A 72089-nucleotide genomic window follows, 5' to 3' on the forward strand; every position below is an offset into this window, starting at 1 on the left:
ATGTAAATCTTTTAAAACTCCAAAATATGAATTCAAATTGTTCATTACAGAAAAGTAAAGAGAATCCAGAATGGTTGATATGGATGGTATCCATCATTGTTTTTAACACGCTTTCCCTATACTCCTTATACCAAAAAGAGGTATTGGGTTCAGTATTTGGGGAGATGTGCTCCTTCAATCACATAGACTTGCCCAAAAGAGACCCTAACAATATGAGAGTTTCAGAAATTTGTGGGCCCCAAACACAGATTTAGTTTTATACTTTAAGTGTTATCCAGAATTATACTGTATACAGTGGATCACTCTGGAGAACAATCATGAATACTTCTGGTCAAAGGCCACAGAGAGTGTGATCCAGGGGTCACCAACAGCTTTCTTTTTTCTTTTTTCTTTTCTTTTGTGTTCCTTTTTTTTTTTTGAGGCCTCTGATACTGTCAAAACTTAATTATGTTGAGGTAAAATGATAGTTTTTAGGCAAAGCAAAGCAGCTCTGTGTCACAGAACAACCGTTTGGGAACTCAGACTCCCAGGTTTGAATCCACCTCCGAAACTTGCAAAACTGTAAGGTCTCATTTAATAGCTATACCTTATAATGAATCTTCCTGACCCCTTGTCATACACCGCACAATTTACATGCGATAATTCTTTCAATGCCATCACAAACATATGTGATGGTTTGTTACTCTTCCTACTTCTTAGGAGGAGAAACTGAGGCAAAGAGATTGTTGTTTCCAGGAACATGAACTCCTAAGAGTCAGGATGTGAACCCAGACCTGTAGTCCCAATGCTCATGTTTTAACTACCGAACTGCACTTTTAATTAGCCATGGGATCATTGGCTGTGCAAAGGAGTTCCAGAATTTGTGTGTATGTCAGGAATCACCTGGACAAAGGAAAATCCCAAATGCTATTATTATGAGGTAGTCTCTGTGGTCCCATAGCCCAGGGAACCTCTCAAGCCAGATTATAATAGAACTTGCTGTAGTCACTAATGTGAAAATGATCTAGAAATCTTACATGGTTCTGGTCAGTTCAAAGATTTTGAAAGTTTGGAGGCACGAGTTAGGAAGACTTGGTCAAATTCTGCCAGTGCTGAGCACTTCAGCACTTGGCCGGAGTCCAGTAAGGGTGGAGGAGGTCCTTTAAACGTGTTTGATGGCGTTGTCAATACGAGTGAGCCTTAGTAATGCTTAAGTGAGCCTACCTGTGAGACAATGAAAATGAAGCCTAAAACTACCAATTCACAATGAACCTTGTGCCATCACCCTCATTGCTGCTCCTTTGTACAGAAGAGTTAGAGATCTAGTGAGTGCCTGGTCATTTTCACGGTGTGGTCATTTTTCAGGACACGGCACAAATATGATAAGAATCGGGAACATAACGGGCTGGTGCCTTACTCAGCTGCTGGAGCATGCATCTCTTGCTCCCTGGGTGATGAGTTCAGGCCCCGTTGCATGTGGTGTGTGAAGACTCATTACGGAAAAAAGATTCAGGGACATCATGAAGAGCATTTGGTAACATTATCAGCATGTACCCTAAAAACAGCTTGATTCCCATGAACTACACACTGCAGGGATCATGACCAATAAGAACTCAAACATTTGATTACTAGCCCGGTGTCTAACCTCCTTGTTTTGACACTCTCACCCATGCTCCAGTGGGGCCTTTGCTCTTAATGAACAATCCCATTGCTTGCTAGTAAATGAAAGCCAATAGCTGACAAGCTTAATGAATATATATCCGGGTAGCATCTCAAGGCAAGACTAGAAGAAAAATAGCACATAGTTAATAATACTGTTTGGTTTTTTAATGGTGGGCTTTCCTTATGTAAAATTTGTTAATTGATGAGATTCATAACAAAAGATTTATGATTAAATAACAGGCTGCTGTGCCTTGATTTGAATCTAGTCTCTCAGTAAAGGGTTGTTTATAATCACTTGCAAAAGAGTAAAAATCAGATGAAAGATCAAAGCAAGTCCGGTTGATCCTTAGGGAGAGTCATGGTGGTAGAGGGGGAAGAGGCTTCTCCAGGCCGTGGGTATGGAAGGGTCCATCTAAAAGGAGATGGGACATGGGCCCCTGCCACTGCAGGGTATAAAGAAGGATGAGGAGTCTGTAGAGATCAGATTTGGGGGAAGGAGGAACTGGGAAGGTGCCCATTCAGAGTCAGTACAGCCCCTGCCTTCCACCAGCCAGGCCTTAGTTCTGACTGCTCAGATGGTTCCACAGACCAATAGTCAGTGCCACGTTAAGTGTCGCAGCCTACATTCAATAAACAAAGCACCAGCCCGATGGGCCAATTTCTCAGTTAATTCACAGTAGCTGCTCAGCCAGGGTTAGTCAACTGAAGGGAAGCTAATTCTTGGCAGAGTCTTCACGTGACAGTTGGTATGGAAGGCTGTGGCTTCGGAGTCAGCTTGGGAGCTGAGCAGACCGCTGGCCACAGATGGTGGCCAAGTGGCCATTGGGGAAGTCTCCTTGTGATACCCCTGGTAGTGTGGATCCCGGGGAGGGATGGCCACTGTTGGGCTTCCCCTGCTCCTTTGGAAGGGCTTCACTTGGTAACTGCATTGTGCCTTGGGTCAGGGGTTGAAACCTAGAGGTGGGGGCCTGAGTTAGGATTTGCACTTTTCTTTTAGCTTAGTCAGCTCCTCCAGGGCATCAGGTGTCTTCCACAGAGACCTTGGGGAGGAAGGTTTGATAAAGAGATTGGGGGAACACCTGGCTCAAGGGTTTAAGTCATAATATCAGGTGCCCTGGGAAGGTCCCAGATTTTCAGGGATCTCTGTCCCCAGGGAACATCGATATTCCTATCTTGGACCTCCCACTGTTCAGAATAGTGAGACTTGGTGAATCATTTAATCTCTCACAGAAAATGTGGGTCACAAGCCCTGCCCTCTCTGCCCCATGGGGTTGATATGGGGATCCCAGGAGATGGTAACAGGTCTTCCACATGAGCTGTAAAGCATCCTAGCCATGGACAGGATGAAAGGAAGCTTCCATACTCCTTTGTCCTGTAGCCATCCAAGTCCCCACCCTGGATTCAACCACTACCAAGTGTTGAAGTTCCAGACATTTAGTGACTAAACACACACTGCTTCTGAACTATCAGTCATTTTTTCCGGACTTTTCCTACATTTAATCACTTTCAACTTCATACCGTAAGACTAATAGACCGTAGGAAAGCTTTCATTGTGCACTACAGGAAACTTAGGCACAACCCAAGAAGCACCAACCCTATGCTTTCAATGACTGGACTGTTCTGATTTCTATACTGTCTCACACAGATAAAGGTATTTGCCAACAGATTGCTGGAAATTTTCTTTTTCTTTCGTGGTAAATGAACTCAACCTACAAAATCACTCTTACTGATTTTCAAGCAGTTCATCACAAGCCCCATGTTGCAAGGTAGGTTTCCAGAACTGATTTATTTGTATAAATGAAATTTGGTGCCTGATAACCAATTCCTTTTCCCCTCCCTTCAGCGACTATGCTTTTTCTGTTTCTTTGCTTTTGTTTATTTTAATTTCCACATGTAAGTGACAACTTGCAGTATTTTTCTTTATGTGTCTGGCTTATTTCGCTTAACACCAAGTCCCCCAGGGCCGTCTATGTTGTCAAAAATGACAGGATTTCCTTTTTTTTAAGCCTGAATAGTCTCCCATTGTATGGACAGACCACATCGTCTTTGTGCATTTTTTCATCAATGGACCTTCAGTTGTTTCGATATCTCAGCTTTTGCGAATGCAGAACAAGAAAGTGCAGACATCATATGGAAGACCAGATTTCAATATTTTGGATGTGTTAGCCAAAGTGGGATTGCTGAATCAAATTGTAGTTCTTTTTAAATGTCTCGAAGACCGTCCATATTGTTTTTCCATAGTGACTGCATCAGTTTACATTCTCTGTTGGATAACTTTTAAAGGTTATTCATTTATTGAGGGAGCGGTGTAGAATCACAGTCAGAGATTTGATTCCAGAAACCTTGAGATCATGACCTGGGCCCAAATAAAGAGTGGGACACTTAACCCACTGATGAAATTATATGGTCAGGAAGATCGGGCATTCTTGCTGGCATCAGTCTGTTGAGCTACCCTGACTCCATGTTCTTTGTAGGACAGAGGCATGAGGGTGTGGAGAAAAGACAGATTTCCCAGGGGAAAACTTAAGTCCATGTTTACAGTGTGAGAAGACAATGAATTCACAGTGTGTTGTGTGTGTGTGTACGTGCCCGCGTGCGTGTGTTTGAGAGAGGCAGAAACTAAGGGAGAGGGAAAAACAAAGAGAACGAGACACACTCATGAGAGAGAGAGAGAGAGAGAGATGTGTGTTTCTCCAGGAAACACGTGACATTGACACTGCACAATAGCCAATGTCTACTGTCAACAAAACTCATACTGCACACTTCCAAGAATGCTGCCGAACGAGACTCAGCAGGAACATTCAGTCCATGCTGGTAACCAAAGCCTCTGTATGCTCTGCCCCATGATCGTATCAAGGAAGAATCCCTGAGTTATTCTTGAGCAGCACCAACAATGTACTGCCATACATTCTCTGTCCTTCTAGGTGTCCCTAAGAGGGAAAAGATGCATGCCGTTCGTGTAAGAAGGTACCAGGCTGTTGCTGAGGTGAGCTTCCCTGTCTTGAGGAACACAAGTGCTTTCTTAGAGTCTTTCCAATCAACTTCTGTTGTCAATATGACAGTGTACATTTTAGACGATATTGTTAGTTTCCCTGGTACGGAGAGTGGTGAGTGGTTGTCTCTTGCCAACTGTAACTTTGGTCAGGGGACATTTACCACTGGCAGTGCAAAACCTGGTCAAAAACAGTGTCATCGAATCTTTTTCATCAGCAGCGATTTTTTCTGCTTGTGTGAAGAGTTTTGTAGTCGCCATCCTAAGTGGTCTTGAGAGACACATCCCCAGGAAAAACAACTTCTGACAGGCATCCTATTCATTTGCTTTTGTGGTCTTTGACTCACCCACTGTGTCCTATCTTATATCCTAAAGTCACCAAGAGAACTGAAGAGTGGGGCAAATACTGTATATCATGATCTCACCCTGATGGTGTTTTCTTTCCTAACATTCATGTGGCCGTAGGAGCACGGGAAAAAGTTATGTATCCTGGAAACTGTTGCTGAAGAATATGTTTGGGTGGTGATGTTTGTGGGGTATTCTTGTCTTCAGTCTGGAGAGCTACCCTGATTCCAGAGTCCTGGGGGGACTGGTGCTTGAGGGTGGCGGGGGAAAGACCGACGTCCCAGGTGAAAAACTATGTCCATGTTTCTACAGTATGCGAAAGATAATGTATTCCTTGTGTGCTGTGTGATTTTGTGTGCATGAGTCTTGGGATGGTTCTGTATGTGTGTGTGTGTCGCGTGATTGTGAGTGTGTATGTGTGTGTGTGTTTTCTTGAGAGACCCAGAGACAGAGAGAGCGTCACTCCGAAAGAGACAGACATTAAAATACAGAGAGAGGGAGAGAGATGTGGGTTTTTCCAGGAGATATGTGCCACTGACACTGCACAATGACCAATGTCTACATTTTCAGAACGTTCTCATACTGCACACTTCAAGGAAGCCCATGCAGGTAACAAAAGCCTCCATATACTCTGACCCATGTTCATATAAAGGAAGAGTCCCTGAATTATTCTTCAGCAGCACCAACTAGGTGTTGACGTGCATTCTCTTTTCTTCTAGGTGTATAGTTGGAAGCATAGACCGTGTGGCTTTTTCAGGCTGACTTCTTTCACTGATATGTATCCAGTTAACATTTACCCATGTCTTTTTGGGGGCTTGATAGCTCAATTATTTTGTTACAGAATATTTCATTGGATGTATTGAAAGTTGGTTATCCTTTCGCCTATTGAAGGACAGTGTGGTTGCCTCTAGTATTGATCATACATAAAGCTGATATAAGCACTCCTGGGTAAGATTTTGTGTGAACACAATCTTTCAACTCAACTGGGTAAATACCGAGCGATAACATTGCTGGATGATACAGGAAGACTGTGTTTTGCTTTATAAGATTTGTTAGACATCACCAGTGAAACCTTCTGAGGCTGGCACTTCCTTTATACATTATTTTTAAATTAATCAATTTTTTCTTTTTTGTATGTAGTTTTAATTTTTTATTATTTTGGTTCGTTAATATGCAGTGCAAAATTAGTTTCAAGGCAGAATTCAGTGATTCATCACTTACATACAACACCCAGGAATCATCACAATTTCTTTCCTTAATACCTGTCCACCCACCTCCCTCCAGCAACACTGTTCTCTATCCTTAAGATTTTCCTGTGGTTTCTCTCACTTTCTTTCTAAACCCCTGATTCCCACGTTTTCATCTGTTTTTTTTTCTTAAATTCCACATGTGAGTGAAATCACATATTTTTCTTTCACTGACTCAATTTCTTTGATACACATCTATTCAGATGATATATTCCTCTTGTGTGGGTTTTGGTAGTTTGTGTCTTTGAAGGAAATAGCCTCTTTCGTTTAAGCTATATCAGAGTTGTTCCAAATATTACTTCAGAATTCTTTCAATGTCCATAAGATCTGTAGCGATGACTCCTTTTTCAACTGATGCTAACCTGTTTTCTCTCTTTTCTTCATGGTTAGTCAGGCTAGAGCTTTAACCATTTTACTGACAATTACAAAGAACCAGCTTTTGTCTTGCTTTTGTTTTCTCTCATAATATCCTATTTTCTATTTCAGTCTTATCTGCAATATTTTTTCCTCCTGCTTCTTTTTATATTACATTACTGTTCCTTGCTTTGTTTCCTAAGGTGGAAGCTTAAATTATTCACTTTATGTCTTTCTTGTTTTCTAACACATGGCATTCAGGACTGTAAATTTCCCCCAACCACTGATGTCCACAATTTCTCATCAAATTATATCTTCACTTCACTGAAAAAAATACTTTTCAGTTTCTCTTGAAACTTCTTTGACCACTGTATTATTCAGAAGTGTATGATGAAATTTCCAGATATATTTGGATTTTTCCAATAATTCTCTTTGCTGTGGATTTCTAATTTAATTTCACAGAGGTGTGAGAGCATACATGGTAAGATTTCTACTCTTTTCAATTCGAGTTGGGTTTTCATGGCCCAGCGTGTGGTCTCTATTGGTGAAGGTTCCATGAGAGCTTGAGAAAAAAGTGTGTTCTTCTTGAGAGACTCTGCTCCAGTAAACTTGACTCCCCTTAGTAACTTTTCTGTCTCTTGGGGGCCAAGGTTTGTCTTGTGTTTTTCGCTCTCATAAATTCCAGAAGAGTTGTGGATTGTTCAGTCTCTTCAGGCTTTTTCTTGTTAGGATGGAGAGAGGTGATTTCCATGCCTCTTGCCTGTGGGGCCCTCTACTTTTGTTTGAACACGCCTTCATGCTCCTTTTCTCCTTAAGGGTGTATTGAGCTCAATATATTTGGGCACATGCTGCTTCTATTCATATAATTAGCTTTCCAAAACAGCTGAGAAGAACGTGCATGGACGTGTTTATGGACCACAATGCACATTTTCTTTTAAATGTTTGCTGTTACCCCCACTTATGGTTTTACAGAAATGTCAGCCATATGCTTTCACTCAACTTTTTACCCTCTGCAGATGTAAGAACTTGGGAAAATAGTATTTTTTTTGTGTGTATGTGTGTGTTTCCTGTTTTTTTAAATATCCATTGAGTATCCAGCCTTTCACACACAACAGTAGATAGTGTGTTGAGATGAAAAGTGAAATAAGAATTATATATGTAGCTAATTGCATAATTTTTATGTAGAGGTCCAGCTTTAAAAAATAACAAGTCTCTATTAATGTTGTTTTGATGTAATGCTTGACTCAGATCTCCTGACTCTTCATCCAGAGCTCTCTTCAAAGGCTACACTATGGTCATTTAGATGACTTGGCAACAGTCTTAGCTTGAGGACTCACATTTAGAAGGAATCAGCCATACAAGACGATACGGTTTCACACATTTGACAACACCAATATGTTATGTAGATGATGCGTCTTTTCCCAGGGCACATTGTTTTCATCATGTTTGATCAGATGTCTGTTGATCCTGGGTCAAGCAACTGATACATTCTGGAAGCATCGTGCACAGTAATTTGGGAAATGGCCACTTACTGTGTACTCAGGCAGTCACCAATGTCATTTTTGAGAACTTTATCTGACACCCTAAAAACCTTGTCTTCTTTAAGATAAAGTGATTATTTTTAGAAAAAGCAGCTGTGTCATGGAAAAAACACTGCCCTGGGAGCTTGGACCCCAGGGTTTGAATGCAGCTCTCAGTTTTGTTAGGTTGTGAGATATCAGACAAGTTATTTCCTTTCTGATTAAACTTCCTGAGCTTTAACACCACAGGCTTTACTTGCATTAATCATCCCACCCTCATGACAACTGTTGTGCTGTACTTTCTGAGGACACTGTTCAGATGGAGAGATTGAAGCACGAAGATTATTGTGACCAAGCTCACAAACTCTTAACTGAAAAGCCAAAATGTGAGAACAGCCCCATGCTGGTATTCTGAGCTTTTGAATTATACTCCCCACACTGACATGGTTGACTCTGAACCATGGAATCAGTAGAAACCAAACAAACTCTTTCCAAGTTCTGTGTATATTTCTGGGACTGTATGCATCTCTGTGGTCACATTGAGGACAGTGTTTGGCATAGCCATCATTGTGAAAACCACATAGAGGGTTCAAATCTGTCTGGTCAGCTCATAAAGAGACTGGGAGGGACAGTATCGAAATCCCTGGTAAATCTCTTTCAGTACTGGGTCACTTCTCAGAAGCTGGCCATAAGCAGGGATTCAGAGATATGCAGGGATGCAGTGTTCTTTGATAGCTTACCTCAACCCTAGAAGTGTTCAAATGCTGGAAGCTATACACCTCAGCAAAAATGGCAAATAAGAACTCAAAGCACCTTTTTGGTTATTAACCCAAAGTGCACTATATTTTTTGCAACTCTTTTACAGAGTTGGGTTAGAGAATATAAAAAGGTACCCATGTCTCACACTGTAACGAACCCTCCCATTATTGGATGTCTGCTTTTAGCTTGGAGAGCTGCCTAACTCAAGGAATACACAGATGAGACAAAAACTGGATGGAAAAATATTATAGGATAAATTATGGTCATTTTAATTCATTTTACCTTTTGAATTTTTTGACTATCTTCTTTTTAGCGTTTTTCATTATTATCATTATTATTGTTATTATTGTTGAAGTAGAGTTGACACACAATGTTACATCAATTTCAGGCATAAAGGATAGTGATTTGACAGGCCTATGTGTTCATTATGTACTCACAAGTGTAACTACTGTGTGCCACCATGCAGTGCCATGATGGTACCATTGACTAAAATCCCTATGCTGGACCTTTCAACACTGTGACTTATGCATTCGATAATTGGAATGCTGTTCCTCCCACTCCTCTTAATTACAGCTAGATTTCAAAGGTATAATTCCAGTATTTACTGGAATCCCATAATGGATCATCCTGATAACTGATTATTGGAAAAATACAATAGAATTATAGATTCCATAGAACAGTATAGAATGACTTGCATTGAACTGAGCTCATCAATAAACAGGTTAAAATCACATGGAAAAACCTTACAAAATAGATTGCAGCCCGTGTGGATCCACAGAGGTAGAAATGGTTTTGCATGACATCATGAAGTTAGTACCAGTTAGTGGGGCTTCACAGCAAGCAGTTTGTGTAATGGGACCCGTTTTTCGAATCGTAGAGCATAGTTTGGTTCCATTTGTAGATCTATTTCACAGTGCTTGAGGTTGATTTTAATGACAAAGCCACGACTCTGTTTATCCTTTCTTTCTTTTTTGTTTTAATTTTTTTTAACGTTTATTTATTTTTGAGACAGAGAGAGACAGAGCATGAATGGGGGAGGGGCAGAGAGAGAGGGAGACACAGAATCAGAAGCAGGATCCAGGCTCTGAGCCATCATCCCAGAGCCCGATGTGGGGCTCGAACTCACGGACCGCGAGATCGTGACCTGAGCTGAAGTCGGACGCTCAACCGACTGAGCCACCCAGGCGCCTTGTTTATCCTTTCTTGTCTGCTGTTCGTCTTGGCCTCTCCTTCCATGAAGAAGGGTGGCTCAACAGCAGTCATATGCATGATTTTTAACCATCCGCATCCATCTACAGAGTTCTCTTGTCCAGGTCAAGGGAGCTCTTTGAGTGATTCATGAGATACAATTCCAAGGGCTGGAAGCTACTCTGTGTCCTCCTAGTCATCTCCAGTTGGGTGGCAAGTTGAAGGAGCTTCCTCCTGGCAAGACAAATGAAGAGACATCTCAATGGGCAGGGAGAGATTGGGACTCCTCCTCACAGTGTGTCCATTTGTACATTTGTGTCCATTCATGCTGTCCATTTGTACACTGACTCTTTCACACTAACAAGGTTGCCTTAAGCTGGAATGTCAAAGACTGTTTCTCCTGCATTTCCTCTTCCTCCTGGTTGCTTTCCTCTCTCAGCTGTTGCTGATAACCTAGCAACAGCTAAGTCCATGCTTATGATCCAGGCAATACCAGTCTTGCCCCATATCCGTACTAACACTGATTGCTGGGAAATTCTGGAGCAACACTAACAATGGACTGACAGTTACTCTGTGTCCTCCTAGGAGGAGCAAAGGAATAAGAGCAAAGGAAGAGGACAGAAGGACAAACAAAATCTGCTTCTATGGTGAGCTTCCATGTCTTTGCCTGAGATAGAAATGTTGACTTCTAGGTTTTGATTATTTTCGAGTGAATTCAGACAAAACAATGTGACAGTGTATTTTTTAGAGGTTAGGTACCATTTTCTCAGGGTAGGAAGAGGAGGTGTAAATTGTACGGCAGACAGAAGAAATTTTTGCTCCTTGAACAAAATATTTTGCTTATTTATTTATTTATTTATTATTGGAGAGAGAGAAACAGAGAGAGAGCATTGTGATTGAGGGAGAGGAGCAGAGGGAGAGAATAATTTAAGTAGGCTTCATGCTCAGCACAGAGCTCCTGATGGAGCTCAGCTCCATCGCTTGACCCTGGAATCATGACGTGAACTGAAATCAGGAATCAGAATTTCAACCATCTGAGCCACTGAGGTAGCTCATTGAATTAAGAACTTTGGAATTACTGCTTGAATGGACTTGTGAGATTCATTCCATAGGAAAAACTCATGTCTTTTCCACTGGTGTATTCTGTGCTTGATTCAGGGGCCTTGACTTTACTGGTTCTTCCAGATCATTTGCTTTCTAATAGTCATTAAGAGAACCAATGACAAGGTACACATATTACACTCATGGTGCTAGTTTTTCTGTAACTGCAGGTGTACTCAGAGGCCACTGTAAATGGTATGTATTCTGGAATCAGTCTCTTGCTAGGAAAACTCTAGATGTTAAGGCAGGTGGTGCATTCTTGTTGTGTTCAGTCTGGAGGACCTTCTATTTCCAGGACTAAGTCATGGGTGTGCGGGGGAAAGATAAAGTTCCCTGGGAAAAAACTATATCCATATTTCCATAATACAAGGGAGTCATGTGTTCCATTAATGTGTTTTGGGGAGAGTGTTCATGAGGCTTGGCGGTGTCTTGTGTGACTTTATGCAGTGTAAATGTGAGTTGGTGTGTGTGAGAGAGACAGCACCACCCCACCCACCCCTACGCTCACACACACACACACACACACAGAGTTGTTCCCCCAGAGGATATGTGCCACTGACGCTGCAAAATTGCAAATGTCTACCTTCTCAAAAAAACTCATATTGCACACGTCAAGTATTATTGCTGAGTGTGGCTCAGCAGTAACATTAAGTCCATGCAGGTGACCACAAGCATCCTTATGCTCTGGCCCATGTTCATATCAAGGAAAAGTCCCTGAGTTATTCTTGAGCAGCACAAACAAGGTACAGACGTGTAATCTGTGTCCTTCCCTTTCCCTAAAAAGGAAAAGCGGAGGGCCGTTTCTGTAAAGAGGCAGCAGGCTGTTGCTGAGGTGAGCTTACCTGTCTTTCCCTGAGGAACACAAGTGCTTTCGTAGTGACTTTCCAACGAAGTTCTGTTGTAAATATGACAATGTACATTTTAGATGATAATGTTACTTTCCCCGGTGGGGAGAGTGGAGAGTGGGTGTCTCTTGCCAACTGTAACCTTGGACAGGGGTACATTTACCACTGGCAGCGCCAACCCTAATAATAAACAGTGTCATAGCAAATATTTCTTCAGCAACAATTTTTCCTGCTTGGGAAATTTTTCCCACTTGTAGGCATCCTAAGTGGTCTTGAGAGACGCATCCCCAAGAAAAACAACTTCTGACAGGCTTCCTATTCATTTGCTTTTGTCGAAATGGGCTCGTTATTTATTTTACCTTTTTCAATACTTAACCACTCTAATATATTGACTTTCCACGGACAAAACGTTAGTATCTCAGAAGGAAGTTCAGGCATTCCAGGAGGTGGGGAGAAGGCAGGGAGTGACTATCTGGGGCCACACAATCTTGCCAAGCACTGAGTTGTAACAGAACAACTTTTCTTCCCCAACATCAAAAACGAATTGCTGTGTGGCAGCCCACCACCAGAGTGGGAGCTTGCCTACTCACTGAGGACAGACCAGTCGCTCCTGACTCTGACCTCTGATGTCAGTCTCTTCCTGCCCCTGAAGTGAGGTGGGCTCTTTCCAGCACCACCTGTATTGAAGTGCATTTGGGTTTTATATTCCCCACTCTATTTGACATCTAACCTGATTGCTTTGCAACATGACACCTTTCTTTGGATTGCATTAAACACACAGGGACACACCACTCTTTGCTTTATGTCTTCGGCTGTGTAGACATTATTAATATAACATACGGGACTAAAGTGGGAAGCCTTCCAGAGGTTGAGCTTTGAGTAATTCTGTGTGATCTCCAAACATGTAACTGGTATCTGGCCCAAGTATAGAAATGTTTACATTCACGTGAAAAGCAGTCTGTCACTTGTGGCAGCTGAATTTTGTCAAATTCTACTGTCACCTGGGAGTGGTGAGTTTGAATATTTTGAGACACATTGGATTAGAAAATGCATTAACATTGAAGCCTCATGATGTCACATTCTGCTCTCATTTTTTTCATACTTTATTCTAAATATTTGAGTGGCAAACAGTTGATTTTATGATACTGCTGATGAACTCTATGCACAAAGACAAAATAAAAACAAGCGTATTTAGAATCATGAGTCAGTCACAGTAAATCATTAGGCTTTTCCTTCTCTTTTTCCTTTTTCTTTTTAGTGCTCTTTGGAATATGTTCCACACTGGAGCCTCCAGCTTTGTTTTTCTTCCTCAGGATTGCTTTGGCTATTCGGGGTCTTTTGTGATCCCACCAAATTTTGGGATTCTTTGTTGTACCTGTGAGAAAGATGCAGGTGGTATTTGGATAAGGATTGCATTGTGTAGATTGCTTTGGGTAACATAGACATTGTAACAATATTTGTAGTTGCAAACCATGAATATGGAATGTTTTCTCATTTCTTTGTATCATCTTCCATTTCCTTCTTAAGTTTTCAGAGTGCATATCTTAAACTTCTTTGGTCAGGCTGATTTCTAAGTTTCTTACAAAGTATCTTTGGTGCAATTGCCAATGGGATCTATTCGTTGATTTCTTTTTCTGGGTGGGTGGAGGATGGGATAGAGGGGGGATGGGTATTGAGGTGGGCACTTGTTATGATGAGTACCGGATGTGGTCTGTAAGCGACGAATCACTGAATTCTAATCCTGAAACCAATATTGCACAGTAGGCTAACTAATGAGAATTAAATACACATTTGGCATAAAACAGGGAAAACCATGAGCAGATGATTTGATCTTGCTGTTTTTACACCTCCATTTGGACCCTGCTTTCCTGACGCAGACATTTTATCTTGGAGAACTGAGCTCCTGCACACAAATCATTTTATTTTGGTGCTGTGCTTAATGAACATGGAAATCAGACGTAGACGAACATAGGATGTCTTGGGATAAAGAGTTTCCGGGGAAAAATCATAAAACACTTCAATTTCTTGATCAACTTAAAAAGGTATAGCTCAACATACAAGTTCTAGTTTATCTGAATTTATTTTATAGCGAATGAATTCTTTTCAGGACCAAGTAATTCTTCTGTAAATGACGGGATGTTCTCGCCACACCACCATGCATTCAGCCTAGATTCTGCTTTGTTAAATTTTAAAAAGGGAAATGCTATACTCACATGTTAGAGCGGGGACATCAATGATGTGTGATCTCCCATGGTGGGCAAGCCATAGTCAGTTATAGGGTAGCGACTTCCGGGGTTCATTTTTATGCAGAAGAAACACATCTGTATTCTCTTTGTGCCACTGTGACTTTGATATCTACTACAGGTGCCCAAATCTCACCTCTACCAAAGCAAGAAATTTACCATTAGAGCACTGTGTGACTTTGGAAAGGATCTATGTCCTTCTGAAGGACAGATCTCTGTAGGCCCAGCAGCAGAGGCAGGTGTGGAAGGAAACTGTATGATTCTGAGGTAGAATGCTTCTGCCTGGTTGATATGGATGCCTTCCTTCTCTTCTGGGCACAGTAGGTGGCAGAGGGGTGGGATGGTTACTCAAGACCCACTTTTGAGCCGAGCCTTTGCTGCATTGCCATGCTTCTGAAAGCAGGGAGCACACTCATGCGCTGTTGGGCCTGAGTGATGTCCTGCGTGCCAGGTGGTGGACACAGACCTGATCTTTCCTCAGTGGCTCCAAACATTTGCCTGTTCTATGCAGGTTTTAAGGCCTGTCTAAAGCAAACAGGTACACTTAGTGTACAGGTGTGGCTGAACACTCCCCACCTGACACCCTAGGCAGTGTTGATGGAGCCTGATATCACATTCTCTGGAGAACTGACCTGTGTGGTTCTCTATCCAAGCTCTCATTCTACCGTGGGGTGACTGTTCTGATCGAGAGACTAGGACTGGCACAGATCACAGGAGGCGGGAAGAGTCCACAGGATAAGGCTGGCCTCTGCCTTTTTAAGCCATGGTTCAAATCCCTCCTATCAGGTTTTCTGTAGAAATGAGAGAGTTTAATATGCTGGGAGGAATCATGGCCACTTGTTCTCCATGTGGAGAACAAGTTACTTGTTACTCTCCAGTCCCCGCATGTACACTGGCACACATACACTCGTGGTGTGTTCATGAAAAAGGAGACTCTGGAGAAGTGACAAGAGGGTTCGAGCGAGCCCTGCCATGGGGCAGCAGCATCCATTTTCCTACCTGCATGCTCAAATGCCCAAACATGTGCAGGGAATGGCTGAAATTGGTAGGTTTCTGCTGGACCCAGGGTCATCCTTGGCCCAGACTTCAGAGGAAAGGACTAGGGTACTCTGTGGGTACCTGGAATTATGATGAGCTAACTTCCTTGAATCTGTGAGGAAGATGACACAATGGAGGTTTCCGAAGAGAATGATTTGATTGTCATAGGATTAGAGCATCCATTGGAAAAGTTAAAGTGGCCTAGAAGATTCCTTCCAACATGCTGTAATTTGGTGAGACAAATTGCCAGACACGTACCTGGTCCACTCCAATTTAATTTTTTGTTCTAGGAATAAGTATACAGGTGACATTATCACATGTTCAATTATCACATATGTTCACATATTCAATACAAACACATAGTTTTCCAAAAGCTCTAATGCATTCCTTTTACAAGACCTGTGTGCTACGTTTTCCTTTTGGAAGAAGTTTCCTTTGAAGTACAAGTCTCTATTTTAAATGGCCTGTTGCTGTTTTCCACCATCCCTGCTGACCCATGGACACCTCCCCCCCCACCCCTTTCACTTCTGTCTTTCTCATTGAACATCATCTCCACATGGCACCGGTCATGTTTTCATGGTCACAAATAAAGATATAGTGCTGGGCACAGAACAAGGATGGGTGGTGGTTAAAGGAACTCATACAAAATGAACCTGTATTTGAGGTGGGTCAAGAGCGTCACAAGTGCAGGCCCAGGATGGCAGGCACGGAGCATTTCCCACTGACCTTCCATTGCAAAGCCTCCTGTATCTATCTGTAAATTATTGTCATCCTGATTTGTCTTCAATTCCTGCCAATTACTCCTAAATATTTCTGCATGCAAGGTAGCAGGAGGAGGCCACATGTGTATGTTATAATTATATATGGAATTTATAGATATTTTATATAATTATATAATTAATAGATAATATAATTATTATATAAAATATATTATATATTCTATTATATATGGAAATCATATGTATATATAATCCATATAATTATATATATATATATATAATTCCACTATCTATCTATCTACCTATCTATATTCTTTATCCATTCATTGATTGATGGACACTTGGGATGCTTCCATATCTTCGCTATTGCAACTCATGCTATAAATGTATCCTTTTGAATCAGTGTTCTTTCATTCCTTGGGTAAATACCCAGTAGTGCTACTGCTGGATCATAAGGTTGTTGTATTTTTAAATTTTAGAGGAGCTTCCATATTGTTTTCCACTGTGGCACCACCACTTTGCATTCCCAAGTTTGTTTTCTCCACATCCTTGCCAACACCGATTGCTTCTTTTGTTGTTGAATTTTGCCATTCTGACAGGTGTGAGGTAGTAGCTCACTTTGGTTTTGATGTGCATTTCCCTGATGATAAATAAGCATTTCTCATGTGCCTGTTGGCCATCTGCATACGTTTTTTTGGAGAAAGGTCTGCTCATGTCTTTGGCCCAGGTTGTAATTGGTGGGGCTTGTGTTATATATCACTTCTTTATCTACTTTGGATACTAGCCATTTATTAGATATGTCCTTTGCAAATATCTTCTGCCATTCCGTAAGTTGTTTTTTCGTGTTGTTGACTGTTTCCCTCACTGTGCAGAATCTTTTTATTTGATAAAAATCCCAAGAGTTTGTTTTTATTTTAGTTTCTCTTGCCTCAGGAGACAGATCTTTGAAAGAAGTTGCTGTGGCTGATGTCAAAGAAGTTACTACCTGTGTTCTGTCCTAGGATTTCTATGGTTTCAGGTCTCACTTTTAGGATTTTCATCCATTTTGTCTTTATTTATGTGCATGGTGTAAGGAAGTGGTTCACTTTCATTCTTTTGCTTGATGCTCTCCCCTTTCCCCAACACCTTCTTTGAAGAGACATTGGATATTCTTTCCTGCTTAGGTGAAGACTAATCGAATATATATTTCTGTGTGTGTGTGTGTGTGTGTGTGTGTGCATCTCGGTGTTTTCTATTCTGTTCTATCTTTTAAAACTCATGTAATTAAATTGAAGTTGAATAACATACAGTGTAGTATTGGTTTCAGGAGGAAAACCCAGTGATTCATCACTTACATGTAACACTGGAGCTCATCCCAACAAATGCCCTCCTTTAATGCCCATCACCCATTTAGCCTATCCCCCCACCCAACACCCTTTCCGCAACCCTCAGTTTGTTCTCCGTATTTAAGAGTCTCTAATGGTTTGCCTGCCTCTGTATTTTTATCTTCTATTTTCCTTCCCTTCCCCTGTGTTCCTCTGTTGTGTTTTCTTAAATTCCACATGAGTAAACTCATATATTTGCCTTTCTCTGACTGACATATTTCACTTCACATAATACACTCTAATTCCATCCACATTGTTGCAAATGGCAAGATTTCATTCTTTACCATCACTCAGAAGTATTCCACTGTGTGTGTGTCTGTGTCTGTGTGTGTGGTGTATACCACAGCTTCTTTATCCACTCATCAGTCAATGACATTTGGGCTCTTTCCATACTTTGGTTATTGTTACTAGGGCTGTTATAAATTTGGGGTGCATGTGCCCCTTTGAAGCAGCACTCCTGTATCCTTTGGAGAAATACCTAGTAGTGCAATTGCTTGGCCATAGGGTAGTTCTATTTTTAATTTTTTGAGGACCCTCCATACTGTTCTCTAGAGTGGCTGCACCAGTTTGCATTCCCACCAACAGTGTTAAAGGGTTCCCCTTTCTTAATGTTTTTATTTATTTTTGAGGGGGGGAGGGGCAGAGAACGAGGGAGACACAGAATCCAAAACAGGCTCCAGGTTCTGAGCTGTCAACACAGAGTCTGACACAGGGCTCAGACCCAAAACTGCAAGATCGCGACCTGCGCCAAAGTTGGACGCTTAAGGGTCCTAGTCACCCACGTGCAAGGGTTCGCCTCTCACCACATCCCCGCCAAATCTGTTGTTGCCTGTGTTGTTAATTTTAGCCCTTCTGACAGGTGGGAGTTGGTATCTCATTTTGGTTTGCTTTGTATTTCCCTGATGAGTGATGTTGAGTATCTTTTCATGTGTCTGCTAGCCATGTGGATGTCAGAAGACATCCTTCTCTTCTCTTGATCTGTGTGTGTCTATTTTTGTGCCTGTGATACAACTTGAAGTCTGGAATTGCCATGCATCCTGCTTTGCTTTTCTCTTTCAGGAGTGCTTTGGCTCTTTGTGGTCTCTTATGGTTCCATAGACATTTTATGATTGTTCTAGTTCTGTGGAAAATGATAGGGACTACATTAAATGAATAGATTGCCTTGGGGACAATAGACATTCCAAACATACTTCTTTTTCTGATCCATGAGCTCAAATGTCTTTCTATCTTTGTGCAATCTTGGAGCACCTAGGTGGCTCAGTTAAGCGTCCAACTTCGGCTCAGGTCATGAGCTCACCGTTCGTGGGTTCGAGCCCGGTGATGGGATCTGTGCTGAGAGCTCAGGGCCTGGAGCCTGCTTCAGAATCTGTGTCTCCCTCTGTCTCTGCTCCTCCCCCCTCACACTCTGTCTCTGTCTCAAAGATAAAGATTAAAAAAATTAAAAAAAAAATCTTTGTGCCATCTTGAATTTCTTTCATCAGTGTTTTATAATTTTCAGGGTATGGTCTTTCTTCTGTTTGGTTCATCATTCTTGACATGTCATTCTTCTGAGTGCAACTGTAAATGAGATTGTTTTCTTAACGTCTCTTTCTGTGGCTTCATTGTTAGTCTTTGGAAATGCAACAAATTTCTGTATATTGATTTTGGATCCTGAGACTTCACTGAATTCACCTATCGATCCTAGCTATTTTTATTGTGGAGTCTTAGGGTTTTGTATATATATTATCCTGTCGATAGTGAGAGATTTACTTCTTCCGCACTGATTTGGATTTCTTTTGTCTGCTTTGTCTACGTTGTCTGCTTTGGCTACATCTTTCAGTCCTATGTTGAGTGAAAGTGGTGAGAGTGGACATCCTTGTGTTGTTCCTGCCTTACGGGAAAAGCCGTCAGTATTTTCTTATGAAGGATGATGTCAGCTATGTTTTTCATAGATGGCCTTTGTTATGTTGAGTTATGCTCCCTCTACACCTACTTTGCTGAAGGGTTTGTTTCTTTGTTTTTTTTTTTTTTTTTATCATGAATGGATTGTGTATATTGCCAAATGCATTTTCTGCATCTATTGAAATGATCTTGTATGGAAACCAATTTGACAGTAAATTTCATATATAAAAAAAAAAAAAAAAAAAAAGAAATGATCTTATGGTTCTTAACCTTTCTCTTATTGATGTATCACAATGATTGGCTTGAGAATATTGGACCACATTTGTGACCCAGGAATAAATCCCAGTTGAACATGGTCATTGATATTTTAATGCATTGTTGAATGATGTTTGCTATTCTTGTATTGAGAATTTTTGCATGTATGTCCATCAGGGCTATTGGCCTATGCTTCTCTTTTGTAGTGGTGTCTTTTCCTGGTCTTGGTATCAGGGTAAGGCCGGCCTCATAGAATGAATTCAGTTTTCCTTCTTTTTCTATTTTTGGGGATAGGTTAAGAAGAATAGGCATGAAGTCTTCTTTAAGGGTTTGGTAGAATCTGCCTGTGAAGCTATCTTATCCTGGATATTGCTTGTTGGAACTTTGTCATTACCGACTTCATTTCCTTACTGATACAGGGTATCCGTCTGTCCAATTTTCTATTTCCTCCTGTTTCGATGTTGGTCGTTTAATTTTTTCTAGGAATTTAATCATTTCTTCTAGGTTGGCAATTTGCTGGCATGTATTTTTTCATATTCCCTTATGAGATTGTATTTCTGTGGTGTTGGTTGCTATTTCTCCTTTCTCATTTGTGGTTTTATGTATTTTAGTGTTTTGGGTTTTTTTTTTTTTTCTGTGATGTCTGGCAAGAGGTTTATCAACTTTATTGGTTTTTCTCAAAGAACCAGCTTCTTTCATTGATCTTTTCTGTTTTCATTTTCTCTCTCTTCTTTCTTTGTCTTTCTTCTTTCTTTCTTTCTTCTTTCTTTCTTTCTTTCTCTTTCGTTTCTATCTCATTTATATCTGCTCCAAACTTCATGATTTCCTTCTTTCTGCAGGTTCTAGGTTTGATGGTTGTTCTTTATCTAGCTTCTTTGGACGCAAGATTAGGTTGCTTACTTGAGATTCCTCTTGCACCTTGAGGCAAACCTGTATTGCTGGAACGCCCATCTCAGAATTGGTTTTGCTACACCCAGCAGTTTGGGATCATTATGTTTTCATTCTAACATTTTTCATTGCACTTTAAAAAGCTTTAAATTCAAGCTAGTTAACATGTAGTAAAATAATGATTTCAAGAATATAATGTAGTGATTCATCACCTATGTATAATTCCCAGGGCTCATCCCAACTAGTGTCTCCCTTTATGCCTATCACCCATTTAGCACACCCCCCACCCAAACCCCACCAGCAACCCTCAGTTTGTTCTCAGTGTTTAAGAGTATGGCTTGTCTCCCTCTCTGTTTTTATCTTATTTTTGCTTCCCTCCCCCTCATTTCATCTGTTATGTTTCTTAATTCCACATGAGTGAAAGCATGCAATATTTGTCTCTCTCTCTCAATGACTTTATTTCACTTAGCATAATACATTCAAGTTCCATCCACATTGTTGCAAATGGCAAGATTGCATTCTTTTTCATCGCTGAGGATGAAAATCCTCCATTGTACATATATACCGCATCTTCTTTATCCATTCGTCAGTCGGTGGATATTCAGGCTCTTTCCATATGTTGGCTATTGTCAATAATGCTGCTATAAACTTTGGGGTGCATGTGCTCCTTCAAGTCACCACTCCTATATCCTTTGGATTAAGTACTTCTAGTGCAATCACTGAGTCATGAGGTAGTTCCAGTTTTAATTTTTTGCTGAACCTCCATCCTGTTTTCCAGAGTAGCTGTGCCAGTATGCATTCCTACAAGCGGTAACAAAAGGATTCCTCTTTCTCTGCATCCTTGCTAATATCTGTGCTTGCCCAAGTTGTTAATTTTAGCCATTCTGACAGGGTGGTATGTCACTGTGGTTTGGGTTTGCATTTCCCTGATGATGAGTGATGTAAAGCGTCTTTTCCTGTGTCTGTTACCATGTGAAACTCTTCTTTGGAAAAGTCTGTGTGTGTGTCTTTGGCCCACTTCTTCACCGGATTATTTGCTTTGGGGGTGCTCTTTATAGATTTAGATCTTTCCATGAAGTTTTAAACTTTCTTCTCCTCCTCCTCCTTCACCGCCTTCTCTTCCCCTTCCCACTCCCCTCCTTCTTTTTCTTTTCTCCTCCTCCTCCTCCTCCTTCTGTCTTCTTTTTTCCTTCTTTTCTTCTTTCCTTCTTCTTCCTTTATTCTTCTTTTCCTTCTCCTCCTCGCTCTCCTCTTCCTCTTCCACCTCCTCCTTGTCCTCCTCCTCCTTTCTTTTTCTTCTTCCTCTTCTTCATTTCCTGGCTGACACATTCGTTATTTAGTAGTATGGCATTTAACCTCCATGTATCTATGGTCTTTGCAGATGTTTTGTTATGGTTGACTTTCATAGTGCTGTTGTCAGAGAAGGTGCATGGAATGATTTCAGTGTTTTTTTTATTTGTGGAGATCCATTTTGTGACGTAACATGGGATATGTTCTGAGAATGTCTGATATATATGCACTTGTAAAGAATGTGTATTCTGCTGTTTTAGGATGGAATGATCTCAATATATCTGTTAAGTCCATCTGGGCCACTAGGTCACTTAAAGCCATGTTTCCTTATTTTCTGTTTAGATGCCATGTCCATTGTTGTCAGTGGGGTGTTAAAGTCACCTACTTGTATTGCTATGAATTAGTTCCTTCTTTCATTATTAAGTGTTTAATGTCTTTGGGAAGGGTCCTAAGTTGGATCAATATATATTTACAAGTGTTGTATCTTCTTGCTGATTCTATTATGATATAGTGTCCTTTCTGTCTGTTGTTACAGTTTTGGTTTTAAGGTGTGTTTTGACTGATATAAGATGGCTACTCCAGCCTTCTTTTGACAACAATTTGCATGACAAATCCTACTCCATCCTCTCACTTTCAATCTGCAGGTGTCTTCAGGTCTAAAATGGGTCTCCTGTAGGCAGCATGTGGGTGGGTCTTGTCTTTTAATCCATTCTGCCTCCCTATGGTTTTAATGGGATCATTTAGCCCATTGACATTCAGAGTAATTATTGATGGATACCATTTTATTACTTGTTTTGTGATTGTTTTGGAAGATTTTCTCTGATCTTTTTCTTGACATTCTCTCTTTCATGTTCTCCTGATTTTCTTTAGTGATATGTTTGGATTCCTTTATCTTAATTCTTTCTGTCTTTATTAGTGGGTTTTGATATTTGGTAACCTTTCGGTTTGTATGTAACCTCTATTATATGTAGCTGTCTACATTAAGTTAGCCATAATTTGACGGAACCCCTTGTTTTCTCCTTTCCTCCACACGTTTGAGGTATATGGTGTTTTATATCCTTTTCTGTGAGTTCCTTGACTGGCTTATGTACAGAAAAAATCATTTAACTGCGTTTTCTACCTCTATGCTGACACTTTTCATCTGCCCATTCCACTGAAAGAGTTCCTTTTAATATTTCTTGAAGGTCTGGTTGAGTTATCATGAACTGTTTAGTTTTTGGCAGTCTGAGAAACTCTCCTTATATTCTGAAAGATCCCCATGCTGGAAGGAGTATTCTTGACTGCAGAACCTGACCCTTAAGGCTGACCCTCACACTAACAAACTCTCTCAACTGAGCCCTCCAAGTAGGCCTTTACCATTTTCCATGCACTAACCCTAAGCCAAACCATGGCTCTGACCTTAATAGGGCTTGAATGGTAGTTCTGAGGAAATTATTTGCGACACATGACTGATGCCAGGTGACTCAGCCAGGGACAAGAAAGCTAGTGGTGCCATTTGCAATGACCAAGATGCAGCCTCAGAGAAGGATTCTGAACAAAATTCTACCCTGGACCACACAATCAGCCTAAGCCAAAGCCTGTCACAAATCCTGAGTTTTGCCCTCAACTCAGCGCTCTGTGGGGGTTCTGCACTGCAGGTGAATGGACCATTACCATCTGCCATGCCCTACACCTAACCCTAAATATGACTCTGTTCCTACCAAGGCCTGGATCCCAGGTCTGACCAAACAAGGAATTTGGGAAACATGACTAACCCAAGATAATTCAGACAGGAATGGAGAAGGACGTTCTGCTCTTTGTAATGACCAGGACGGAGCTCAAATATAGGATTGTGGACCAACACCTAAGACTCACCCACACCATCACCCTAGCACTGAATACTGTCCATAAGCCTGAGCCTCACCCTAACATTTATCCTCCTCTCAGACCTTTAGGGAGGTCCTATGTTTGAGGAAGACACCGACTTGGGATCCATGACCACTGCAAGATTATTCAGCCAGGAACACAGAAGGAATCCATGCCCCTGGCCATGACTGGGACGGGGCAAAAGAGTATGATTCAGACTGAAAATCTAACCGGACTGCACACCATCAGCCCAGCCCCTGCACCTTAGGCTGCACCTGGGCTGATCCTCATCCTATCCCTCATCCTCAAATGACCTCTACAGTGAGGGAAATGTGCCTTGCTGGCGGCTAGGGCCCTATAGTCTCCTGGGCCTTAACACTAACCTTTCCCATGGATGTGGTCCTCCCAAGCCCACATTTCAAGTCTCGGGAAACAATGGGTTTGGGTTTGGGACACAAGACTCACTGAAGTGGACGCAGCCGGGGACACAGTGGCAAACTGTGCTATCGGGCATGAGGATGGAGCTAGAAAGTATGATTTTGTGTGAAAACCTGACGCTAAGCCACACGATACACCTAGCTCATGAGGCCAAAAACTAAGCCTCACCTTTACCCTTTGTGTTGCCATCACCTGAGCTCTCTGTGAGGGGCTAGGCACTGCTGGTGGATAGGCCTCTGCTATCTTCTGGCTCCCAACCCAAACCCTAGCCTTAGCTCCATCTCGACCCAAGAGCGAATCACAAGATGAAGGAAACAATGGATTTGGGACAAATGACTGACTCAAGGGGCTCAACCAGAGACACAAGAAGAAATGGTGCTGGGTGCAAAGATCAGACCTGAAGCAGAACTTGAGGCTGACCCTCACACTGATACTTAACATCAACCAAGAGATAAGCCTTGACCATTTTCCTCATCCTAACCATAACACTAGCCACAGCTCTGACCCTACATGGGCCTGAACACTAGGTCTGAGGAAACAATGGATGTGGAACACACGACTGACCCAAGTTGCTTGGCCAAGTCCATAAGAGAAAATGGTGCCATTTGCAAAGACCATGATGGAGCCAGAGTGTATGATGCTGGGTAGAAACTATCCCGTATCCTAGACCACCCAGTCGGCCTAGCCCTTTACCCCAAACCAAACCCTTGATGGACACCCGGACACTCGGGCTCAACTGAGCACTCTGTGTAGGTCTTTGCACTGCCAGCGGATAGGTCCTTATAGATTGTCCACAGCCTAACCCTAATCCTAGCCATTGTTCTGGGCCTACTTGGGCCTGAGTGCTGGTTCCAAGGACACAACTGAATTATGATACATGAATGATAAAAGATAACTTGGTTAGGAACAAAGAAGGATACAGAGCCATTTGCAAGGACTGGCATGTAGCCTTGAGAGCAGGATTCTGAGCAAAATCCTAACTCTAGACCACACAATCAGCCGAGCCCTTAAACTGAGACCAAAGCCTGTCGCAATTTGTCACTTTAGCCCTCAACCCAGCCCTCCAGGGAGGGTTCTGCACTGCCAATGAATTGACCCCTACAAACTGCCAGGCCCTAACCCTAACCCTAGTCATGACTATCCCCACCCAATCCGGATCTCAGGTCTGACCAAACAAGGAATTTGGCACACAAGACTGATGCAAGATTCCTCAGTCAGGAATAGAAAAGGCAGTTGTGTGGTTTGCAACAACTGAGATAGAGCTGGAGCGAAGGATTGTGGGCAAATACCCAACCCTAACCTTCACCATCACCTTAGAGGCCTAGGAACACAGTCCATAAGCCTCACCCTCACCTAACACTCAGCCCTTCGGGGAGTGCTCTGCAGTACCGGCAAAGAGATCGCTAACATCTCCTGGTCCATAATACAAATAGTTGAAAACTAGTTTCTCTCTGGGTGTCATTCAGCGTGAGTGTCTCAGAGAAATATCCTTTCCTTTAAGTTGGGGAATCTGGCCAAGTCCTTAGGTCTCTGGCATAGGTTGGGACACAGGACCCCTCATTTGCCTTTCAGAAGTGTGCTGACAATGGGAGGCATAGGGGCCTTGAAGGTGCCCAGCAGAGTGTCCATGTGTAGGCAATGCTAGGGTTTGGCAGGGAGCTGGTCTTCCTTCTGGTTGAAGGAGAAACCACGGTAGACATTTCATTCCCAGCTTTGTCCTCCTCTCCTCTGTAATGTAGAAGAAGCCTAGCCTCCTTCTAGCCCTTCCCATCCATTTTCTGTTTCCTTAACTAGGTCATGGGTCACAACCAGGTGGAACTTGTCTGTCAGCCACATAACCAACACCGGGGTTTGTGATGAAATGCCACTCTGGTCTTGTGCCATGGGAGAGCCATCAGTTCCTTTATGCCAAAGAAGAATGAGCCTCGTGTCCATGAGCGCCTGTTGCTTGGCCCAAGTCATCTCTGTGATGGGTAGCCAGCTTGCCTCCCTCCCCTGGCTTATTGAAATGTCTTCATCCTCTTAGGCAGATGGATCAAGCATGCACAGTAGACGGCAGGACAATTCAGCCCAAAAAAGCCCTTATAAGGAATACTGCACCTTGACTTGGTTACAATACCCCAAGCACCAATGGGACCCCTAACGTGCTACCCTTGAGTCACTGCTCCTTCTCTGCCTGACGGGGAGGGCATACAAAGGAGCCAAGGTCCAGAGCCTTCCTTCTCTTTCTGAAAGAAAAGTGTAGGCCTCATGCTAACTGAGCACCCAGGTGTAGGCAATGGATGTTTCCCTTTGCCTCGGCCCATGGGTGTTTCTTACTATAGTTAGCTTCTCAGGAGATTGTGCTAAGTGGGTCCTCAGCTTCCTCCTGCTTTCCTTTGTAATGAGGAACTCTGGCCCTCTATTTATTTCCATCCTTTTGCTATTTTCTTCAAACTAGCATCTTGCTGGAGTCCATTCAGAGTCAATATCTCAGAGAAACATCCTCCCCTCTAAACTGGGGCCTCTGGCTGAGTCCTGGTGACTCTGGCATAGATTGGCAATAGGACCTCTCATAACTTCCTATTACAACTCCGTTCTTAACGACAGGCCTAGGGCATATGAAGGTGCCAAATTGGATATGGATAGATATGGGTAGGTAGTCCCAGAGGTTTGGAGAGGGACTGGCCTTACATATAGAGCAAGGAGAAATGCAGGTAGATAAACGGAGCTAGCATAACTCATTCCCATTAGTAATGTAGAGACTTGGCCTCCCTTGTAACCATTCCCACCAATTTGCTACTTTCTAAGTCCTGAGTCACATTCAGAAATGATTGGGCTGTCACTCACTTCACACAATCAAAACCCAAAGATTGGTGCTAAACTCCCATTGTGAGAGCAACCAGTAACTTCAAATAAAATAAAGGATGGCCTTGTTGTCCCTGAGTGCTTGGTGCTTGGCCACGTCTGTTTAAATGCAGTAAGGGCATGTCTGCCCTCTTTCTGTGCCAAACATGATTCCCATATGCACACTATTCTTCAGACCTGGTCAGCACAGAAAAAGCCCTTTGAGGAGTGACTGTATCAGGTCCAGGTCCCAAACACTTGATCCCCAGCTGGGAGCAGGAGATCCTTGCCTCTACTTCAATGTTGCATTTATTTCCTGATAGGAAAGACAGGAAAAAAATCACCAAATACAGCTTCTCATATTTCTTAACAAAAATACAGAACTCCTGCAGATTTTCACTCTCATGTATAGCCAATGGAGGTTTCCTTTTCCACCAGCTCTCAGGTGTTTCTTACTCTTCAGCCAGCCTGCCAGGAGATAGGAGAGGCACTGAATTCTATATCCCACTCTCTTCTGTAATGAAGACCTTTGATCTTCCAGGTGCCTATGTGATTTTATTGCTCTTTTCTCAAACTAGGTTCTTCCTGGGAGCCATTCAGAGCAAGAGCCTTAGAACAATGTCCTCTGTTTAAATTAAAACATTCCAGGATCCCCTGGAGCTGTGCCAGGTACAACCCAGGTCCAAATATTGGTCTTGAGTTCCCAGTCAGTTCCTCAGCCAATTGATGGCTCTCAGTGTCTGGTATGCCAGAGGAAAGCAGGCCTCTGTGTCCCTGGGGGCTTGGTGCCTAGTCAGCAAACAGCCAACCCCCAAGCTCACAGCTACGAGGAGTATTCTCCTTTGGGACATCCGATGCTGATGGCTGAGCACAGGACAGAGTGGGAACCCGATGCCCATCCCTGGGTGCCTGTTGAGTGCGTGTCAGCTCCATGGCTCCTAAGAGTGAATCAAGAGGCAGTCAGAAACACAGGAAAGCAGAGGAGATGGTTGCAGTCAGGACCAAAAGGCATTTGATATTTCCATCCAATGGGATAGAATGCGATCAGTGTGGAATGGAGAGGTTTATCTTCATTTTCCCAAGACATAGCAAGGGAGCCAGCTCTCAGCCTGTAAATCTGCCTGAACCTCCCCACACACAGCTCTTGGCGGGACTCCTTCTGATGCCTTAGGGCTCTGGATGTCCATGTAGTCCTGAAGCCACAAGGCCAGGGACTCCGACTCCACCTGTCACACGACCGTGTGGGGCTGGTCCCCATTGGACATCTGCAGCCAGATGTATAGTACTCTAAAAGACTGAGTTTTTATGGACCCCAAGACGAACCTTGATGGATGATAAAGCAATTTTGTGAAGCTGGATAAACCGAGGGCCAGTGTTCTTCGTGTTTAGAAGAACCTGACTAGCGCAATGTATTCACAATCTGGCTAGCACAGGAATCAAACGAATTTGGGGGGGGGGGTCTTTGGCCACAGGAGTGTTCCAAAGGATTCCCGTTGGAGCCCTGTGAGCCAGAGGACCACATTTCCCCCCCCCCCCGAGAAATAGAGCAGAACTTTGCATTCTGGTGGGTTTCAGCCCATATTATTGGTAGAGAGGGTCAGCAGTGGCTCTGTGATATGAAGAATGTGCTTCCATGTGATGATCAAGATGTTGGAATGAATCTTGATGCACTATTTACTCAAAAGGCTTTTTGTGCGCTGATCATGTCGTGGAGCATGGTGTGTTTTCACAGACTGTGTACTTCTGGATGAGGGTAGCTCCATCCATTCGGGGTGGGGGTCAACATGGCTCCCATTCCTATGATACTGTTGCCTGCCCAGCACCAGGGGAGCAAAGACATGGAGGGGTAGTTCTCCTCTGGGACATCGAGCTCTGAGAGCCCTGCATCGGGTCAGGGATGGCTTGGAAACTCACCTACCAACCAGGGATCTCACTTGGTGTATGAGGACAGACACAGTGCGTCACACTGTACTTGTAGGCACCTAACGCTAGGCCATTTCCTGGTGCTTTTACACAAGAGTTTAAGAATAGTTCTGTTCAAGTACACCTTTAGCCCCTTTCTCTCTCTTCTTCTTCTGGAATTCCTATGATACAGATAGTGTTCGGTTTGATTGCATCTCTTCCTTCTGTAATTCTCCCCTCATGTTTCTGGATTTTTTAAATCTCTTTTTCTCAGCTTCCTCTCTTTCTATAATTTTATCTTCTAATGGACCTAATCTCTCCTCTGCCTCCTCAATCCGTGTTATGGCTGCCTCCATTTTATTTCGCACCTCATTTATAGCATTTTTTTAGTTCCTCATGACTATTTCTTAGTCCCTTGATCTCTGTAGCAATAGATTCTCTGCTGTTCTCTATGCTTTTTTTCAAGCCCTGCGATTAATATTATGACCATTATTCTAAATTCTTGTTCCATTATATTGCTTAAATTGTTTTTGATCAGTTCATTAGCTGTCATTAGCTACTTCCTGGAGTTTTTTTGAGGAGAATTCTTCCGTTTTGTCCTTTTGGGTAGTCCCTGCGGTGGCTCCAAACTGCAGGGCACTTCCTCTGTGCTGCTGGGAGTTACATGTTGGTGGGCGGGGACGCAGTCAGACCCGACATCTGTCCCCAGCCCACCGCTGGGGCCACAGTCAGACTGTGTGTACTTTACCTTCCCTCTCCCAGGGGCAGGACTCACTGTGGAGTGGTGTGGCCCCTGTCTGGGCTACTTGCACACTGCCAGGCTTGTGGTGTTCCTTCCATGGGACCTGACGTATTCGCCGGGATGGATCGGCAAAGTGCACAGGGGCAGGATGGGCAAGCTTAGCTCGCTTTGACAGACACATAGACCAATGGAATAGAGACTCCAGAATTGGACCCACAAACGTATGGCCAACTAATCTTTGACAAGGCAGGAGAGAATATCCAGTGGAAAAAAGACTGTCTCTTTAACAAATGGTGCTGGGAGAACTGGACAGCCACATGCAGAAGAAAGAAACTGGACCACTTTCTTACACCATTCACAAAAATAAACTCCAAATGGATAAAAGACCTGCCTGTGAGACAGGATACCATCAAAACCCTAGAGGAGAAAGCAGGAAAAAAAACCTCTCTGACCTCAGCCACAGCAATTTCTTACTTGACACCTCTCCAAAGGCAAGGAAATTAAAAAGCAAAAGAAAGGGAATTTTAATTGAACTATTGGGACCTCATGAAGATCAAAAGCTCCTGCACTGCCAAGGAAACAATCAACAAAACTAAAAGGCAACCGACGGAATGGGAAAAGATATTTGCAAATGACATATCAGACAAAGGGGTAGTATCCAAAATCTATAAAGAACTCACCAAACTCCACCCCCGAAGAACAAATAATTCAGTGAAGATTTGGGCAGAAAACATGAATAGACACTTCTCTAAAGAAGGCATCCAGATGGCCAACAGGCACATGAGAAGTTGCTCAACGTGACTCCTCTTCAGGCAAATTCAAATCAAAGCCACACTCAGATACCACCTCACGCCAGTCAGCATGGCTAAAGTGAAAAAATCAGGAGACTCTAGATGCTGGTGAGGATGTGGAGAAACGGGAACCCTCTTACACTGTTTGTAGGAATGCAAACTGGAGCAACCACTCTGGAAAACAGTGTGGAGGTTCCTCAAAAAATTAAAAATAGATCTACCCTATGACCCAGCAATAGCACTGCTAAGCATTTACCCGAGGGATACAAGAGTGCTGATGCATAGGGGCACTTGTACCCCAATGTTTATAGCAACACTTTCAACAATAGCCAAATTATAGAAGGAGCCTAAAAGTCTGTCACCTGATGAATGGATAAAGAATTCGTGGTTTTTATACACAATGGAGTACTACTTGACAAAGAGAAAGAATGAATTATGGCTTTTGTAGCAATGCGGATGGAACTAGAGAGGGTTATGTTAAGTGAAATAAGTCATACAAAGACAGATACCATATGTTTTCACTCTTATGTGGATCCCGAGAAAACAGAAGACCACGGGGGAGCGGAAGGAAAAAAAGGTTAAAGAGGCAGGGAGCCAAAGCATAAGAGACCCTTAAAAACTGAGAACAAACAGGGTTGATGGCGGTGGGAGGGTGGGGAGGGTGTGTGATGGGCATTGAGGAGGGCACCTGTTGGGATGAGCATTGGGTGTTGTATGGAAAAAAATTTGACAATAAATTTCATATATAAAGAGAAGAGTACTTCTGACTACATATCCCCAAGGAGCTAGTTCTAAAACCGTCTTGTAGCAAAGGGTAATTTCAGCAGGAAAGCACAAGTGTCTACACAGAGGGGTGGTGAGGAAAGTGTTACTCCATATGTCTACGAAGGAGAAGAATGTCACTTGAAGCACGGTAATGCTTTGGGCACTTAAGCACAGGGCCTTTCCCTATGGCTAATATAGAATGTTCAAGTTTGTATTTAAATTCCAGTTAGTTAACATACCGCGTATTAATAGTTTCAGCTGTAGAATTCAGCTGCTCCACCCTTCCACACAACACCCGGTGCACATCACATAGTGTACTCTTTAATTCCCATGTCCTGTATAGTCCCACTGCCCCCGCACACTTCTCCTCTGGTATCTATCAGTTTGTTCTCTATAGTTAAGAGTAAATATCTTGTGTTGCTGCTCTCTTTGTTCCACCATGATTACTTATTTGTTTTGTTTCTTACATTCCACATAGGAGTGAAATCATACAAGCCTTTCTCTGACTCATTTCACTTATACTATTCTCGAGCTCCATCCAAATCACTGCAAAGGAAAATGTCATCCTCTTTCATGGCTGCATAATATTCCATTGTGTGTATATATGTGTGTTTTATATATATATATATATATATCACATCTCCATCCATTTCTCAGTCAATGGACATTTGAGCCCTTTCCGTAACTATTTTTCATTGTGCTGCTAAAAACACTGGGGTGCCTATATTCCTTTGAATTCTCATGTTTTGTATCCTTTGGGTAAAAACATAGTGCAATTGCTGGATCATAGGGTAACTCTAAGTGTGAAAGGGTAATTTTTAAAATTTATTTATTTGAAAGGGAGAGAGGGAGAGGTGGGAGAGGAGCAGAGAGAGACAGAAAGAGACTCCCAAGCGAACTCCATTTTGCCAGTGCAGAACCCAACGAGGGCTCAGTCCCATGACTGTGAGATCATGACTGGAGTGGATATCAAGAGTCAGTCGCCTGACTGTGCTACCCAGGTGCCCCAGGGCAGCCTTATTCTTAACATTTGATTGATGAAACCTTGTGCTGTTTTTCAGAGTGGCTGCAACTGTTGGCATTCCCACCCACAGTGTCAGAGGGTTTCCTTTTCTGACCATCCTTGACAACACCAATTGTTTCCTGTTTTGTGAGATTTAGCCCTTCCGACAGATGTGTGATGATAATCTCACTGTAGTATTGATGTGTATTTCCCTGACGAGTGATGTTGAGCCTCTTTTCATGTGTCTTTGGAACAAGGGTCACCTTGTGTGTTCTCCTGTGTGCCCCTCTCCCTCTCCCTCTTTCCTCAATGAGGGCTTCCACTCCTCTGCAGCAATGCTGATATATTTCTCCCCAAGCCCCCTCTCTGCACTTCCTACTGTCTTTGATGTGGCTTCTTCTCTCCCTCTATCTGTGAACTTTGCTTTCTGGGGTATTTAGAATGATTGGCAAGTGATCTAGCTATGATTGGCTAGTTCAAAGGCTGAGACTACACGGCTGCCATGCTAGCTCTCTCAGCACACACTAATAAAGAATGTTTCAACCAACTGCTTTGAGATGTATGTGAAAGGCTACACGAAAGACCCTTGGGCAGTGTCGTTTCAGGCAGTAAACCACAAGGCGTGGGTGGCGGCTGGTGGGTGTGTTCAGGGGGTACATATGTGGTGTGTGTGGAGTGGCTGTGATCCTGTTCTGTATAGATGGCACATATGTTGTATATGTGGTTTGTGTCTGCCTATGGCATTTGTGTGGTGAGCGTGGTGTGTGTATGGTGTGTTGGTGGTTTATAGCTGTGTGGTGTAAGTGAGGTCTGTGTGTTGTGATTGTACTATATATGTCATGCGTGTATACTCCATGTACAATGTGTGTTCGTGTGTGAGGTTTGTATGGCGTGTGTTTTGCATGTGGTGCCTGTGCAGTTTTGTGGTGTGGCATAGGGGTGGAGTTGGTGTGGTGGTAAGTGTGGTGTGTATGGTGTGCGTGGTTTTTGTGTGTCATATATGTATGGGTTCTCATGGTGTGTGTGTTGTAGATGTGGTGTCTGTGTAGTATGTGTTGTGTGGGATATACGTTCGGCGTGTGTGTGGTGTATATATGGAGTGTGTTTGTGTGGTATAGGTGTGTAGGGTGTGTATACGTGTGTGTGTGGTATGTGTATTGTGTGTAGGAAACAGTAGGTGGAAGATATCTGTGTGATGCGTATGTGGTGTGTATGGGGTGAATTGGTGAGGTGTTCCTGTGGCATTCGTGTGTCATGCGAGATGCTTGTGCTGTGTAGGAGTAGTGGAGCCGGGTGGTAGATGTGTCACGTTTGTGTCTATATGGGCAGTGTGCGTGATGTCTGTGTAAGTTATGTGTAGAGGAGGTGGCATCTGTCTTCTGTATATGTGGAGTAGGTTCGGTGTGTGTGGTGTGTATGTGGAGTGTGTTTGTGTGGTATATGAGAGGTGGTTTGTTTGGAAATTGTGTGCTGTATACGTGTTGAGTGTGGTAATAAGGTGAGAGGGTTATAACTGGGTGTGTGGTGCATGTGTGATCTGTGTTGGATATGCTTGTGGTATATGCATGGTGTGTGGTGTATATGTGGTGTGTGTAATACATGTGTGTGTACATGGTGTATGTGTGATGTAGGTGCGTATGTAGTATTAATGTGGCCAATGCGGTGTGCAAGGTGTGTGGTATGTGCAGGGTGTGCGAGTCTGTGCGTTGTAAGTGTCTTGGTAACAAACTGTGGTTGTGTGTGGTGTATTTTTCATAAATATTTTGTATTTGTGTGTTGTGTGTTCGTGTATGGTGGTAGGTGTGATACAGGTGTGGTGTTTGTGTGTAATATGTTGTACTGTGTGGTTGCATATTAGTTGCAAGATGGTTTCCCGAAAGTGCAGTTTGACCGAGTTATGTGGCACTCTCTGCATAGTTTCCGCATAAGTTTTCAGACACTGCTGAGTGAAACGAGATGTTAGCTAGGAGATGGTTTACCCACAATGTTCTTTCCCAGAGTTGTTTATACGGCACTTACCTTTGTAGGCCCCGCATAGGTTTCAAACAGTTCTCAGTGAAACAAGATATCAGTTGAAAGACTATGTCAGTACAGTGTTCTTTCACATAATTGAGTATATGGCACTTTCTGCATAGGCACCGCATAGGTTTTCAAACGCTTCTAACTTAGTGAAACCAGATATTAGCTGCAAGAGGGTTTCTCGACAGTGCTTTCAAAGAGTCGAAGTATATGTCACCTTCCTCATCGTTCCCAACAAAGTTCCTGGTGAAACAAGATGTTAGTTGAAAGGTGGTTTCCCAAAGTGCTGCTTGATAGAGTTGAGTATATGGCCCTTTCTGCATAGGCCCCACGTAAGGTTTTCAGACAGTTATCAGTGAAACAAATTGTTGGTTGAAAGATGGTTTCTCCACTGTATTCTTTCAGAGTATCGAATACATGTCACTTTCCACATCGTTCCCCACATAGGCTTTCATACGCTTCTTAGTATTACAAGATGTTGGTTGAAAGATATGTTCCCCAAAGTGCAGTTTGACAAAGTTGAGTATATGGCACTTTCCACATAGGCCCCGCATGGGTTTCCAAACACTCCTGACTTAGTGAAATAAGATTTTGGTTGAAAGATGGTTTCTCCATAGGATTTTTTAACAGTCACCTTCCGCATCATTCCCCGCAAACGTTTTCAAATGATACAAGATGTTAGTTGAAAGACGGTTTCTGCAAAGAGCGGTTTGACAGAGTTGAGTATGTGGCACTTTCGGTAAAGGCCCTGCATAGTTTTTCAAACGGTTCTAACTTAGTGAAATGAAATGTTATAGTTGAAAGATGGTTTCCCCACAGTGTTATTTCATAAGGTTGAGCATATATATGGCACTTTCCGCATAGTTCCCGCATAGGGTGTCAGACAGTTCTAATGTAGAGAAACGAGATGTTAGTTGAAAGAACATTTCCCCACACTGTCGTTTCACAGAGTATGTGGTACTTACTTTGTATGCCCTGCATGGGTTTTCAGAGTTCTCAATGAAGTCGATGCGAATTGAAAGAATTTTTCACCACAGCGTTGCCCCACAGAGTGGAGTATATGGGATTTTACGTTTTGGCCCCATAAGGGGTCACAAACACATCCATGATTGTGAAAGCAGACGCTTCTTGAAAGATTCTTTAAACACAGTAGTTTTTCACTAAAGTGAATGGCACTGTCCGGCTAGGCCCGGCATGTGTATTCAAACACTTCTAACTTAGTGAAACTACATGTTTCACTGAAGTGAGTGTATGGCACTTTCCGTCTAGGCCCCGCGTTAGGTTTTCAAGTTTCCAAGTTAGTTGAACCCGACCTTAGATGAAAACGTTGGTTTCCCCCAAGCGCTGTTTGACAGAGCTGGGTATGTGGCACTTGTGTTCCAACACTACTCCCTTAAGTTATACAAGAGTTTAGTTGGAAGATGGTTTCTCTACAGGATTCTTTCACTGTGGCTGGTATATGTCACTTTCCACATCTTTGCCCACGTTGGTTTTCAAACACTTCTAACGTAGTGCAGTTTGACAGAGTTGAGTATACAGCACTTTCCACATAGGCACTAAATCTTTTATAACTTAAAGATTTAGTTGGAAAATGTTTTCCCTGCAGTGTTGGGTCACAGAGTTCAGTACCTGGCACTTTCTGCATAGAGCCTGTGTACTTTTCAAACACTTTTAGTGAAACCAGATGTTAGTCGAAAGATCATTTCACCACAACGTTGTTTGTTTCACACAGCTGAGTACATGGCACTTAGCGGTTAGGCTTCTCTTAGGTTTTCAAACACTTCTGAGAGCGTCCAGATAGTAGTTGAAAGACTACTGTGACCGTTTCCCCACAGTGTTGTTTCACAGAGTTGAGTGTACGGCAATATCCGCATAAGCCCCGCCTGTGTTTTCAAACACTTGTAACTGAGTGAAACCAGATGTCAGGAGATTGTCTCCCGACAATGCTGCTTCACAGAGGTGAGTATGCGGCACCATGGTTTTCAAACACCTCTTAGTAAAGCAAGAGATTGGAAGATGGAGTCCCCACAGTGTTCTAGCACAGTGTTGACTATATGGTACTTTCCGCATAGGTCCCTCATAGTTTTCAAACATTTTACCTTAGTGAAACCAGATATTAGTTGAAAGATCGTTTCACCACACCTTTGTTTCACAAAGTTAGTTGAGTGTGTGGCACTTAGCGCTCAGGTTTCTCTTAGGTTTTCAAACACTTCTAATGTAGGTAGTTGAAAGACGGCTTCCCCACAGGGTGGTTTCACTGAGGTGAGAATATGGCACTATCCTCATAGACCCAGCATGGCTTTTCAAACACTTGTAACTTGGTAAGTCCAGATGTTAGTTGAAGGACAGTTTCCCCACCATGTTGTTTCACAGAGTTGAGTATGTGACACTTATCTTCATCGCCCTAACCACACAGGTTTGCAACCACTTCTAACCTAGTGAAACCAGGTGTTAGGAGAAAGAAGGTTTTTCCCCCACTGTCTTGTTTCACAGAGCTGAGTATATGGCACTTTTGGTGTAGGCCCCGCATCGTTTTCAAACACACCTAACTTAGTGAACTAAGATGTTAGTTGAAGGACGGTGTCCCCAAAGTGTTGGTTGACACATTTGAGTGTAAGGTACTTTCCGTGTAGGTTCCGCATACGTATTCAAATACGTCTAAAAGTGATGCCGGATGTTATTTGAAAGATGGGTTCACCACACTGGTGTTTTACAGAGTGGAGCAGAGGGCACTTTCTGGGTAGAACCGAATAAGTTTTCAAACACATCTAACTAACTGAAACGAGAGGTTAGCTGACACATGGATTCCCAACAATGTTGTTTCACAGACTTGACTGGCCCTTTCGATGCAGGCCTTGCATGGGTTTTCAAACACACTCTGACTTTGTGAAACAAGATGTTAGTTGGACGGTAGTTTCATCACACTGATATTCACACTTTTGCGTTTATGACTCTTCAGGGTTAGGCCTCTCATAGGATTTCAAACACTTCTATCCTACAAAAACCAGATGGTAGTTGAAAGATGATTTCCCCAACTGGGTTGTTTCACAGAGTTGAGTGTATGCCACTATTCCCATAGGCCCCCGCATGTGTTTTCAAACACTTGAAACTTAGTGAAACCAGATATTAGTTGAAAGATCGTTTCACCACACTGATATTCACAGTCTTGAGGCTGTGGCACTTCAGGGTTAGGCCTCTCATAGGATTTCAACACTTTTAACTCGAGGAAACCAGATGGTAGTTGAAGGACAGTTTCCTCACAGTGTTTTTTCACAGAGTTGAGTACATGGCCCTTTGGGGGTCAGCCCTGCATAGTGTTCAAACACCTTTAGGGAAACAGGATGTTAGTTGGAAGGTGGTTTCTCCACAGTATTCCCTCCCAATGTCGAGTATATGTCAATTTCCCCATGGTTCCCCGCATAAGTTTTCAAGCGATTCTACGTTAGTGATGCAAAATGTTAGCTTCAAAGATGGTTTCCGCAATGTGCAGGTTGACAGAGTTGAGTATATTATATGGCACTTGCCGCCTGGGCCCCGCATGGTTTTTCAAATGCTTCCAACTTAGGGAAATGAGATGTTGGTTGAAAGACCGTTTCACCACACTTGTTTCACAGAGTCGAGTATGCAGCACTTTCTGCAGAAGGCCCAATAAGTTTTCCAACACTTCTAACAGTGAGACAAGATGTTAGTTCAAAGATGGATTCCCCACGGTGTTGTTGGACAGAGTCGAGCATATGGCACCTTCTGCATAGGCCCCGCGTTGGTTTTCCAACAACTCTAACTGAAAGGTGATTTTGGTTGCAAGATCGTTTCCCCACAATGTTATTCCCCAGAGCTGAGTGTGCAGCACTTTCGGCGTAGGCCCCTCATTGGTTTTTAAATAATTGTAACCTAGGGAAACTTGATGTTAAGTGAAGGATAGTTGCCCTAAAGAGCTGCTTGATAAAGTTGAGTATATGGAACTCTGCACCTGGGCTCCGCAAAGGTTTTCAAACACTTCTAACAGGGAAATGAGATGTTAGTTCAAAGATGTCTTCCCCACAGTGCTTCACAGAACTGAGTACATGGCACTTTCCGCATATGCGGAAAACTTGGGTTTTCAAACACTTCTAACTTCGTGAAACCTTATGTTAGTTGAAAGATGGTTTCTCCACCCTGTTGTTTCACAGAGTTGAGTAGATGGCAACCCCTTCATAGTTCCCCGCGTGGCTTTTCAAGCACTTCTAAGTGAAACAAGATGTTAGTTGAAAGATGGATTCCCCGAAGTGTTGTCTGACAGAGTTGATTATATGGCACGATCTGCATAGGCCCTGCATTGGTTATCACATACTTCTAACGTAGAGTTAGTTGAGTTGAGTTGAGAGAGTTGAGTACATGGTACTTTCCATGTGGACCCCGCATGGCTTTTCTAACAATTCTCATTTATTGAAACCAGATATTTGCTGAAAGATTCGTTTCACCACAGTCTTTTCTCACAGAGTCGAGTATACGCATTTCCGCATACGCCCCGCATAGGTATTCAAACACTTCTCGTTTACTGAAATAAGATGTTAGTTGACGGGTGGGTTCCCCACAGTGTTTCATACACTTCAGAATATGGCACTTTCGGTTTAGTCCCCACGTGGGTTTTCAACTAAATCTATCCTAGTGTAACAGGATGTTGGTTGATAGAAGGCATCACCACACTGGTGTTTCACAGGCAGTTTCAGTGTGGGCCCCACGAGCGTTTTCAAACACTTCCAACTTCGTTGAACCAGGTGTCATTTTGAAAATTGGTTTGTCTGCAGTGATGTTTCGCAAAGTGAGTAAAGGCCGCTTTCGTTATACTTCTATGTCTAGGATCTCAACGCTTCTAACTTTGTGAACATGTTAGTTGAAAGATGTTTCAGCACAGTGATTTGGCACAATGTTGGGCATGTGGCGCTTTCCGTAAGTACGCCATTTTTCAACACGCATCTTGTTCCACTGAGAAGTGTTTGAAAACCTATGAGGGAAACTATGAGGAAATGGCATATACTCGACACTGACTTTCAACTCACATACACATCTTCACCAAGATGAAAGTGTTTGAAAATCTATGCAGAGCTTATGCTGAACATGCCATACATCAACTCTGGGAAACAACAGTTTACTGACAGTTTACCATCATTCAGCTAACCTCTCGTTTCACAATGTTGAGAGTTTGAAAACCCACGCGGGACCTACAGGGAAAGTGGCGTATACTCAACTCTATGAAACAACACTGTGGGGGGAATGATCTTTCACCCACCATCTGGTTTCACTAAGAGTTGTTTCAAAAGCAAGTCGGGGACTATGCAGAAAGTGCCTTATACTCAAATCAGTGAAACAACAGTGTGGGGAACGATCTTTCAACAAACCTTCGGTTTCACCAACTTAGAAGTGGTGGGAAACTTACGCGGAGAACTCCGAGAGACGTGCCATACACTCAACTCGGTGAAACCACGCTGTGGTGACAACGTCTTTCAACTACCATCTGATTCCACTAATTTAGAAATGTTTGAAAACCCATGCGGGCAACTATGCGGAAAGTGCCATTACTCAACTCTGTGAAACAACATTGTGGGATAACCATCTCTCAATTAGCAGCTTGTTTCCCTAAGTTAGAAGAGTTTCAAACCTATGCTTGGGGACGATGAGGAAAGCGACAAGGACTCGGCTCAGTTAAAAAGTACTGTGGAGAAACCATCTTGCAACTAACATAAGGTTTCACTCTGTTAGAAGTGTTTGAAAACCTATGCGAGGCCTATGCATAAAGTGTCATATATCCAACTCGGGCAAACAACACTGTGGGGCAACCATCTTTCAACCATCACCTTGTTTCACCACGTTAAAAGTGTCTAAAAACTCACGCAGGGGCATTTTTGTGCTCACTTTTGTGCCCGGTGAAAGAGTTTTCTGATGGAAACATCTATCAACTACCATCTGGTTTCTGTAACTTAGTGTGTTTGAAAACCGCAGCGGGGCCCACATCAAATGTGCCATATACACGACTGTATGAAGCATTGTGGGGAAACCATCTTTCAGCTAACAGCTCGTTTCACTACGGGACAAGTGTTTGAAAACCCATGCAGGGCCTAGGTGGAAGAAGCCATATACTCAACTCTGAAACAACACTGTGAGGTAACCATCTTACAATTAACACCTTGTTTCCCCAAGGGAGAAGAGTTTGGAAACATGCACACGTCCTACACGGAAACAGCCATATACTCATACTCATAAACACTGTGGGGGAAACCATCTTTCAAGTGTCGCCTTGTTTCATTAAGTTACAGGAGTTTGAAGACCCATGTGGGGCCTAAGGGAAAAGTGCTTTATACCTAACTTTGCAAAACAAGACTGAAAGAAAACATCTTTCAACTATTATCTCTTTGTCACAAAGTTAGAGGTCTTTGAAAACCCATGCCTGGCCGATGCAGATGGCTCTATATAGTCTGTGAAACAACCCTTTGTGAAACCTCTTTCAACTAACATCTTGTTTCACTAAGTTACAGTGTTGTAAAACCCATGCAGGGTTTATGCGGAAATTGCCATAAACGTAACTGTGAAAAAACAATGTGGTGAAAGCTTCTTTAACTAACATCTCATTTCACAAAGTTACAAGTGTTTGAAAACCTATGCAAGGCCTAGCAGGGAAAAGTGCCATAAACTCAACTCAGTGAAACACTTGGGAAAACAATCTTTCATTTAACATCTGGTTTCACCAAATTACAAGTGTTCGAAAATACACACGGGGCCTATAGGGATTGTGCCTTACACTCAACCCTGTGAAACGACCCTCTGGGGAAACCGTCGTTCCACTACCCCCGGCTGTCACTAAGCTAAAAGTGTTTGAAAACGTACGAGGGGCCTATGCACGAAGTGCCATATACCTAACTCTGTGAAACATTACAGTGGTGAAACCATCTCTCAACTACCCTCAGGCTTCACTAAGTTAGAAGTGTTTGAAATCCCAGGCGGGGCTTATATGAGAAAGTGCCATTTACTCAACCCAGTGAAATAACACTTGGGGAAAACAATCTTTCACTCAACATCTGGTATCACTAAATTGCAAGTGTTGGAAAACGCCTGTGGGGCCTTGGTGGATAGTGCCATACACTCAACTCTGTGAAAAAACACGGTGGCAAAACCAATTTTTGTTACACGAAGTCAGATTTGTTTGAAAACCCATGCGGGACTACACCAAAACTGACACGTACTCAACCATGTGAAGCAACAGTGTGGTGGTTCCATCTTTAAACAAATGTCTGGTTTCACTAAGGTAGCACTGTTTGAAAACACTTGTAGGGGCTACAAGGAAATTGGCGTATATTCAACTCCGTGTAACAAACAAACACACACTATGGGGAAACAGTCTTTCAACTAACCTCTTGTTTCACTAAGGTAGAATTTTGAAAACACTTGCGGGGCTTATGCATTAAGTGACATTTTATCCAACTCTCAAAAAACACTTTGCAGAAACCATCTTTCAACTAACAACTCATTTCACTCTGTTAGAAGGGTTGGAAAACCTACGCGCGGCCTATAAGGAAAGGGCCATTTACTCAACTCTGTCAAACGACACTCTGGTGACACCAACTTTCAAAAACCATCTAGTTTCATTAAGTTAGTAGTGTTGGAAACCCATACAGGGCTTCCACGGAGCGTGACATATACTCAGCTCTATGAAACACTGTGGGGAAACAATCTTCCAAGTAACCTCTTCTTTCACTAAGTTAGAAGTGTTTGAAACCCTTTGTGGGTCTTATGCACAAAGTTCCATAACCTCAACTCTGCCAAGCAGGCAGCCTTTTGGGGATACCGTCTTTCAACTTACATCTTGTTTTACCAAATTACAATTGTTCAAAAATCTTTGTGGGGAATGATGGAAGAAAGTGACCATATACTTGACTGGAAAAAATTCTCTTGAGAAACCATCTTTCAACTCATATCTGGTTTCATTAATTTAGAAGTGTTTTAAAACCCTATATGGGGCCTATGGAGAAAGTGCCATATCCTCACCTCTGTCAAGCAACCCTGTGGTGAAACTATCTTTCAACTAACATATGGTTACACTAAGGTAAAAGTTTTTGAAAATATTTGCGAGAAATTATGAAGAAGTGCCATATACTCAGTTGTGTTTGACAGTACTGTGGAGAAACCATCTTTCAAATAACTTCTTGTTTCACGAAGTTAGACGTCTTCCAAAAGCTATGCGGAAAACATAGGGGAATGGCACAGACACAGCACTGTGAAATAACATTGTGGGGGAGCCTTCTTTCAACTAATCTCTTGTTTCACTAAGCGACTAGTGTCTGAAAACCTACGCGGGCAACTCTGACGCAAGTGCCATACACTCAACTCTGTGAAAACAGACTGTGGACAAACTGTCTTTCAACATCTTTCTTGAAGTAGGAAGTGACTGAAATTCTAGGCCTGAACGTATAATGACATTGCCACACACTCACCTCCTTGAAGGAACACCATGGAGAAACCATCTTTCAGCTAACGTCTGGTTTCTTATTGAGGGGTGTGTGAAATCTTTTATAGGGAACCGAAATGACTTATACTTAATTCTGGAAAAACACTATCGCGAAACCTCCTTTCAGCCAAATTTTGCTTTCACTGTTTCCACATGTGGAAAACTAACAGCTTTCACGACGTTAGAAGTGTTCAAAAATCTAGGCCTAAATATATAATGACAGCGACATCCTCTGAACTCCTTGAAATTAAACAATGGAGAATCCTGTTTCAACTAACGTCTGGTTTCAAATGAAGAGGTGTTGGAAACCCTTTATAGAGAACTATAAGGATCTTATACTTAATTCTGAAAAAAAAATCTATCCAGAAACGGTCTTTCAACCAGCTTCTCGTCTCACGTCTAAACGTGTTGAAAAACCTATCCTGAGAAATTATAGAGTGCCTTATAATCAACTCTGTGAGGTCACCTTCTGGAAGAACCATCTTTCAACTAATCCTTTGTTTCCTTCAGAAGTGCTTGATATCCTATGAGCACAGTGACATGTACTCGACTCTGTGAAAACAGAGTGGAGAAATGACCTTTAAATAACATCTCGGTTCACTAACTTAGAAGTGTTTGAAAATCTAGGCCTCAATGTCAAATGAGAGTGCTATAGGCTCCACTCCTCGAATTAAAATCTTGTCCAGAACCCTTTGTCTTTCAACTGACGTCCTGCTTCAAAGTTAGAAGTGTTTGAAAACTTTTACAGGGAACTCTGGGGAAAGGGTCACAATCTTAACTCTGTGAAAAAAACACAACTAACTTCTTGTTTCACTGGGTCGGACTAGTTGGAGACTCGATGCAGGGAACTATAAGGAAACTGCCATATACTCAACAATGGGAGGAAACAGCGTGGGGAAACCACCTGTTTCACTAGGTTAGGTGTTTGATAACGTACACTGGGAACTCTTAAGAAAGGGCCAAATACACAACTCTGAGAAAACACAAAAGTTTCAAACCAACTTCTTCCTTCAGTGGGTGAGAAGTCTTTGACTCTCTGTGGGGGAAGTATGAGGAGAGTGCCATGAACTTCACTCTGTGAAACAACACTGTGCAGAAAGCACTTTGCAGATAAGTTCTTGTGTCCGAAACTGCATTTTTTAAATCAAACCGACGTAATATAAGGAAATTGCCATATCCGCACTCTGAGAAACACTGGGGAGAAGCCATCTTTCAACTAACATCACGTTTCAGTAAGTTAAACGCTAAGAAACTAACACCGGGGAACAGGGCTTTCAACTCTTGTTGACCCCACTTAGCTAGTCATGTTTGACGACCTGTGCGTGGAATTACAAGAAAGTCCGTATACTCAGTTCTGTTTGATAATACTGTGGAGACGGCATCTGTCAAATAACTTCTTATTTCACGACCTTAAAAGTCTTTCAAAACCTATGCAGAAAATATAGGGGAATTAATGTCACTGACCCCACTTCCGTGAAATAATATTGTGGGGGGAAACTCTTCAACTAATTCCTTGTTGCACTAAGCAAAAATGGTCTGAAAACCTATGCTGGCAACTAGGGGGAAAGTGTAGATACTCCACTCTGTGAAAACGCCGTGAAGAAACGACCGAAGACAAGTGCCATAGATTCAATAGTGTAAAGAAATCATTTTTACACTAACACCGTGTTTCATTGAGTTAGAAATGTTTGAAAACCTATGCGGGGAACATTGAGGAAAGTTCATTTACTCAACTCTATGAAAAAAAAAAAAAAAAAAACCACTGTGGACATACCAACTCTCAACTAACGTCGTTTTTCACGGAGTTGGAAGCGACTAAAAATCTAGGGCTAAACGTATAATGACAGCGCCATACACTGAACTCCTTGAAGGAAAACCATCTTTCAAAAAAAGTCTGGGTTCAAATTGAGTGGTGTTTGAAACCCTTTACAGGGAACTATAAGGAATGGACCTCGTGCTTAATTCGGAAAACCCACTATGGCGAAAGGTTCTTGCAACCAACTTCTTTCACGAAGTTAGATGTGTTGGCAAAACTATCCCGGCAACTATATAAAGTGCCATCTACTCAACTCAATGAAAGACCATGGTGGAAGGGACCATCCTTCAACTAATTCCTTGTTTCACTAAGAAGTGTCTGAAAACCTAGGCGGGGAACTATGAAGACAGTGACCTAACCTCAACTCTGAAAAAACGCGGCGGGGAAGCCACCTTTCAACTAACTTCTTGTTTTGCTGAGTTACAAGTCTTTGTGATGTAAGCGGCAAACTCTGAGGCAAGGGCCATATACTCAACTCTGTTTTACACACAACATTGTGCAGAAACCATTTTTAAACTAACATCGTGTTTCATTGAGAAGTGTTTGAAAACCTAAGCGGGGAACATTAGGGAAAGTTTCCTGTACTCAACTATGGAGGCGAGGGGGCGGGGGAACCCTTTGGAAAAAGCCATTTGTCAACTTCTTGTTCTAGTGAACAAGTGTGAAGTGTTAGAAAAACTATGCGGGAAATGATATAGAAAGGGTCATAGACTCAACTCTGTGAAAGAACTCGGTTGGGAAGGCTTCTTTCACCGAATATTTTCTTTCACGAAGTTAGGAAAGTTTGAAAATTAGGCCTAGATGTATAATGTGAGTTGCTATATGCTCAACTCTGAAACTAAACCGTCTTTCAGCTAACGCTTTGTTTCAGAGTTAGAAGTTTCTCAAAACCTTTACAGGGGTCTATAAGGAAAGGACAATATACTGAACTCTGAAAAAACACTGTGGAGAAAGCATCTTTCAACTAACCTCTTCTTTCGCCAGCTGAGAAATGTTTGAAATCTAGGCCTGAAGGTATAATGACATTTACCATACTCTCAGCTCCATGGAAAAAAACGTCTTTCGATTAACATCTTGTTTCACTACCTTAGAAGTGTTTGAAAACCTATGTGAGGAACTCTAAGAAGAAAGTGCCATATCCTCAACCCTGTGAAACAATGTTGAGAAACTGCCTCTCAACTAACATACCAAACTATTATCTTGTTTCACATACACCGCACTATACCCAATATTTAGCCAACACTCACCAAGGTCTTCTCACCAAGCACACTCCACACACACACACACACACATACCTCTTAACACACCACAAACACCCCACTTCAACCTCCCACAGTGCCTAGGAAACACATAAAAACCAAACATATCACACACAGACAAAACCCACCACAATATACCACAAGTACCACACACATTCAAACCTCCTATGTACAACACTTTTATACTGCTTAAAACTCGGACGGGACACACACTTCATTTGTAAACGACACACACAGTTTCCATGTAACATACCCAATCCACTACAACACACGTTCAGAATATCCATCACACAGTCCAAATACCTCACAAACATCACACTACCTATGCAGCACACGTATTCCACAAACACACTTCACATATACCATGCACAAAAATTCACACCCCACACATACACCAGAGACATGCTGCTTATAAACCACATGCGCACGCCCTTTCCATACACCACACACGTAGCAAATACAACACCTCAATGCTCCGCATATAGCCTGCTACATTTCTTCTGCCCCTACCTGCCAATGGGATGGCAGGAAAGACATCAAAAGCCAGGGCTTTCCCTCTCTATTTGAGGGAAGAATAGAGGCCTCGTGATGACAGTGCTTTGGGTGTGGCCTGGACCGAGGTCCCTTTACCAAAGGCCATGGCTGTTTCTAACTCTTGAGACAGTCAACTTGCTTAAAGAGTGTATCAGTCACTTCACTCTCAACAGTCTCCCACTCATTCCCATCTCTGATGAAGACCTCTAGCACGCCAGCTATCATTTTGAACCCCTTTGATCTACTTCCAAATGAGTTTCTCCCTGGGCTGCATTCCAAGAGAGTCTCTCAGAGGAACAGCCTCTGCTTTCAAGTGGAGTGTGGTGAAGTCCTTGGGAGTGTGCAATGGGTTTTGTAAGAGGACCCCCCCCCCCCGTTCATCTGGCTTCAGAAGTATATGGACATCAAGAGGCCTGACTCATTGAAGATGCCCATTGGCGAATGTTGGTATGAATCCTGAGCCAGAGGTTGCAAGAGAGAGCTGGCCTCTTTTGTGGGCTGAGAGGAAATGAAGCGAGGCGTCTCCTTTCAAGAATAATCCAGTTCCCATTTGGAATGTCGAGCTTTGGTCCACCTCCTAGTCATTTTCTTCCTATGGCTGTCCTTCGAAATAAACTTTTGCTCACACATAGGGGCCACAGAACTGTCCTTCACTCAGCTGGCACCCTGGGGTAAGCCACAAACTCCCACTCTGGCCCTGTGCCCAGTGAGGGCTTTTCGACCCTGCTATACCAAAGGAACAACGGCCTCTGACTGGATGGTGCTTGGCCTGCTCTGGTAGACAAGGTGAAGGGGAGCTGTCTGGCTTCGCTCACCGGCTTGATTGAGTGGGTTTCATTTTGAGCAGCAGCCAGTTTACACATGGGCAGTAGGAACCACGTGTGGGTCAGGATGAGAAGAGCCCCTTCCAGAATAAGGAATAAAGTCCTCGTTCCGGACACCTGAGCAAGAGCCAGCAGCACCCAATAGCCACATCTCAAACACTGCTGCCTCCAACAACTGAATGACAGAGATCCTGGAAGGGACAGACAAAGCTAGCAATCTCTAGCTCCTGAAGAAAGACTACAGGCGTCTTGATGGCAAGGTTCTTGTGTGTGGTCTTTCAGAGGGCTCCCTTTGCCTAAGCTGAGAGGCATCTCTTATTCCTGATACAACCAGGTTCCAGGTTGATGGGAGACTGTCAGTCATTTCAGTCTCAACATTCTCCAAATGTCAGCTCCGATGAAGAACAGAGGCACCCTGGGTCTCCATGGACACAACTTGGCTCTCTGAGAAGAAAATAAGGTTCTATTTACATCCAGTGTCTGAGAGACATACTGTCCTCCTTCAAGATGGAGTCTGCCAGTGTCCACATTATGGTGATGTAGGATTTGCTTGGGCCCCTCTCAATGTGCTATCAGAAATGTGTGGCCAACCAAAACCCTAGGGTATTTGAAGGTGCCCAGGGACAATGCTTGTGGGGAGGCTAATCCACCAGTTAGGGGCCAATCACACCTCCTTTGTGAGATGAGAGAAAGAGAAGGCCGATACCTAGTTCCTAGATTTCCACCAAGGCCCTTTGTTAATGCAGGACCATGATTGACCTCATAGGGATTCTGATCCCACTGCTGCTTTTCTAACTTGTTCTCACATCACACACCAAGACCAAGGGGCTCTCCCTACCAAACAACGTCCAAGGATGGGAGTTGAGTTTCCAGGCCTTTCCTGAGTCAATACAGAGCTCTCAGAGTGGGGTACCTGACAGGACAGCTAGCACGCATGTCCCTGAGCCCTCGGTGCATAGCAGGCCTCAGTGTCATAGGAATGGGTAGCCACATGAACCCGTGACCTTACTTGACTGAGATACCCTCATTTGGAAGAAAAGGCAGACTGTGAATGTGCAGCTTGCTTCAGGCACTGACCAGCACACAAAAAGCCTTTTGAATACATGGTGCACCATAGCCTCGTTCAAACCTACCGATCATCACAGGGAAGCCATAGTCCTCATGACTCAGAATAACTGCTGCCCCTATCTCCGGACACGATGCGAAGAAGGCCAACAGAAGCCAAAGCTTCCCACTATTTCTTAAGGGATAATGTGGGCTTCTTGGTCACAGGGCTGCAAGGGGCAACTTTTGAGGCACTCCTTGAGCCAAGCTGACAAAGGGTTCTTCTGATGCCCGAGCAAGCCAGCGTGCTAATATCTTGTGCTGGGCAGATTATTCTAAGCATTACCCAAATCTCAGCCTTAAGGAAGAACTTTGGCCCTCGGTGCATCACGTTTCATGACACTGCTTTAATTCTTCACCACGGTTCCTCTTGTGATTCCCCCCAGATCCAGTCACTCAGAGTCACAGCACCGACTTGTGACTTGTGGCATAGGTTGAGCCAAAGGGGCCCTGGCATTTTGGTTTCAGGACTCCATGGGCCTCCGGGGTCCTAGGCCTTTAGAAGGGGGTCCAGCTGAGAAGTGTGTATGGGTGGTTGGCCAGAGGCAATAGGGGGGAGATGGCCTCCATGCCCAGGGAAAACGAAGTTTAACATGTCCCACCCAAACCGAGCACATTCTCATTGGATGGAAATGTTGAATGCATATTGGTCCAGGTTAGAGCCTTTCTCTCTCCGTTACTGCCCTTCTGCCTGAGTCTTCGTCCAACCTTAGGAGCCACGGAGCAGGCACTCACTCGGCGGGCACCAAGGGGTGGGCTTCGGGTTGCCACTCAGTCCCGAGCCCAGTGACAGCCATGAGCATCGGCTATCCCAAAGGAGGAGCTCCTATCGCTGAGCTTGGTGAATGGCGGTTTGTAACATGAGGTGAGGAAGTGAGCAAACTTGCCTCATTGCTCTGCCTGATGGAGGGGCCTTCCGCCTGAAAAGCAGACAGTTCACACAGGAGCAGGAGGCTCCAGAGGCTGGTCAGCACAGAAAGAGCCCTTTACAGGGAGAGGGCCCCAGTGCCCCTTTCCACACTGTCGGAGGAAGACCTGGGGGGCACCTGACTACACCAACTGTCACTGCTCACTCCATTCAGTGATGGGAAAAGGAAGGAAAGCAACGCCCAGGGCTCTCTAGGCCCTTCTGAAGGAAGAAGGCAGCCCTTTTGCTGACACGGCTCCCAGTTGTGGATGCTACAGACACTGTTGCTTAAGGCTTCTGGTGTGTCCTCTTCTTCCCTTAACCAGGTTGCCAGGAGCTGCTTCTGGACCCTTCCTTCTCCACATAATTTCCCTTTCGAACTCTGAAGAGCTCTGACCCTCTTTCTCCACCTTTACACATCTTTGCTTTCTTGTAGAAGCAAGATTCTTCCCATCATCCGTTCAGTCATTGTCTCACGGTGATATCCTCTGCCTTTCACAAGGGAGTCTGATTCAGTCCTGGAGACTGTGGGAAAGATTTTGGCCACAGGGTTCATTCCTCATCAATACAATGGGTTCCAGAAGTATGTTGTCACTCAGGGACCCAGGCCAATGGAAGGGTCCCCTCAGAGGGTGTTTTTCTGTCGGTTGGGCAAGAGATTTGGGTATGGAGCTGGCTTTCTTCTGGGCCAAAGAAGTGAGACACTTCCTTTCCAAGTGGCTCCCAACTCCTACTGTGTATGCCAAACTTTGGACCCCCTTATGCCCATTGCCTTCACCTTGCTGCATTTCCAACCTTTTTTTTCTCCCTTAGGAGCTATGGAGCTATCAGAAGCTCAGGTAGCTCAGCCGAGTATGCATCAAACTCCCACTCTGCTCCCGTGCTCAATGAGAGCCCTCAGGCTCTGAACTAACAAAGGAAAGATGGTCTTTATTCCCTGGAAGATTGGTGACTGGCCTGTTCTGGTATGGAGGGGGAAGGGGAGCCAGCTTGCTTCACTATCCTGGATGACTGTGTTGTGTTCCTTGTGAGAAGCAGACGGTTTGCCCATGAACAGTCCGGACAAGGCGAGTGTCAGCCCAGGGGAAACCCTTTCCAGGAACAGGGGACGATTTCCTTGTTTCACACTCTTGAGTAAGAGCCAGCAGAACTAAATACTTAGAGCTCAGAACTGGGGTCTCGATCAACTGATAGAACATGTGGGAGGGACAGACATAGCCAAAAATCTCTGTCTCCTACGATCAGAATAGAGGGCACCCAGGTGTATTCCTTCAGAGGGCTCCCATTGCCTACCCCACAAGCACTGCTTATTTTGGCTACAACCAGGTTGGTAGGAGACTGTTCTGGGTACTTATTCTCAAAATTCTCCACATCCCATATGTGAGGAAGCACTTTGGCAGTCTGTGTCTCAAGCTCCACCACTTACCGTTGTCTTCAAAAGTGGTGCTGCATGGTGTTTATCAGAGCCAGTGCCTTTGAATAATATCGTCTTCTTTCAGCTTTGGTGTCCAGTGTAGTCCCTGTGGTTATGATCTAGGTATTGCAATGGGCCCCTCTCGTTTTGGTTTCAGAATTATGTGACCATCTCCAAACCTAGGCTGTATGAAGGTTCCCAGGCGGAATGCTTGTGCTCGTGGTTAGTCTCAGCCAGAAGGTAGCGGTAAATGCTGCCTCATGTGTGCTCACAGGGTGATGGAAGATGGATATCTCTTCCGCGATTTCACCAGGGGCCTTTTGAATGCAGAACTTTGACATCCCCTGGTAGTCATTCTTATCTCATTTCTGCTTTTCTCTCTTGACCTCACTTCACACACCAAGACCATGGGGCGGCCGTGTAAACAAGTGAGTTGCAAGGATGCACGTTCCAGAACATTCCCGAGTCTAGACAGGGCTCTCAGAGTCGGATATCGCTGAAGAGACCTATACATTCTGTCCGTGAGCCGTCAGTTCATAGTAGGCTACTGTATCACGGGAATGGGTAGCCACATGGACCCCTGATCCTAATGGATGGACATACCCTCAGGCAGAGGAAGAGACAGAATGTGCCTGCGGCCTGCCGCATGACTTGAGCAGAGAACTCCAAGTCTCTGGAACGTCTTCTGCACCAGGCCTTGTTCTCATCACTCAATCCTCCCATGGAAGCACATTTTTCCTATCTCAGTGTCACTGGGGCCCTATCTTCTGATACGATGGGCAGAGAAGCACACAAAAAGCCACAGTTTCCCTCTACTTCTTGGGGAAGAATGTGGATCTCTTGTTCACAGGGCTCCGAGTGGCTCCCTTTGCCCAAAACCTGTAGCCAAATCCCACAAAAGATCTGATTTGTGAGCAAGCCAGCTTCCTAATACATTGTGATAGTCAGTTTGTTCTAAACATTATCCCATTCCCATCCTTAATGCAGAACTCTTGCCTTAGGCTTATCAAATCTCATGATATTGTTGTTTATATATCAAGGTATGCCTTGGGCCCCATACGTTTCAGTCTTGCACAGTAATCGATCGGTCTTGCAAAAGTCCAGTGTGGACCAGCCCGTGTGTCGTATGTTAGAGGGTGAGGTAAAAAGGGGCCGGCATATTTGTTGCAGGACTACATGGACATCCAGAGCGTCAGGGCAAGGTAAGGGGGTCCAGCCGAGATCTGTTTGTGTGGAGGATGGGCCAGAGGTATTAGGCGCACGCTGGCCTTCATGCTGGGCCTAGGGGGAAGGAAGTTTAACATGTCCGGTCGACGTTGATCACATTCCCATTCTCTGGAAATGTTGCACACTTTGGTCCTGGCTGCAGCCATTCACTTTCCTTTAATGTCTTTCTGACTGGTTCTTTGTTCACCCTTATGAACCACGGAGCTGGCACTCACTCAGCAGGCACCAAGGGGTGGGCGTCGGCTACCCACCTGGTCGCCTGCTCAGTGACAGCCATGAGCATCATCTACCCCAAAGGAGAATAGCCCTCGTATCCCTGAGCTTGGTGATGGGCTGTTTGTAGCAAGAGGTGGGGAAAGGAGCAAACTTGCCTCATTGCTCTGCCTGATGGAGGGGCCTCCCTTCTGAAAAGCACAAAGTTCACACAAGAGCAGGAGGCTCCAGAAGCTTGTCAGCTCAGAAAGAGCCCTTTACAGCAAGAAGGCCCCGATGCCCCTTTCCACTCTCTGGGGCAACAGTGGGGGCCACGTGACGGCCACAGCAGTGTCACTGCTCACTCCTTTCAATGATGGGAAAAGGAAGAAAAGCAAAGTCCAGGACTCTCTAGGTCCTTGTTCCACTGTTTTCATTACATGGCACTTTCCGAATGCATAGGACCCTCCTAGGGTTGGGAAGTTTTTCTCAATGCAACCAGAACTTCGTTGAAAAATTCTTTCTCGACCGTCTTGTTTCACGGAGTTGAGTGTATGGCCCTTCACGCATAGACCCCCGCATGGGTTTTCAAACACTTTTTCCAAACTGAGTGAAACAAGATGTTAGATGGAAGATCGTTTGTCCACAGTATTCTCTCACAGTGTCGAGTAAAGGTCCCTTTGAAACACCGCGCGGAAACCATCTTTCAACTAACACGTCGTTTCACTAGGGTAGAAGTGTTTGGAAACCTATGCGGAACCTATGTGGAAAAGGCCATATACCGAAATCTGGGAATTTACACTGTGGGGTAACCCGTCTTTCAGCTAACGTCTTGTTTCGCTAAGGGAGAAGGGTTGGAAAACCTATGCACGGCGTATGCCGAAAGGGACATATACTAAATTTTGTGAAAGAAAAAAAAAAAAAAAAACAACACACTGTGGAGACGCAGTGTCTTTCAACTCACATCTGGTTTCACAAAGTTAAGATAGTTTGAAAACTTATGAATCACTCACAGGGAAAGGGCCACATACTCAACTCTGTGAAACAACACTGTGGGGGAAGACATCTTTCACCTAATATCTGGTCTCCCTAAGTGAAAAGTGTTTGACTACACATGCGGGGCCTAGGCAGACAGTGCCATAGACTCAACTCTGTGACACAACACTGGGGTGAAAGAATGTTCCAAAAAACATCTGGTTTCTCTAGGCTCGGTGTGTTTGAAACCCCTGACGGGGCCATCACGTAAAGTGCCATACACTCCCCTCTGTGGTAAAACATTCTTTCAACTAACATCTGATTTCAGTGAGAACTGTTTGAAAACCGATGCGGGGGGCCTACACGGCAAGTGCCATGTACGCAACTCTAAGAAGCAACAATGGGGAGGGAACCATCTTTCAACTAAACCTCTCGTTTTCACTAGGTTAGAAGAGTCTGAAAGACTAGACGGGGCCGATGCCGAAAGTGCCATATACTCAGTTCTATCACGCTGCACTGTGCGGAAACCATCTTTCAACCAAATGCTGCATCACGGAGTTAGAAATATTTGACAACCCATGCACGGAACGATGTGGAAAGTGACATATACACGACACTGTGAGAGACTCCTGTGGACAAACCATCTTTCCGGTAACATCTCGTTTCACCAAGTTAGAAGTGTTTGAAAGCCTATGCAGGGCCTATTCCGAAAGTGTCATGCTCTTTGAAACCACTCGTGGAAACAACGCGGCGAAACAGTCTTTCGACTAACATCTGGTTTCGCTAATTAGGTGAGTACCGCTTGAAACCTATGCGTGGACTACAGGGTAAAAGTGCCGTACACTCAACGCGGAGGAACAACACTGAGGGGAAACCATCTTTCAACTAACGTCTCCTTTCACTGTTGCAAGTGTTTGAGAAAGTAAGCCGGCCTATGCCCAGAGTGCCGCACACTCAACTCTCGAACTGCACTTTGCAGAAACCATCTTTCAGCTAACATCTTGTATGAAAATTGTTAAAAACCTATGCAGGGAACGATGTGGAAAGTGACATACAGCCTAGGCTGGGAGACAATACTGTGGACAAACCGTCTTTCAACGAGCCTCTTGTTTCATTAAGATAGAAGCGTCTGAAAACCCATGCAAGGAAGTAGGAGGACAGTGCCATAAACCAACAGTGTTACCGAACCATCTTTCCACTTACACCATGTTTCACTAAATGAAAAGTGCTGGAAACCTATCGGGAGTCTAAGCGGAAAGTGCCATCCACTCAACTGTGCGAAAACACTGTGGGGAAGCCATCCTTCAACTACTATCTTGTTTCATTACCTTGGAAGTTGTTGGACAACCTAGCACAGCCTATGAGGAAAGTTACATGTACTCAACTCTGTCAAGTAGCACTTTGGGGAAATTATCTTTCAACTACCATCTCGTTTCCCTAAGGTAGAAGTGTTTGAAATCCCAGGCGGGGACTATGCGGGTAGTGCCATATCTTCTACTCTGTGAAACACTGTGGGGATCCCGTCTTGCAAGGAAGATCTCTTGTCACAAAGTTAGACGTGGTAGTAACCATATAAGGGGCCTGGGTAGAGTGTCATATACTGAACTCTGTGAAACAACATTGTAGGGAAACCATCTTTCAACTGACATGTCCTTTCACTAAGAGTTGTTGAAGAGCAATGACACTGTGGGGAAACCTTCTTTCCACTATCTCGTTTCACTAAGAATTGTTTCAGAAACTGTGAGAAGCCAATGTCGGACGTGCCATAGCCTCAACTCTGTCAACCAGCACTTTGCAAGCACTAGTGTTTTGAAACTCTCTTTCAACTCTCATCTGATTTCACCAGGTGAGAACTGTTTGAAAACCTATTCGGGGCCTAGGCCAAAAGGGCCACATACTCAACCACGTCGACCAGCACTTTGCAAAAGAACAATCTATCAACTAACAATCTTGTTTCCCTACGTTAGAAGTATCTGAAAACATACGCGGGGAACGCTGCAGAAAGTGACATATACACGACTCTGTGAGAGAATACTGTGGACAAACCGCCTTTCAACTACCATCTTGTTTCACTAAGAAGGATTTGAAAACCTATGCAGGAACTTTGCGCAAAGGTCCATATATGGACACTGTGAACACTGTGAACAAAGCATCTTTCACCTAACTTCTGGCTTGAAGTTAAAATAGTTTGACAACCTATGGATCACCTACAAGGAAAGAGCCATATGCTCATCTCTCGAAACAACACTGAGTAGTAACCACGTGTCATCTAAGATCTGATTTCACTAAATTAGAAAAGCTTGACAACCAGTGCGGGACCTAGGCAGATAGTGCGATATACTCCAGTCTGTGAAACAGCACTGGTTGGAAACACTCCTCCAACTCTCATCTGATTTCACTAAGTGAAGACTTTTTGAAAACCCTTTCGGGGCCTACGCCAAAAGTGACCTATACTTCACTCTGTGAAAGAACACTGTGGTGAAACAATCTTTCAACTAACATCTGGTTTCCCTGAGTGAGAAAGACTTCTTTAAAAACCTAGGCGGGGCCTTCACAGTAAGTGCCATATACTCAAGTTTGTGAAAAAGCACCGTGGGGAAGCCATCTCTCGCCTGCCATCTAGTTTCTCCAAGTTAGAAGGGTTTCAAAAACTATGCGGGGCCTGTGACGGAACTGCCATATACTCGGCTCTGGCAAAGAACACTTTGCGGAAACCGTCGTTCAACCAACATTTTGTATCACTACGTTCGAAGTGTTTGAAAACCTATACGGGGAACGATGTGGAAAGTGGCATGCATTCGACACTGAGAGAATACTGCGGGCAAACCGTCTTTCAACGAACATCTTGTTTCGCTAGATAGTAGCATATTAAAACCTAGGCGGGGACTACGTGGAAAGGGCCAGGTAATCAACTCTGCGAGAAGACATCATGGAGAATGGAGAAAGAGCTTTCATCTAATATCTAGTTTCACCAAGAAGACTTTGAAAACTTATGCACGAACTACTATGGAAAGTGCCACGGACAAACAACACGGTGGGGAAAGCATGTTTCCCCTAGAATCTGCTTTCACGAGCTTAGAAACGCTTGAATACACATTCGGGACCCAGGCGGATGGTGCCATATACTCCACTCTGTGAAACAACACTGTGGTGAAACACTCTTTCAAATAACTCCAGATTTGACCTTAGTGAGAACTGCTTGAAAATCTACGCGGGGCCTACAACGTAAGCGCCGTAAACTCTACTCTGTGAAACAACATTGAAGGGAAGCCATCACCCAAAATCTGGTTTCACTAAGTCACAGATTCGTTGGAACATACATGGATGGCCTAAGTGATAGTGCCTTTTACTCAACTCTGTCAGAGACACTGTGTGTGGAAACGATCCTTCAACGAACATCTTGCTTCAGAAGTTAGAAGCGTTTGGAAAACTATGCAAGGTCAATCACGATCTTGCCATATACTCAACTCTGAATGGAAAAAAACACTGTGCTGAAGCTATCTTTCAAATATCCTCAGGTTTCACTATGGTACATGCGGTTCAAACCGCTTATGGGGCCGAGACATCAAGTGCCTTATACCCCACTCTGGCAATCTACACTGTGGTGGAACAATCTTTCAACTAACGTCTGAATTCACTAAATGAGAACTGTTTGGAAGCGTATGCGGGGACTACACGGTAAGTGCCATCGACTCAACCCTGTGAAGCAACGCTGTGGGGACACCACCTTGCAGCTAACATCTCACTTCACTTAGTTGGAACTCCTTGATAAACTTGCGGGGCTTTTTGGCGAAAGTGCCCTACGGTCAACTTTGTGGCGGAACCCTGTGGTGAAAAACTTTCCACTAACATCAGGTTTCACTAAGCGAGAACATTTTGAAGACAAGTGCGGCGCCTACAAGCCAAGTGCCATATTCTCAACTCTGTGAAACAACCCTGTCGCCAAACCATCGTTCCACGAACATCTCGGTTCACTAAATTGGAAACGTTTGAGAAATCTATGTGAATGTGGGGAACGATCACGACAGTGACATATACTCGACTCCGTGAGAGAATATTGTGGGCAAACCATCTTTCAAACAACACTGTGAGGGAAACCCTCTTTTCAGCTAACATCTCTTTTCCCTAAAATTAAAAGTTTTTCAAAACTATGTAGGGCCTATGCCCAAAGTGCAATACACTCAACTCTGTCAAACTGCACTTTGCGGAAAGCATCTTTCAACTACTATCTTGCGTCACTGATTTAGAAGTATTTGGAAAATCTATGCGGAGAACAATTAGGAAAGGGAATTATAATTGACACTGTGAGAGATTACTGTGGAAAAGCCATTTTTCAACTAACATCTTGTTTCACTCTTAGAAGTGCTTGAAAACCTGTGTGCAGCTTAGGCAGAAAGCACATGTCCTCAACTCTATGAAAGAGCACTGTGGGATCAACATCTTTCAGTTAACCACAAAATGAACATGGTTTCAAACCCTTTGCATGGCTTACATGGAAGGAGCCATATACTTAACTCTGTGAACCAACACTGTGGAGAAACAATCCTTCACTGAGTCAGAAGGGTTGGAATACACATGAGGGGCCTAGACGGAGAGTGCCATATGCGCTACTCTGTGAAACAACACTCTGGGGAAAACGTCTTTCAACTAACATCTCGGTTCACTCAGAAGTGTCTGAAAATGTCTGCGGGACCTATGCCGAAAATGCCTTCTATAGCACTTGGCGTAAACCGTCTTTCAAGGAACATCTTTTATCACTAAGGTAGAAGTGTTTGAAAACCTTTCTGGAGATCGATGTGGAAAGGGACATTTACTCGACACCGTGAGAGAATACACTGTGAGACAATGTTTCAAGTAGCATCTCGTTTCAGTGAGTGAGAACTCTTTGAAAACCTATGCGGGGCCTATGCGCGAAGTGCCTGCCATGTACTCAACTCTGTAACTGTGAAACCACATGGTGGAGAAAGGATTTTTCAACTAACTTCTGGTTTCACTAAGTGAGATATCTTGCCAACGCTATGCGGGTCATATGCGTTCAGAGAGTGCCATGTACTGAAATCAGTGGAACAACACTGTGGGGAAACCCTCTTTCATCGCTAGTCTCATCTTTCACTTAGTCTCATCGTTAGGTGCGACGTGTATGAAAAACCTACGCCCGCCCTATGAGGAAAGTACCATATACTCACCTTTGTGAAAACACACCTTTCACCTGGCATCTGGTTTTACAACGTTAACATAGTTTGAAAACACAAGCATGACCTACATGGCAAGTGTCAAATACTCAACCCCCTGAAACAAGACTGTTGGGGAGGCGCTCTTTCACCTTAACTTCGTTTCACTGAGTTTGAGGTGTTTGAAGACTCATGCGAGGCCTAGGAACAAAGTGCAATATACTCACGTCTGTGAAGGAAGCCTGTAGAGAAAACATCTTTCAACTAACGTCTGGTGCCACGAAGTTAGAAGTGTTTGAAAGCCCCTACGGAGACTATGCGGATAATGCCATATGACTCTGTGAAACAACCTTGTGGGGAAACATCTTCAACCACCATCTTCTTTCACAAAGTAACCTACGCGCGTTCTAGGGAGAAGGTGCCATATACACAATCCTGTCCAACAACCCTTTGGGGAAACCATCGTCAACTAGAATCTTGTTTCCCTAAGTTGGGTAGTGTTTGAAAACCCATGTGAGGAACTATGAGGCAAGTGCCATCTACTCAACTGTGAAACAACAGTGTGGTGAAACCACCTTTCAACCACCGTCTGATTTCCCTGATTCAGAAGTGTTTGAAAACCGATGCACGTCCTAGTCAGAAAGTGCCATATACTCAACTCTATGAAACAACACCGCGGGATCAACATCTTTCACTTAACTTCTTGTTTCAGTAAGTTAGAAGTGTTTGAAAACCCGTGCTGGGAACTGGGAGGAAAGTGATATAAACCCGACTCTGTAAAAAATACTGCGGAGAAACCCTCTTTTCAAGTAACATTTACTTTCTGTTAGAAGTGTTTGACTACTATGCGGGGCTTATGCCTAAAGTGCCATGTACTCAACTCTGTGAAACAACACTGTATGGAACCATCCTTCAGCTAACAGTTTGCTTCCCTAAGTTAGAAGTGTCGAAAACCTTTGCGAGGCCTACGCTGAAAGTGCCATAGACTCATCTCTGTAAAACAACAGTGTGGAGAAAGATTCTGTCAAATAACATGAGGTTTCGATAAGTGACAATGCTTTGAAAACCTAGGCGGGTCCTACAGGGTAAGTGCCGTATATTCTACTCTGCGAAACAACACAGTGGGGAAACCATCTTTCAACTAACATTTCGTTTCACTAACTTAGAGGTGTTTCAAAACCTATGAGGGGCCAATGCCAAAAGTGCCATATACTCAACTCTGTCCAACTGCACTTTGTGAAAATCTTTCAACTAATATCTTGTATCACTAAGGTAGAAATGTTGGAAAACCTGGGGGGGGGGGATGATGTGGAAAGCGACGTATACTCGACAGTGTGAAAGAGTACTGTGGAGAAAGCCTCTTGTGACTAACCTCTGGTTTCAAAAAGTTAGAAGACTTTGAAAACCTACACAGGACGTGCCCGGAAAGTGCCATATACGCAACCACGAACCAACACGGTGGAGAAGCCACATTTCCCCTCAAATCTGCTTTCACTGTTAAAAATGTTTGACTTCACATGCGGGTCCTAGGCGGATAAGGGCCACATACTCCACTCTGTGAAACAACCTTTCAACTGACGTCTGATATCACCAAGAGAGAACTGTTTGAAAACCTATGCGAGGCCTACAAGCTAAGTGCAACACACTACACTCTGTGAAACAACACTGTGGGGAAACCATCTTTCAACTACCAAATAATATCACTAATTGAGAAGTGTTTGAAAACCATGCGTGGACTAGGTGGAAATTGCCATAGACTCAGCTCTGTGAAACATCACTGTGGGGTAAAAATCTTCCAATTAACATCTTTCACTCAGAAGGGTGTGTAAACCAATGCTATGAGCTCGACTCCGTGTGTGTGTGTGGGGGGGGGGGCGGGGAATACAGTGGAGAAACTCTCTTTCAAGTAACAGCTGGTTTCACTATGTCAGAAGTGTGTGAAAACCTATGTGGGGCGTAGGCCTAAAGTGCCATGTACTCAACTCTGGCAAACAACACTGTGGGGAAACCATCCTTCGACTAACATCTTGTTTCACTAAGTTACAAGTGTTTCAAAGCCATGCCAGGCCGACACCGAAACTTTTGCCATGTACCCAACCCTGTGAAACAACAGTGTGGTGAAACCATCTGTCAACTAACATGGGGTTTCACTCAGTGAGAACTGTTTGAAAACACATGCAGGGCCTACAGCGAGAGTGTAGGAAACCATGTGAAAAACCCTGTGGAATATGTCTTTGAACTAACTTGTTTCGCTACATATTGGGCGTGTTTGAAAATATATAGGGGACTTATAGGGAAAGTACCATATATACTCAACTCTGGAATAAAACACTGGAGAAAGCATCGTTCAACTAGCTTCTTGTTCCCCAGCTGTGAAGTGATGGAAAAACTAGGCCTACATGTATAAATAATGACAGTACCATACACTCAACGCCTTGAAAGTAAACCACGGAGAAACCATCTTTCGCCTAACCTCTTGTTTCACTACGTTAGACATGTTTGAAACCCTATTCGAGGAACTCTAAGGAACGTTCCACACCCACAATCCTGGGAAACAAAAATGTGGAGAACCTGCCTTTCAACCAACACACCAAATTCTCATTTTCACACCCACCGCACTATAAACAACTCACCAAGGTCTACACACCAAACACACTCTGCACACCTACCTCTTACACACCACAAACACCGCACTTCCACCTCCCACAGTGCCTAAGAAACACACAAACACCAAACACACCACACAGAGACAAAACTTATCACAACATACTGCAGGTACCACACGCATTCAATAAAAGCTCCCATGTATAGCACTTTTACACTGCTTCAAAATCTCACTGGACACACACCCCATGTATAAACGACATGCCCAATTTACATGGAACATACCCAAAGCACATCACATACACGAAATATCCGTCACATAGTCCAGACACCACCCACACACCACACCACCTATACAGCACACGTATTCCACCCCCCCCCACACACACTTTCACATATACCATGCACAGAAATGCACACACCGCACATACACCAGAGACGTACTGCTGATAAACCACATACACATGCCCTTTCCATACACCACACACCTAACAAACACAACACCTCAGTGCTCCACATACACCCTGATACATCTCTGCTGCCCCTCTCTGCCGATAGGATGGCAAGAAAGACATTCAAAGCCAGGGCTTTCCCCTCTCTACTTGAAGGAATAAAGGAGGCCTTATGATGGCAGTGCTTCGGGTGTGGCCCGGAGAGAGAGAGGTCCCTTTCCCGAAGCCCGTGGCTGTTTCTAATTCCTGAGACAGTCAACTTGCTGGAAGACTGTGCTAGTCTCTTCACTCACAGAATTCTCCCATTCCCATCTCTGATGAAGACCTCTAGCACGCGTACTAACATTTTGAACCCCTTTGCTCTACTTCCAAAAGATTTTCTCCCTGGCCTTGATTCCAAGTGAGATTCTCAGAGGAACAGCCTCTACTTCCAAGTGGAGAGCGTGGTGAAGTCCCTGTGAGTGTGCAATGGGTTTTCTCAAAGGACCACCCCTTCATCTGGTTTCAGAGGTATACGGACATCACAAGGCCTGGGTCATTGGAAGATGCCCAGTGGAGAAACTTGGTAGGTATGCTGGAGCAGAGGTTGCAGTGCCCATCAATGGGCTGAGAAGAAATGAAGATGACGAAGACCTCATCTTTCCAGGATGATCCAGTTCCCATATGGAATGCCGAGCTTTGGTACGCCTCCTAGTCATTTTCTTCCCATGGCTGTCCTTTGAAATAAACTTTTGTTCACACATAGGGGCCACAGAACTGTCACTCAGTCAGCTGGTACCCTGGGGTAGGCCACAGACTCCCATTCTGGTCCTGTGCTCAGTGAGAGCTTTCAAGGTTCTGCTATGCCAAAGGAACGATGGCCTCTGAGTGGGTGGTGCTTGGCCTGCCCTGGTAGAGAAGGCGAAGGGGAGAGACCTTGCTTCACTCACCTGCTTGATTGAGTTGCCTTCATTCTGAGAAGCACACAGTTTGCACATGGGCAGTAAGGAACCAGGAGTGGGTCAGCACGGGAAGACCCCATTCCAAGTATAGGAAATCAAGTCCTTGTCCCAGACTCCTGAGCAAGAGCCAGCAAAACTCAATAGCTACAGGTCAGACACTGGTGCCTGGGAACACTGACGGAAATCCTGGAAGGGATAGACAAACCCAGAAATCTGGCTCCTGAAGAAAGGCTGCAGGTTTCTTGATGAGAAGGCTCCTGTGTGTAGTCCTTCAGAGGGCTCCCTTTGCCTAAGTCCACTGGCATTTTTTATTCCTGATACAAGCGGGTTGATAGGAGATTGTGATGGTTATTTCACTCTCAACATTCTCCATATGTCAGCTCTAATGAAGAACACTGGCACTCTGTGTCTGCATTTACACAACTTGGCTCTCTTTCTGAAAAAAAAAAAATTAAGTTTCTGTTTAAAACCAGTGTCTGAGAGATATAATGTCTCCTTTCAAGTTGGAGTCTGCCAGTGTCCATGTTATGGTGATATAGGTTTTACTCAGACCCCTCCCAATTTGCTAGCAGAATTGTGTGGCTAACCAAAACCCTAGGGCATTGGAAGGTGTCCAGGGAGAATGCTTGTGGGTGTGCTAAGCCCCCGGTAAGCAGGGTGTCCTGCTTCCCATGCAGGACAAGAGAAAAGGAAAGCAGATATATCTATTTCCTAGATTTGACCAATGTCCATTTGAAATGCAGGGCCATGACTCCCCTCGTAGTGATTCCGATCCCGCTGCTGTTATTCTAACTTGTCAGTTCACACAGCAAGACCAAGGGGCTGACCCGTACCAACCAAGGTCCAAGGTTTGGAGTTGAGGTTCCAGGCCTTTTGTGAATCAATGCTGAGCCCTCAGAGTCGGATACCTGAGAGGACAGCTACCACACGTGGCCCTGATCCCTCGGTGCATAGCAGGCCAGAGTATCGTAGGAAAGGGTAGCCGCATGAATCCCCGACCCTGACTGAGTTGCCCTCATTTGGGAGAAAAGACAGACTGTGAATGTGCAACATGCTTTGTGAACTGATCGGCTCACCAAAAGCCTTTTGAATAAATGGTGCACCATAGCCTCGTTCAAACCTATTGATCATTCCAGGGAAGCATACTCTTCATGGTTCAGAATTACTGCTGCCCGTATCTCCTGACACGATATGCAGAAGGACAACAGGAGCCAAAACTTCCCTCTATTTCTTACGGGATAGTGCGGATCTCTTGTTCACAGGGTTCCAAGGGGCATCCTTTGAGGTACTGCTTTAGCCAAGCTGACAAAGGGTTCTTCTGACGCCTGAGCAAGCCAGTGTACTAATATATTGTGCTCGTCAGATTTTTCTAAACATTACCCAAATCTCATCTTTAACCAAAAACACTGGCCCTCGGCATATCAAGTTTTATGACATTTCTTTGTTCTCCACCCAGATTTTTCTTGTGATCCCCTCAAATTCAGTCGCTCAGAGCCATAGCACCGGGTTGCAAATGTCCACTGTGGACCAACCCTTGTGTCTGTGGGACAGGTTGAGCCAAAGGAGACCTGGCATTTTGGTTTCAGGACTCCATGGACATCCAGAGCTCTAGGCCATTTGAAGGGTCCAGCCTAGAACCGTTTTGTGTGGAGCCTGGGCCAGATGTACAAGAGAGGAGCTGGCCTCCTTGCTGGGCCTAGGAGAAATGAAGTTTATCATGTCTTTTTCCCATTCATCACATTCCCATTGGATGGACATATCAAACCCTTTGGTCCTGGCTTCAGTCCGTCCCTTTGACGTACTGTCACTCTGACTCAGTCTTTGTTCAACCCGAGGAGCCATGGAGCTGGCACTCACTCAGCAGACACCAAGGGGAGGGAGTCATGTTCCCACTCGGTCCTGTGCTCACAGTGACAACCATGAGCATCATTTATCTCACAGAATAGCCCTCCAATCCTGAGCTCGGTGATTGGTTGTTTGCAGCAAGAGGTCGGGGGGAAGAGGGCCAGCTTGCCTTATTAAGTTCTGCCTGATGGAGGGTCTTTCCTTCTGAAAAGTAGACAGTTCACACAGGAGCAGGAGGGTCCAGATGCTGGTCAGCAAAGAGCCCTTTACAGGAAGAAGGCCCCAATGCCCCTTTCCACACTTTGTGGGAAGTCCTGGGGGCAACTGACTACAGCATTGTCACTGCTCACTCCATTCAATGATGGGAAAAGTAAGAAATGCAAAGCCCAGGGCTCTCTAGGTCCTTGTGAAGGAAAAAGGAAGGCCTGTTGCTGAACGGGCTCCCCAATGCGGACGCGAGATGGCGCTGCTTGCTAAGGCTGCTGGTGTTTCTTCTTCCCATAGCCCGTTTGCCAGGAGCTGGTGCTAGACCCTTCTTTATCCACATAATTCCCCTTTCACTCTCTGAAGAGCACTGACCCTCCTTTTCCACTTTACACCTCTTTGCTCTCTTGTTTGTTTCTACAAACAAGGTTCTTCCCACCATCCGTTCGGAGTCGGTGTCTCACAGTCATATCCTCTGCCTTCTGCCTAGGAGTCTGACTCAGTGCTTGAGACTGTGGGAGATATTTTGGCCAGAAGGCTCTTCCCTCCATCTTCATTAATTCTCTGGGTTCCTGAAGTATGTGGTCATTCAGAGACCCAGGCCAATGGAAGGGTCCCAGCAGAGAATGTTTTTGTTTGGGTTGGGCAAGAGATTTGGGCACGGAGCTGGCCTTCCTCTGGGCCAAGGGCAAATGAAGTAAGACGCTTTCGTTCCAAGTGGATCCCAATTCCCACTGGAATTGTCAAGCGCTGCCTCCCCCGTGCCCCAATCCTTCACCTTGCTGCACTTCTGACAACTCTTTTTCTCCCTTAGGAGCTATGGAGCTCTCAGAAATAGGAGCTATGGAGCTCTCAGAAAGTCAGGTAGCTCACACGGGTAGACCTCAAACTCCCACTCTGCTCCTGTGCTCAGTGAGAGCTCTCAGGCCCTGAACTAACAAAAGAAAGATGGCCTTTATTCCCTGGAAGATTGGTGATTGGTCTGCTGTGGTATGGAAAGGGAAGGGGAGCCAGCTTGCCTCACTGTCCTGGATGGCTGTGTTGCATTCATTCTGAGAAGCAGATAGTTTGCACATGAGCAGTATGGACAAGGAGAGGGTCAGCATAGGGGAAGCCTTTTCCAGGAACTGGAAATGATTTCCTTGTTCCACGCTCCTGAGTAAGAACAAGCAGAACCGAATACCTAAAGCTCAAACCTGTGACCTCCATCAACTGAGAGAACATGTGGGAGGGACAGATATAGCCAGAAATCTCTGTCTCCTAAAATCAGAATGCAGGGCTCCCAACTGTATTTCTTCAGAAGGCTCCCTTTGCCTAAGCCCACAGGCATTTCTTGTTCCAGATACAACCAAGTTGATAGGAGACTGTGTTGGGTACTTACACTCTCCACTCTCCACTTCTCATGTGGGAGGACGAAGTCTGGTAGCCTGTCTCGCCCACCACTTACGGTTTCCTTCAAAAACAGTGCTGCATGGAATTTATCAAAGCCAGTGTCTTTGAATAATAGCCTCTTCTTTCAGCACCGGAATCGGGTGGTGTCCTTGTGGTTATGATATAGGTATTGCAATGGGCCTCTCTCAACTTGGTTTCAGAATGATGTGAACTTAGGGTGTGTGAAGGTTCCTAGGCAAACTGCTGGTGGCTAAGGCTCAGCCAGATGTTAGGGGTAGACCCTGTCCCTTGTGTGCTTAGAGGGTGAGGGAAGATAGATATCTCTTTCCTCGATTCGGTCAGTGGCATTTTGAATGCAGAACTTTGACTCCCCTGGTGGTCATTCTTATCCCATTTCTGCTTTTCTAACTTGAGCTCACTTCACACACCAAGACCATGGGGGCTCTCCTGTAAACAAGCAAGTTCCAAGGATGGACATGTAGGTTCCAGAACATTCCTGAGTCAAGGCAGGGCTCTCAGAGTCTGATATCACTGAAGAGAGCTATATCAAGGACCTTCGGTCTTTGAGCCCTCAGTTCATAGCAGGCTACTGTATCAAGGGAATAGCCACGTGGACCCCCAATCCTAATTGATGGACATATGCTCGTGCGGAAGAAGAACAGACTATGCAGGTATAGCATGCTCTGAGACCTGACCAGCTAACAAAAGGCTTTTGAACATATCCTGCACCAGGCCTTGTTCCCCCCACCTGATCCTCCCATGGAAGCACATGATTCATATCTCAGTGTCATTGGGGCCCCTATCTTCTGATATGATGGGCAGAAGCACACAAAAAGCCACTCTTTCCCTCTACTTCTTAAGGGAGAATGTGGGTGTTCCCCATGCTCACAGGGCTCCAAGCTGTCCTTTGGACAACTCCTGTAGCCAAATCCCATGAAACGTCTTCGGACTTTTGAGCAAGGCAGCTTGCTAATATATTGTGCTGGTCTGTTTCTTCTAAACATTATCCATTTCTCGTCTTTAATGAAGAACTCTTGCCCTAGGCATATCAAGTCTCACGACATTGTTTTTTTTTTTTTGTCCATCAAGGTTTGTCTTGGACTCCATACAAATTCAGTCTTGCACAGTAATAGATCTGCCTTGCGAATGTCCCATGTGGACCAGCCCTCATGGCTTGTGTGACAGGTTGAGGTAAAGGGGCTGGCATATCAGTTTCAGGACTATGTTGACATCCAGAGACTTGGGGCATGGAAAGTGGTCCAGCTGAGATCTGTTTGTGTGGAGGATGGGCCAGAGATATTAGGCATGAGTTGGCCTTCATCATGGGCCTAGGAAGATTGAAGATTAATATGTCCCATCCACACTGATCACATTCCCACTGGATGGAAATATTGCACACTTTGGTCTTGGCTGCAGCCATTCACTTTTTTTTAATATCTTTCTGGCTCAGTCTGTGCTCACCCTTACGACTCATGGAGCTGGCACTCACCTGGCACCAAAGGGTAGGGTGGGTGTCAGCGACCCACTCAGTCCTGTGCTCAGTGACAGCCATGAGCACTGGCTATAAGCCCTCCTGTCCCTAAGCTTGGTGCTCGGCTGTTTGTAGCAAGAGGTGGGGGGAGGGGAACCAGCTTGCCTCATTGCTCTGCCCCATGGAGGAGCTTTCCTTCTGAAAATCAGACAGTTCACACAGGAGCAGGAGGCTCCAGAAGCTGTTCAGCACAGAAAGAGCCCTGTACAGAAAGAGGCACCCAGTGCCCCTTTCCTCACTTTGGAGCAACAGCGGGGGCACCTCACCCCTACATGGCTACAGCACTCTCACTGCTCACTCCATTCAAAGATGGGAAAAACAAGAAAAGCAAATTCCAGGGGTCTCTGGGTCCTCCTGAAAGAAGGAGGCAGCCCCTTGCTTTCAGGGCTCCCTCATGCGGATGGTAGAGGGTGCTTTTCCCTAAGCTTTCTGGTGTTTCTTCTCATAGCCAGGTTGACAGGAGCTGGTGCTGGGCCCTTTCTTCTCCTCGTAATTCTCATTCCAAATCTCTGAAGTGCTCTGGCCCTCCTTATCCACCTTACACATCTTTGCTCTTTTGTAGACACAGTGTTCTTCCCACAACCCGTTCAGAGTCAGTGCCTCACAGTCATAACCTCTGCCTTCCCCCCCCCCGGGAAAATCTTCCAGTCCCTTTGACTGGGTGACAGAGTCTGGCCACAGGGCTCTGTTTTCATTAGTTCATTGGGTTTCAAAAGTATGTGGCCATTCAGAGGCCCAGGGAAATTTGAAGGCGCCCAGCAGAGGATGTTTGTGTGTAGGCCAGGGCAAATATTTGAGCAGAGACCAGGACTCTTTGTAGGCCAAGGGCAAATGAAGGAAGACACCTTCCCAAGTAGATCCAATGCCTGCGCCAAATTATCAACCTTTGGCCCTCCTTGAGCCCATTTCCTTCACCTTGCTGCATTTCTGACAATGTTTTTTCTCTCTTAGAAGCCATGGATCCATCACTCGAATATTCAGCTGGCACCCTGTGGTAGGCCACCTACTCACACACTCTGCTCCTGTGCTCACTGAGAGGTATTGGGCTCTGATCTAACAAAGGAAAGAAGGCGTTTAGTCCCTGAGTCCTTGGCGATTGGACTGCTGTGGTATGGAAGGGGGAGGCTAGGTAGCCTCCCTCACTGACCTGGATTGAGTTGCCTTCCAAGAAGCAGAGCGTTCGCACATGGGTGGTATGGATCAGTATGGGGTCAACACAGGGAAAGCTAGTTTGAAGAACATGGAGAAAAAGTACTTATTCCAGACTCCTGAGCCCAGTACCTACAGCTCCACACCGATGCTTCCCATCAACATTTAGAAAAAGTGGAATGGAGAGACGTAGCCAGAAATCTCTGGTCCCTGAGGAAAGAAAAGCAGACATCTTGCTGACAGAGCTCCCGGTATAGTGGTTCACAGGGTTCCCTTTGCCTAACCCCACAGGATAGGAGCTTGTGCTGGGTCCTTCATTCTCAACATTTCCCACATCTCATGTGTGATGAAGAACTCTGGCCATCTGCGTCTCCCTGTCCACCCATTACCCTGTTTTTTGAACAACGTTGTGAATGGAACGTTTCCAGGGCCAGTGACTTAGAGTACTATTCCCTTCTTTCAGTTTGTGATTCTAGTGGTGTCCCTGTGATGGTGAGATAGGTATTGCAATGGGGCCCTCTCACTTTGGTTTCGGAATGATGTGGCCATCCCCAAACCCAGTGTGTGTGAAGGTTCCGAGGCCAAATACTTGTGGGTAGGCACAGCCAGAGGTTAGGGGGCGATCATGCCTCATGTGTGGGAAGACGATAGGGAAGATAGATTATCTCTTTCCTCGATTTGACCCATATCCATTTGAGCACAGAACTTTGGCCTGGGAGTCACTAACCCATTGCTGCTTTTCTAATGTGGTCTCAATTAACACACCAAGGACATGGGGCTGTCCCATACACAACGAATGTCAATGGATTGGAGGTGAGTTTCCAGCCAGTTCCTGAGCCAATGGAGGGCTTTAAGATTCTGATGTCTGAGAGGACAGCTAACACTTCTGTCCCTGAGCCCTCAGTGCTTAGGCTACAGTAACCAGAGAACGGGTAACCACATAGACCTCCACCCTTAATTGATGGGGGTGCCCTCATTCAGAAGAACACTCAGCCTTTTCCTGTGCAGTTTGCTGCATGACCTGGTCAGTGCACAAAACATCTTTTGAAAAAAATATGCACTAAGTCTTCATTCTCACTTCTTGATCATCGCATGGAAGCACCTTCTTCATGCCTCAGCATCACTACTGCCCGTATCTACTGACACAATGGGCAGAAGCACACCAAAACCCAATGTTTCCCTCTATTTGTTAAGGGAGCATGAGGGTCTTTTGTTCACTGGACTCCAAGGGGGCATCCTTTGGAGTAGTCCTGTAGCTGAAGCCCACAAGATTTTTCTGACTCCTCACCACGGCTGCGTGCTCTTCCTCTATTGTGTGGTCAGTGTTTTCCAAACATCAATCAATTCTCATCGTGAATGAAGATCTCTGACCCTAGGAGTATCAAGTTTCATGAGCGTGCTTTGATAATAATCCATGAAAGTTTATCTTGGGGTCCATACAGTTCTGTCAGAAGAAGCGCTCAGGCTTGTAAATGTCCAATGTGGACCAACCTTTGTGTCTGTGGGACAAGTTGAGCCAAAGGGGCTTTGGCATTTTGGTTTCAGAACTCCATGGACATGCAGAGCCTTAGGCCATTTGAAGGGGTCCAGCCGAGAACTGTTTGTGTGGAGGCTGGGCAAGAAATATTAGCGGGGAACTGGCCTCCTTTGCTGGGCCTAGGAGAAATGAAGTTTCTCGTGTCTTTTTCACAGTGATCACATTCCCATTGGATGGACATATCAAACTCCCTTTGGTCCTGGCTTCAGCCAGTCCCTTTCACTTACTGTCTTTTTGGCTCAGTCTTTGTTCATCCTTATGAGCCATGGAACTGGCACTCATGCATAGGGCACCAAGGAATGGGCTTTGGGTGCTCACTTAGTCGCTCACTCAGTGACAGCCATGAGCATCGTTTATCCCGCAGGAGAATGGCCCTCCAATCCCTGAGCTTGGTGATTGGCTGTTTGTAGCAAAGGGTGGGGGGACGAGAGCCACCTTGCCTCCCTCTGAAAGGTAAACTGTTCATTCGCACTTGCATGACGCTCCAGAAGCTGGTCAGCTGAGAAAGAGCGTTTTAGGGGAAGATGGCCCCAATGCCCCTTTCCACACTTTGGAACGATAGCTGGGGGCACCTCATGGCTACTGCACTGTCACTGCTCACTCCATCCAGTGTTGGGAAAACAAGAGAAGCAAAGTGCCAGGGCTCTCTACGTCCTTCTGAAGGAAGAAGGCCGGCCTGTTGCTCACACGGCTCCCAGATGCAGACTCTAGAGGGCTCCTTTGCATAAGTCTTCAGGTGTTTCTTATTACCATGGCCAGTTTGCCAGGAGCAGGTGATGGGCACTTCATTCTCCATGTAAATCCTCTTCCTGTCTCTGAAGAGCGCTGGGCCTTCTTATCACCATCACACATCTTTGCTCGTTTTTAGAAATAGGGTTCTTCCCACAACCCGCACAGAGTCGGTGTCTCACAGTTATATCCTCTGCCTTCCATTTGGGTGTCTGACCCAGTCCTTGTGACTGTGGGAGAGATTTCCCCACAGGGTTCCTTCTTCATTAATTCTGTGGGTTTTAGAAGTATGTGGCTCTCAGAAGGTCCTGGGATTTGGATGTTTGGGTGAAGGCCGAGCCAGAGATGTGGGCAGGGAGCTGGCCTCCTTTTGGCCAAGGGTCAGTGAAGGAAGACATTTTCTTCCCAAGTGGGTTCCAATTTCCACTGGAAAGGTTGAACTTTGGCCCCCCCGGGACCAATTTCCTTCCCCTTGCTTTATTTCTGACTCCCTCCCTCCCCCCTTGGGAGCCATGGAGCCATTACACACTCAGCTGACACCACTGGATATGCATCAAACTCCCACTCTGCTCCTGTGCTCAGGGAGAGCTCTCAGGCTCCGATCTAACAAAGGAAAGATGGCCTTTAGTCCCTGAGTGCTTGTTGCTTGGCTTGCTGTGGTATGGGAGGTGAAGGGGAGCCAGCTTTCCTCCCTGTGCCGGATGATTGAGTTGCCTTCATTCTGAGAAGCACACAGTGTGCACAAGGGCAGTATGGACCAGGGATGAGGAAGAGCCATTTCCAGGAATAGGGAACGAAATCCTTGTTCCAGACTGCGGCTGCCTCCATCAACTGCTACAAAAAGTTGGAGGGACAGACATAGCCAGAAATCTCTGGCTCCAAAAGAATGAAAGGAGGTTTCTTGCTGACAGGGTTTTCAGGTGTACCTTTTCAGAGGGCTCCCTTTGCCTAAGCCCATGGGCATTTCTATTTCCAGATACAAGCAGCTTGTTAGGAGGCTGTGCTGGGGACTTCATTCTTGACACTCTCCAAATCTCAAGTGAGATGAAGAACTGTGAGAGTCTGTGTCTCCATTTCCACCACTTAACCCTTTTTTGTCCAAAGAGTTTCTGCATGGAGTTTATGCAGGGCTAGCATCTTAGAGTAATATCCTTTTCTTTCAGCTTGGGAATTAGGAGGAGCCCTTTTCATGGTGATATGGGTTTTACTTTGGGTCTTCCTCGAGATCGTTTTGGAATTTGTGGCCAACCCCACACCTAAGGGTGTATGAAGATACCTGGGTGGAATGCTTGAGGGTAATTGAAGCCAGTGAGTAGGGCAGCATCCTCCCCAATGTGGGAGAAGATGAAGGGATGATAGCGACATTTCTTTGTTTGGTTTGACCCATGCCCATTGGAATGCAAAACCTGGACTCAACTTCCTATCCTGTTGCTGCTTTTCTCACTTGGTCACAGTCACCCACCAAGACATGGGGCTGCCCTGTCCACAGCCAAATTCCAAGGATTGGAGGTGAGTTTCCAGTCATTTCCTGAGTCCATAGAGGGTTCTCCGAGTCTGATCTCCCAGAGGTCGGCTGCCCCTCTGTCCCATAGCTCTTGTTGCTTAGCAGGGTATTAGAGTAAGAGTAAAGAATTGCTCTTCTTTGGTAACAAGGTTCTCCCTGGAATCTTGTCAGAGTCTGTGTGTCAGAGTCTTATCCTTTCTTAAGTGATGAGTCTGGTACAAGCCTGGTGAGTGTGCAAGAGGTTTGCCCACAGGGGCCATGGAAATTGAGCTTCAGAATTTGTGGACATCACCAGGCC

Source organism: Panthera tigris, chromosome D3 (assembly GCF_018350195.1).
Source record: "Panthera tigris isolate Pti1 chromosome D3, P.tigris_Pti1_mat1.1, whole genome shotgun sequence".
In the NCBI taxonomy this organism is placed as follows: Eukaryota; Metazoa; Chordata; class Mammalia; order Carnivora; family Felidae; genus Panthera; species Panthera tigris.